Below are 72,089 nucleotides of genomic sequence, written 5' to 3' on the forward strand. Positions count from 1 at the left end.
TCATTACCAAATGCAGCTAAACAGCATCAGGTACTATTATTTTTTTTCTTGGTTGCCGAAAGCCAAACAGCGGTATACATACACCGGAGAACGAAGAAAGTGCATGTGGCAACAAGTCTGCCAAAAACACCGTTGTGGAATGGTGCACCAATTTCCATGCTGGTCGTGGTTCTACGCAAGACACGAATGTTGTAACGCAAAAATTACGCCAGTTCAAGTGGCAGAGACTCGAGGACCCGCACTACAAACCTCGCTTCTTCCCCTTACAAAAGCCCTTGAAGGGTCGACGATTCATCTCGAACGAAAATCATCGAATAAAACTGAAGTGATATCAGGTGTTCCCCAGGGAAGCGTCCTGGGACCTCTGCTGTTCCTGACCTATATAAATGACCTGGGTGACAATGTGAGCAGTTCTCTTAGGTTGTTCGCAGATGATGCTGTAATTAACCGTCTAGTAAGGTCATCCGAAGACCAGTATCAGTTGCAAAGCGATTTAGAAACGATTGCTGTATGGTGTGGCAGGTGGCAGTTGACGCTAAATAACGAAAAATGTGAGGTGATCCACATGAGTTCCGAAAGAAATCCGTTGGAATTCGATTACTCGATAAATAATACAATTCTCAAGGCTGTCAATTCAATTAAGTACCTGGGTGTTAAAATTACGAACAACTTCAGTTGGAAAGACCACACAGATAATATTGTGGGGAACGCGAGCCAAAGGTTGCATTCATTTGCAGGACAATTAGAAGATGCAACAAGTCCACTAAAGAGACAGCTTACACTACACTCGTTCGACCTCTGTTAGCATATTGCTGCGCGATGTGGGATCCTTACCAGGTGGGATTGACGGAGGACATCGAAAGGGTGCAAAAAAGGGCAGCTCTTTTTGCATTATCACGTAATAGGGAAGAGAGTGTGGCACGTATCATACGCGAGTTGGGATGGAAGTCATTAAAGCAAAGACGTGTTTCGTCGCGGCGAGATGTATTTACGAAATTTCAGTCACCAACTTTCTCTTCCCGAATGCGAAAATCTTTTGTTGAGCCCAACCTACGTAGGTAGGAATGATCATCAAAATAAAATAAGAGAAATCAGAGCTCGAACAGAAAGGTTTATGTGTTCGTTTTTCCCGCGCGCTGTTCGGGAGTGGAATGGTAGAGAGATAGTATGATTGTGGTTCGACGAACCCTCTGCCAAGCACTTAAATGTGAATTGCAGAGTAATCATGTAGATGTAGACGTAGATGTAGAAGATACAGTGTGCAGCAGGCAATTACGGACTTTTTCAAGCAATAGGCTACTGGTTTTTAGCAAACGGGTACCTTCAACCTGGTGAATCGGTGCGATGATTACCTCATTGTTCACTGTGATTTTGCTTATCTGGCGCACTGATTCTGGGCTGTATGCCCTTCGGACGGAATGTTTTTGTTTGCCCCTTACGCGGCCTATCCTTTGACGGGTGTGTAACGTGTATATTGCGTCCCACACTCAGAGAGGGCAGCAGTTTCCCTGGAGGCAAGAAACGCAACACGAGGCACCGCGCTAAGTCGGGCCATCGATTGCTGCGTCACTCTTCTCCTCCCCCAGCCTCCATTACGATCCCCCGAGCGTCGGGGTTAATTACCGGGGGATCTCGAGCGCTAAGTAAATATGATAATAATAATTATTATAATACTCGAAGTAATTAAAACATGCTGCGCGGGGAAGTGAGGAGGTCGTTGGGATTAAGGGTGGCCGTGCGCACGGGCATTGTGTCGGCGGTCGTAACCTGGGGCTGCGTGGCGTGGCACGGGGCAGTGTGCTTCATTAGAGGCGACGTGGCACAGCGGCGGCGATTAGCAGCAGTGCTGTGCTGCTGCACGCTGCCAGGGGCAGGGGGAGGGGAGGGGGGCAGCCACCTGAATTCGTTAAGCGCTAAACTACCCCTGTAGGGCGCCGAAATGGCAGGTAACACCCATAGACGAGGATCACCGAGCTTCGCACAATGTGGGAAGTTCACGCTCCGAATCTGAGCCAGTAGCTGGAGAATTTCCGCGCAGGAGTGTGGAACTAACGGGAACGTCGAGAAGGATTAAATGAAACGTAGATGACTTCAGTATGAAATATCGTCCTAGTTACGACAAATGTGTTTCAAACTTAAACTTTTCGATCAAGTTCCCGTCTACACTGCCATACAACAAAAGTGAAGCACCCAGAAGACATGGTCGGATGTCAATGTAGTATCGTCACGTACACACCATCGGCAAGTACGTGGTTGGATTTGCAGTTCTCTGTGCCAGGTTGCTGCCTCTGGATCACGGAGTCACGGGTTCGACTCCCGGCCGGGTCGGGGTTTCCTCCGCTCGGGGACTGACTATTTGTGTTGTCCTCATCACTTCATCATCGTTCGGGAAGGTAGCGAAACTGGACAGTGACAAGACTGGGAGTTTGTACTGGCGCTGATAATCGCGCAGTCGAGCATCCCACGACCTAAATATCATCATCTTCTGTGACAGGTAGGACGCCCACCAGCTTGACCTGCTGTTGTTCGTGTTTAGTTCTGTTAGCAGGCTTGCTACTATATCTAAGGGGCGTGGATAGTGTCATTGAGTGTTGACTGAAGGACACGAAGATGTCGCGTACTCGTACGAGACAGCGTTATCAGCACCTGACAGTTTTTGAAACTGGCATCAATGAAGCCCGGCTGGTCGAATAGAACAATATCCAAATTTGTAGGGTATTCGGTTGTGACAAAGGGCTGATGACGGGGTGTTGACATACTCGTCATCAGTGGTCTGGTCCACCATGTCTGAACCACCACAAGGGAGGATCGCTCTACTGTGCAACAAGCACATTGTACCCTGTTCACATCTGGAACTGCCATCCAAGAAGAAGTGATGGGCTCTCTGCATCATTCTGTGTCATCCTGCACCGTAGGTCTGAGACTAGCAGCAACTGTGCAATGAGAAGGCTGCAGTTAACAACACAACACAAACGTCTACAGAATGAGATTATCACTCTGCAGCGGAGTGTGCACTGGTATGAAACTTTCTGGCAGATTAAAACTGTGTGCCAGTCCGAGACTCGAACTCGGGACCTTTGCCTTTCGCAGGCAAGTGCTCTACCATCTGAGCTACCCAAGTAAGACTCATGGCCCATCCTCACAGCATTACTAAACGAGGTACTGTCAGAAGTAAGGCTGTGAGGACAGCGTGTGAGTCGTGCTTTGGTAGCTCAGATGGTAGAGCACTTGCCTGTGAAAGGCAAATGTCCCAAGTTCGAGCCGGCCGGTGTGGCCGAGCGGTTCTAGGCGCTTCAGTCTGGAACCGCGCGACCGCTACGGTCGCAGGTTCGAATCCTGCGTCGGGCATGGATGTTTGTGATGTCCTTAGGATAGTTAGGTTTAAGTAGTTCTAAGTTCTAGGGGACTGATGACCTCAGATGTTAAGTCCCATAGTGCTCAGAGCCATTTAACCCAACCCAAGTTCGAGTCTCGATCCGGCACACAGTTTTAATCTGCCAGGAAGTGTCACCGATGCCTATGCATATAGAGGTTCCATCACTGACATATATGGACTCCTGACGAATGGCATCGAACAGTCTTCAGCAACGAATCATGTTCCAGAACTAACCTCGATAATCATGGTCGGCGAGTGTTGTGGCGCCTGGGGAGTGGTTACAGTCTTCCAATATTTTGGAGAGCCACATGTGAGTTACTCCTGGCGTGATGGTGTGGGGAGGCAATGGGTATGAATTCGGGGCATGGCTAGTAGTTATTGAGGGAACTCTGACTAGATAACGATACATCACAAAGCTCCTGTGTTATTTCTCAAGTGACTTGAACCAGCACAGCGGTGCTATTTTTCAGCAAGACAAGTTCCTCCAAACATGGTGTATGTCGCTATGAACTGTATGCATAATTTTGACATTCTCCCATATCTAGTGGCCAGCTCGGACATCACGCTGTCCAGTACAACAGGGACCAGTTGCAACATTTTGGGTCACTTTGCCCCATGAGAGTATATACAGCCTTTATAACACTCTTCTCAACAGAATCACTACATGTATCCAGGCCACAGAGGATGCAACGTCATACTGATAGGTGGGCTCATACAGCCAAGTTCTTTGCAAATTTGACTCGTTATCGTAATCAGTAAAGTAACGTAAGTTACGCTGTCGACCCTTGGAGTTTCATTTCGTTTCTTCCTCTCCTTCTGGGTGCTTTTTTTTTTTTTTTTTTTTTTTTTTTTTTTTTTTTTTTTTTTTTTTTTTTTTTTTTTTTGTTAAACAGTCTGATTGGGCTTAAATATCGACAATGGCCTATGTTTATGTGATCGATGAATGATGAAGCACTGGCAAATTTTGCAGCCGATATAAAACGAAATGTAACCCCTCAATATGGTCCAAGATAGACACGTTGAGAAGTGCCTGTATAAAACGATATATAACGCGTCAATATGGTACAAGATGACAAGTTGGGAAGGGCATGTACTTCGGCCTGCAAGATCTTCCGACTTTAGTCGTCTGGAATTTTCTGTCTGCGGTTCATGGTGTGGGTACCTGTAGTCATGTCCTAGTTCATGAACCACGGGCAACGTATGAATGGCCAAGTAAGTGGTGACGACAGTCGGGATACCAGTTACTTTGGAAGAAGGCTGGGCATCTCGGACATATTCTGAGTCGTGGTCTCCTTTGTGCTCATACGGCAAAGACTACCAGATCCAACGGTTAGTCCCTCAACCGTTAGGGGTAAAACCCAATGGGACTCGGGGCAAGTAAGGCTAGCAACCTACTTCTCTGGTACTTTAAATATGATGCTGGCAACAATCAGAGCAAAACGCCTCGGACCTTTGGAGATGACGGAGTCCCACCTCTAACTGACAAACCAGGGACTCCTAAGGTACGACTTGCCAAACAAATGGTAATGAGATGGGGCGCTATTAATGTCAATGGGGGCTACTCTGGGAAGAAGGCAGAGCTGGCAGAGGCTGCAAGTAAGATGGGGCTGGACGTTTTAGCTGTTAGTGACATTTGGGTCAGGGGTGAGAAAGAAGTGGAAGTGGGAGAATACAAGGTCTACCTGTCAGGAGTCAAAGCAGGAATAGCACAATGGGGTGTAGGGCTTTACATCAGGAAAGAAATAGAACCCAGCGTAGTTGCAGTAAGGTATGTAAACGAACGACTGATGTGGATAGATTTGACAGTGTCTAGCAAGAAAATTAGGATTGTGTCAGTATATTCGCATTGTGAAGGGACAGATCAAGATAAGATGGATAGTTTTTATGAGGCACTCAGTGATGTAGTTGTTAGAGTAAAGGACAAGGACAGTGTTCTGCTCATGGGGGATTTTAATGCCAGGATTGGAAATCGAACAGAAGGATATGAAAAGGTTATGGGTAAATTTGGAGAGGATATGGAGGCCAACAGGAACGGGAAACAAGTCTTGGATTTCTGTGCCAGTATGGGCTTGGTAATCATAAACTCCTTTTTTAAACATAAGAACATTCACCGGTATACTTGGGAAGGCAGGGGAACCAGATCTGTCATTGACTATATAATAACAGATCAGGAATTCAGGAAGGCTGTGAGGGACACACGTGTATTCAGGGGATTCTTTGAAGACACTGATCATTATTTAATCTGCAGTAACATCAGAAGAGGCACCAATGTTAGCACTGAATAGGGGATCATGGAAGAATTTTATAAGGGGGCTATGCTCCAGACTGAACGCTGAAAGGCATAATCAGTCTTAAACGATGATGATGATGATGGTCATTTCAGAAGTTATGTGTACAGCAATACCGTTGATATCGTTGGATTACTGGGCTGAGCACTCGCATCAAGATTTACAAGTTGTTACTGGCGTTTCTGAAGGACTTAGTAAGTCACTGGAACGAAGAATACAGTATAGGATCGAAATGCGAGGGGGCAAGTGGAATTCCTCCTTCAGCCGGAAACAGTGAACAAACATGTACCGTGCTGAAGTAGAATTGTATGTCTTCTTATGGTAGGCCGTGAGTGAAATTAGAAACCAATGAAATGGGGATTTAATCGAAAAGTTTACATTTCAAATACACCTGTACTAACTAGTACAATATTTCATATGAAGGTAGAAGCGGTTCATAACCACAGATTTACAATTATCTCTCAAACGTCGAGCGTGCCGACACGTGTTTACTGGACGTTTCTGCCTCTATTACCCTCTACATTAACTCCGCCTCAGTTTTCGTTCTTAACTATGACACATCCTGCAGGTGTGTGTGTGTGTGTGTGTGTATGTGTGTGTGTCTATAGACCTAGTAAACCGATGATCGCGGAAATGTGACCTAGTAATGTTCTGCTTTAATGGCACACTGGAGTTTTCAAAATGGTTCAAATGGCTCTGAGCACTATGAGACTTTACATCTGAGGTCATCAGTCCCCTAGAACTTAGAACTACTTAAACCTAACTAACCTAAGGACATCACACACATCCATGCCCAAGGCAGGATTCGAACCTGAATTTGCCCTGCGTAGCGGCCACGCGGTTCCAGACTGAAGCGCCTAGAACCGCTCGGCCTCACCGGCCGGCCTGGAGTTTTCAGAAGGTGGGGCAGTACCTTGATCATTAAAATCTTCCTGTTATAGGAGCTGCTGTTCAGATTGTGTGTACATAGGAGAAGAAAATGTATATTGTATGAATGGCTTCCGAAATCATCCCATTAACGTTTGCCCGACATGACGCTCAACAAAGCGGAACGCTAGACTACGGTCTTGTGTTTTTGCGGAATGTATTGTAGGACAGCTTGAAAGCGAGATTCGTTCGAAGATAATACATTCAGCACAGCACCCCAGCATCATCGATCATGCCCATACAGCATTCTAAGACGTTGGGGCTTCTACAAGTAAAGCTCATAAAATGGCGAGAGTGCTATCAATGAAGCTCGAAGCAGACAGCGTCGAATCTTCGACGCAGACAAGTTTATACGCGATCTAGCGTTCCGGTGTCAAGCTAATGATATGAAAGAAGCTGGAAGGTACATTGCGGTTGTTCATATGGGTTTTAGGTTATTGCGTTCAGCGGATTTCGTTTGCATGGACCCCGGTCAAGTTTCCTATAAATCGATTCCCAAGATTGCTTATGAGTAGTCGTCTAAAAATGCCGATACAGATTCTGGGAATGCAGATCTGAGTGCCGGATTTTAGCTCCGAAAGCCAGTTTTAGCGTCAGGTAAACGCCCTACCGCATTTGAGCCTTGATTAAGTTACGAGGTCGCCACCAGCTTTTTTAAAATGCTGGAGAATGTGAACGAAGTTATTTTTCGCGGAGTGAAGGGAAAGAAAAAGCATTGGTCTGGCCAATTTAACTGACTTAAATCTCATTTACATATCTGCGAGAAGAACTAACTGAGTTAGCAAAATCGAACTTCCCGGCAACACCCCCATATGCTGTGTAGCTGGCTGGTTTGTGAACTGCTATTCGTGCTCTCGCTTTTTGTAGTCTACGCTCCCGTACACTGCGAACGAGTGAAGACAAAACATTTGACAATCCTGTGCGCAAGATTGGGAATGTGTCTTTATTCATTCAGCAGTTCTTTCATCATTCCAAGTCCCTAAAATATCTAGTGCAAAAACGTTCAACCAGTGATCACTTCTCAATTATTTCCAAAATGGTTCAAATGGCTCTAAGCACTATGGGACTTAACATCTGAGATCGTTAGTCCCCTAGAATTAGAACTACTTAAACCTAACTACCCTACGGACATCACACACATCCATGCCCTAGGCAGGATTCGAACCTGCGACCGTAGCAGCAGCGCGGTTCCGCACTGCAGCGCCTAGAACCGCTCGGCCACACTGGCCGGCAATTATTTCCAAAACGCACGTTGTGTATATGTGTGTAATAACACAGTTCCGTAAGTATTAATTAGCATCAGTAGCATTTCATACATTCTTTTTCTCCTCCTCCCCTTAATAGCTTACTGACATCCATAAGGAAACAGTACTTTACCGTTATTGAAAAATATTACGATGGTACCGTTAAAATCACTTCATCGTGCAGAGTACATCGGAACAGCTAATTTACAGACAATATTGTTGTAAAAGAACCAACGCTGGTAAAGATCACATTTGAGAACGCTAGCAAATTCGATTCAGGCGTAATGTATAGACATGACAGCGATAATCGGTTTCCGAAATTCGACTTTGCTCTTCTGGAAGTAGGTTTCACATTTAAATGTGGTGGTTGTCCTGTTACGCGGTCCGGTGGACGTACTTTGCTGCGTACGGTGGCCATCTTCCCTCTGCTTCGCATCACTGAGACAACAGCATCGTTGTCGTGACGGCACGCCCCATAATAAGCGTAATGCCCTGAAGCGACAAAACCAATTCCTGCTGGCGGCTCATGGGTGCGTTCCACCTCTCTTAAACGTTGTTATGCACTTTACTGTCGATGAGACATACTGGCGCGTTTGGAGTTCATTCGACAGTTCTTCGCACTCATGGGGCTGGTCAACCAGTGTTTACGCCACCTCTTTGGTGCCTTAATCAGTCATATTTGTACTACACTTCCTCATTTGTTTCGTCTCAATCGAGCCTTCATTCAACATATTGTAACTGCAGCAAATTTTAGGTTACGTCCACTCTGTCAGGCTTGTCCAAGAACCGCCTCAAAGCTCTTAACTTGCTACTGGCACCTCTCCATTGCTTCCAAATGGCTCAAATGACCGTAGCGGTCGCGCGGTTCCAGACTGAAGCGCCTAGAACCGCTCGGCCTCACCGGCCGGCCATTGCTTCTAAACTCCTTACATACTCTCATACCATGCTGTGGAACGAAATACTCTGTAGTTACAAGGTGAAACCGCTTAAATGATGTCATGTCGGATTACGGCTAGAAACAATGCTTTCGTTCGCGCCTGGAATGTTCCGTGGCGAAGCCACACACTCGCAGATGTACTCTTGGCGATGTCCGGCGAGAGAGACAAATTACGTAACTTACTGCTCTACTGGTTTAACTGGAAATGTTGCTGGCGGATCCGGATTAATTCTCTGCTCTGATGCACTTTCAATTCAATCTAAAGAACGGAACGCGAGCCTTGCTTCGATCCGACAGACAAGATTAAATTTCTCACTACTCTGATGCTAATAACAAAAGCTCTGTAGCAATCCAACTGCTTTCCGAAAGGTATCGAGATTCTGTTACTGGGTTGGAAAATGTACCTCCTTACAGTTTCTACACAGCCTCCAATTGACTCCTAGCTACTGCCGTCAGTTATCTACTCGTAACAGGACAGCAATGTAAGTCAACCGTAATGAAGGTTCGAATGGCTCTGAGCACTATGGGACTTAACTTCTGAGGTCATCAGTCCCCTAGAACTTAGAACCATTTAAACCTAACTAACCTAAGCACATGACACACATCCATACCCGAGGCAGGATTCGAACCTGCGACTGTAGCGGTCACGCGGTTCCAGACTGTAGCGCCTAGAACCGCTCGGCCACTCTGGCCGGCCCCGAGTAGTTGCACAGTCCTTGAAAATCATGAGTTTATGTGCCATTTCCCAGTGGCAGGGAACTAGATATTAGATCATCTCAAAGACAACGTGAATTTGAAGCTTCCCGTCACGTTAATACTATGTGCTGAGCCGGAACTCGAAACTGGAACCTCGAGTTCCGCGGTCAGTAACTCTGCCAAGAAGTTTCACAACAGCGCGCACTCTGCAGCACAGTGATATATATATATATATATACGTGACTTGTTTTGTCTCTAACGCGAGTATCATATAGCATCACAATATTCACTTGTATGCACTTGCAAATAATGAGATACAATAGTACGAATATTATGAGAAATACATAATGTTCGGAAAAGTACGGAGAGGCACCATAAATCAGCAATTTCTGCCAAAATTTAAAACTTTAGAAAGAAAAAAATCTATTAACTTTATTTGGAATGTGACATTTACAATAACGGTTTCTAGTTGAATACTGTTACGTGAAACATTAATTTAGTCGTGTTTACTTGAGAATTACGCAACACATAACTTTTGATATTATGCAAATCCCTCCTACGTTTCGGAAGAGCTCTGTGCTTGTATCTTTTTATTAAGACTGAAGTCTACAGGCAGAATTTACTGTTCGTGGAACTTTAGGATGTATACTTAGTTCAAAATTAGGCTACAAACAGATCAATATGCATCACATTTCAGTATGATATTTGACCTAAAGTTTACAAACGCAGACCAATTTTCGCAGGTGAATATTATGAAAATTTTATAGACTTTGCTGCAAAGTAACCCGATAAGTACCAGTATTCGATGCAGTAAATTAATTAGTAATTATTTAGAATTCCTAGCCTAATGGAACATCCTTGAATAAGCGTCATTAGACTGTACAACAGGTTGTACTTCACAGTCTAGATTTCGGCTTAGGTCATTCTCAAGTGTTAAAGTATTATAATCCTTGAGTGGAGCCCAGGTCATCGTCAAAACATGTATATTCGGTTGTATAAACCAATTAGTCGAAATAAATGCGAGAATATTTGTGTAGTGTGCTAATTTACTGGCAATTAGCATGACTCAGTTGATGTGGTTGTGGAAAAATAGATGATCGAATCACAGGTTTTAAGCTTTGCTGCACTGTATATAAGTAGCCAGTTTCGACTAAATTGGTTTATACAACCGAAGATACATGTTTGGACGACGACTTGGGTACTAAGGTCTATTGATTTATAACACTTGTAACACTTGATAATGGCCTAAGGCAGAAATCTGATTGTGAAATAAAACCTGTTTTACAGTCAAGTGGCGTTTATATCTTTCAGAAAATTTTGTATGACTGTGACTCCATACAAAAGTAAAATCATCCATGAATAAAGTGTATTGACAAGGAATTTTCTCACTGATTTTTTTGCCGTGCATTTTTACGTGACAATGAAACATTAGAAACCTAATAGCATTATTTATAAACATTAAAGATAACACGTTTAATGATAACAAGTTTTGTTAAGTCTTCCCTTTACATCTGCAAAAACGGTGTTACCAATGCAGTCAGATAGTGAGATTAAAGGCAGTTTATGAGAGACGACCAGAGTAAAATTGTCACAGTACAAACGGGCAAACAAGCGGTGGGTGCTTTCCTCGTACGCGGAATGCCAAGAATTTAGTATATCACTGCACTCACTCGGAAGGTACTCGCAAAAGCTGCTAGTACGAAAGGAATTCAGATCTTGGCGGATTTACATATTCCGTCCAAGATAACGGTAGCAACCCATGTATTCTGAGAACAAGAGGCATTTCTTACCCGACAGATTTTACAATGGACTGCGAGATGCTATTTCAGTCTTTAAATCAACTTGCGGTTTGTGCCTCTGCATTCTGCGAAGCATTTAAGTGGAAGGATTCCAGAAAGACAAGTGACTTGCTAAATATATGGTGTGCTCTGCGCTACTGCACATGGAAATCTTACAGTAAACAATGACCAAATAAATAATGAAAGCAAAATTTATAACTTGTTCAGACTGGTTCATGGAAGAAGGAGCGCATATCTGATAAACGTGGACAACAGTGACACGAAGCCTTTAATAAAGAGAACTTTTTGAGACGTTGAGTCAACGTATATGAACCACACACTGCTTACACAGCGGAGACGGGGGACAAGAAGCGAAGGTTTGTGATAGTAATCTAAAAACATATTTCATGTTTTACGAACTTATTCAAGATTCATAATAAATCCATTGCAAAATTGCGTATTACCTGCTGGATATGGGCGCTTGCTGTGTGAAATTATATATAGTTTTCTCTTCGAAATTATCTCAGTGGCCACGAGAAAATGCTCGATACGCACAGTGAATATCATGTTCGACCTGCCCTACATCTGATTTAAGTGTAATAAGGAGAGATGGTAGCTTCTGACAGCAACATAATTTCTCGCTGAACTACTTAATACAGGAAAGTGAGGGAAGCTAACATGTGACTACAGGACATTCGATAAGAAAATTATGATGCCCTGAGGGATTGCTGACATTGTGGATGCAGAATGCACCACGTAAAGCACTCGGCTGCAAGTGGATGAACCGAAGTGAAGCGCACATCAGCAGCCAAGGTGAGTAACAGCACTAAGAAATTACTGTCCTCAGGAAAGTTTGTGTTGCGAAAATGCAGTCGTTACGTGTCCCCGGATAATGCAAGGAGTAATTCCTCTGGCATGACAGAGATGGCGTGTTACGTGAACTAGACCCGACCTCGCTTGCCAAGAAGTGAATAATATGTAATTATTAAAGCAAACACCAGACTCGTGAAGCTCACCGTGTTGGTTGTTCATGTAATTCATGTGTTCATGAGTTTGAAAAACAGTCGCAGGGCGCCAAGGACAGCCTGGACAACATAACACACTACCTTAGTTGCGAAAGCCGGTGTGACTGACCGGGTCACCAAGTAATATAGTACGGAATAGACGAGAGAAAAGGGTTATCATAATGTATACATCTTTCTGTAAGACCGTAACTATAGCACCCAGTAAAACGTAACTCTTATACTGATTATGGAACGTGAACACTACCTATACAAAATTATTCAGAATGTTTCACAATTCTTGTTGCAAGTTCCTGGAAGTTGTAGAGGAAACTTAGTAGATTAAGTTTTACATAGGAACCCATGTGCACGTCATCCAAATGCGCTACAGACCATCAGAGTTATAGGCGCCTGTGTCTGTAGAAGTATAAATATAAACGTCGATTGCGTGATGATGTTACAAACTTTCTAGGCTGATGGAGAAGGACAACTGTAGCAATTTGAATTAAGGGTCCTTCTGCCGGAAAAGAACGACTAGAAAGGTGTAAGGGAAAACCGTTTTGATACCTCTGACAGTGGAATACACGTACCGGTACTGTTGTTGCTAAGATTGTGAGGCAGCCAACTTGCAGAGACGGTAGTATTGTCCAAAACAAGCAAAAAATGTCCAGTAAACATGCACTCTGAATTGCCGACCTGCAGAGATATGAACACTTGTTCACCTTCGCTTCTGTGAAACACATCTCTTTTCTTAATGTATGCGTTTTAGAGTCCAGGTTTACTAGACTTTTTCTTCTTGTTTTGGTGTATACTGAATGTTGCCCACCCTGCAATCTTAGCAAGAACAGTACTAGTACATACATTCCACTATCAGAAGTATTTGCACCCTGTTACATCTACAAGCGCTGGTTTCTATAACTTTGACGCTCTGTAGCGTCATTGGATGACGTTTCCGGACATGGCGGACTTGGGTTCCTGTGTAAAACTTGATCTACTAAGTCCGGTCTGTAGCCTATAGAAGTATGTAACATGAATTGTGAAACACTTTGTAAAAGGGAAGCTGAGTCAAGAGTACGTACACGTCTAAGAGTATTGGCTGCACTTCGTGGGAAATCGGGTATGCGTAATGAAGAATGTACCAGACGTCTCCTCTTGCCCCTCTGCCGTTGTTATGGGGCTCAGGATAGCAAGGGCTTTTTTTTTTTTATCGAAGGTAACGTAAGCGCCACGTAATCGAATTTAACCACGCCGACATTGCTGTTCAACTTATTGCATTAGCTGTTAACCTATATGATTACCTACATGTGATTACAGCTGTCTTTCATACAGATGCATCAGCCAACTAGTGAACATGATGGAAAAAATACCACTACTGCCATTTATTCAGAAGTTCTTACTGCCAAACAGCAACATCAGATAATGCAGCAAAACCTTTGGGAGAATATGCCCACAAAATCTTATTGCTTATTCGGCGGAGGATTTTGCTCCCTCTCTTGTAACGACAAGAGAAGAAACAGCAGTTCAAGTCTCTATGGCTGAGTGCTCAGAGCAGCTGATTACCCGCGTTCGAGCCACAAGACTGCCACGGATATCTCCTTGGCAGGAGAAATGGTGCGGCGTGCACTCAGCCTCATGTGGCCAGGTGGGGAGGTACTCGGCCCATTAGTAGCGGTTTCAACCTCAAGATAACCGACAACGACCGGGAGAGCTGTGTGCTGACCACATGTCCCTCGATACCACATCGAATAACGCCTATGGCAGAGGATGACATAGCGCTCGGTAGGGTACGATTGGTGCGTTTACGGCCAGAACGTGGAACGTTACCTTTTACAGTAGTCATTATTTCCTCACCATGTGTTACATTTATCAATGGTGTAGTACATGATGATGTGCAGAACTGAATATGTTGTGTCTGTTTGAAATTGAGGGTGGTACCATTTGCAGAAAACCACTCAATAATACTTTTCAGAACATTATTTACCATTTCTTCTGTTGATGTAGGTACAGAAATGTTTGGTTCGATTACAATTTTAGTGTCATCTGCAAAAAGATCTAATTCTGATTTTTTTTTGCTGCTGAAAGTGAGATAGTGAATCATACAGTGCATACATAGGAAAAGAAATCGACTACTGTACAACTACACTATTGGTGACAAATTTCTGGGAACAGTAACTACCATAAAATATCTGGAAGCATCCATCCCGAGCGACCTTAGGTGGAATGACAAAATAAAACAATTAGTAGGAAGAGCAGATGAGAGACTGAGATTCATAAGAAGAATGTTGAGGAAATGTAATTCATCCACTAAAGAAGTGGCTTAAAGAACGCTTGTTCGACCGATTCTTGAGTACTGTTCATCAATCTGGGTTCGCTACCAGGTACTTCTGGCAGAAGAGATGGAGAAGATATAACGAAGAGCGGCACGTTACAGAAATGCTCTACAAGCTCCAGTGGCAGATGTTACAAGAGAGGCGCTGGGCATCACTGAGCGGTGAACTACTGAAATTTCGAGGTAACACTTTCCAGCAATAGTCGCACAACGTATTACTTCCTCTCACACACATCTCGCGAAAAGACCACCAAGAGATAATCCGATAAATTAGAAAAAATACAGAGACTTACCGACAATCATACTTCCATCGCGCCATTTGGGATTGGAATAGGGCAGGTGGGCTCAGTTATTGGTACCAGAAGTATGCTCCGCCACACAACTTTATGTGGCTGCGTGCGTATGTGTGTGTGTGTGTGTGTGTGTGTGTGTGTGTGTGTGTGTGTGTGTGAGAGAGAGAGAGAGAGAGAGAGAGAGAGAGAGAGAGAGAGAGATGGGGGGGGGGGGGGGATAATTGTGGTCGTAAGATTGAGCCTTGTGGAACCCTATAAGTGGTTTCTCCCCAGTCAGAAGAATTTCCTTTGCTTACATGAGCTGAATTATTAAGTACAGCTTCTTGTGTTCTCTTCGTTGGATAAGACATTATCCACTGCCTGGCTGTAGTAGCAATTCTAGAGAGCCTCAGTTTATTTACGAGGGTGCTGCAATTAACGTAGTGTTACGCGTACATAAGAAGAAAACGTTCTGTTGATTGACTGTTTTGTCGATTCTTGGTAGGATATTTTATACAAAACAAATACAATACTGATGTAATATTCTGCAATATTTATTTCACAAACCGGTTTCGGAGTTAAGCCATCATCAAATACAAAGATAAGTATGTGGAGCAGAGAAATTTTGTTTGATCAATGGTTTTAAACTAGTGCAAACACCGAGTAACTCCATAAAAAGGAAAAATGTTGATGATACGTTTAGGAATAAAACAAGAGTGAGTGTTCCTTTATTTGAGTTACTATAATTCCACCTGCTGTGTTACAAAATTTGCTTTGTACATTCACAGCTGCTTCACTTCCCTGCTTAATTTCGCTAGTATATCTTATCTGTGAGTAATTTGGGAACTGTTTAAGACAAGATTATTTTGTTCAACCACACCTTTGGAGCATGTCACCAAAGTTTCAATTTATTTTCTTCTATCAACAACAACCATAATAATTTATATATGTAGTTCGTTAGTTAATGTTTTATGTATTTTGTCTTAGTTAAATACTCTTACGTCGCACTTACAACGAAATAATCAGTCTTATTTTATTCGTAAATCTACTAGGGTCTTTCAATACGTAATTTCTCACATTTTTTTTAAAAAAAAGCCATTAATATACATAGACAAACGTCCTTGTTGGTGCATCGCATTTGATGTTTGTTCTGTGCGCCGGTGAAGTTTCGAAACCGTTCCGGCAGATGGCAGAGCCATAGTACAGCGTCAAAATGGCGTCTAAATACGACTCATGTTACAAGCAGCGTGCTGTTATTGAATTCTTGGGCGCAGTGTATGGTGATGGTGCAGTTGATAGGAGTACAGTTGGGTAACGATTCAAGAAAATTGCAGCCTCAGGAAACACAGAAACAGAGCTCCGTGATCAGCCACGCATGGGACGTCCTGTCACAGCCACTGCTCCAGACAAGATGACTCGTGTGGATGCCATTATTCGTGCCGATCGGCGCATCACCACTCGACAATTGGCTCTGCAGTTGTCGGTCAGCATTGGAAGTACGTCTTCAATGATCGAGACACTGGGATATTCAAAGAGGTTCTCAACATGGGGTCCACGAATGCTCACAGTGAACCACAATAGTCAAAGAAAGGCCATTTCATCTGAATTGCTGGAGGGTTTTGAGACCGGCGGAGAGGCCTTTGTGTCACGGGTCGTTAAGGGGGAAGAAGGCTGGGTGCACCACCTTGCACCGGAAACAAAAAGGCAGTCCATGGCGAGGCATCGTCCTCATTTACCACAAATAAGAAATTCAAGACATCCTCCTCCGCCGGAAAAGTCATGGTGACAGTCTTCTAAGATTGTAATGGCATAATTCTCGTGGATGTGATGCCAAGAGGGTCAAACATCAATTGAGAAGCATACTTGAAGACACTGAATAAACTGAAGAACCGTTTTCGACGTGTTCGATCGGACAAGAATCCAGCAGAAATCTTGCTTCAACACGATAATGCACGTCCACACAAGTGTGAGAACACGTTAACACATCTCCAAATTGGGTTGGACATCACTGCCTCATCCACCCTACAGTCCAGACCTGGCACCTTCGGCCTTCCATCTCTTCGGGCCGCTTAAAGATTCTTTACGGGGAACACACATTGAACATGACGAGAGTGTCAGTGATGCAGTGAAAACATGGCTTCGTCTACAGGACAGGAGCTTTGACAAGCAGGGAATACATGCTCTTCCACAACGTTGGCGTACGGCCATAGAACGTGATGGAGACTACGTAGAAAAAGAGGACATGGACAAAAAATATGGATGTATATTGTCACCAAATTCTGACACTTGGCAACACATATGTTCTGAGAAAAAAAAAATCTGTGAGGCACTACTTACTGAACGACCCTCGTAAAATTAACATTTTCGATCTCTGGACAAGGAGATGCCCTGATCTTTGATCTAAGAAAATTACACTCCACTACATACTTATCTACATCTACATCTACATGATTACTCTGCAATTCACATTTAAGTGCTTGACAGAGGGTTCATCGAACCACTATCATACTGTCTCCCTACCATTCCACTCCCGAACAGCGCGCGGGAAAAAGAACACATAAACCTTTCTGTTCGAGCTCTGATTTCTCTTATTTTATTTTGATGATCATTCCTACCTATGTAGATTGGGCCCAACAAAATATTTTCGCATTCGGAAGAGAAAGTTGGTGACTGAAATTTCGTAAATACATCTCGCCGAGACGAAAAACGTCTTTGTTTTAATGACTTCCATCCCAACTCGCGTATCATATCTGCCACACTCTCTACCCTATTACGTGATAATACAAAACGAGCTGCCCTTTTTTGCACCCTTTCGATGTCCTCCGTCAATCCCACCTGGTAAGGATCCCACACCGCGCAGCCATATTCTAACAGAGGACGAACGAGTGTAGTGTAAGCTGTCTCTTTAGTGGACTTGTTGCATCTTCCAAGTGTCCTGCCAATGAAACGCAACCTTTGAATCGCCTTCCCCACAATATTATCTATGTGGTCTTTCCAACTGAAGTTGTTCGTAATTTTAACACCCAGGTTCTTAGTTGAATTGACAGCCTTGAGAATTGTACCATTTATCGAGTAATCGAATTCCAACAGATTTCAACTCATGTGGATCACCTCATACTTTTCGTTATTTAGCGTCAACTGCCACACACCACACCATACAGCAATCTTTTCTAAATCGCTTTGCAACTGATACTGGTCTTCGGATGACCTTACTAGACGGTAAATTACAGCATCATCTGCGAACAACCTAAGAGAACTGCTCAGATTGTCACCCAGGTCATTTATATAGATCAGCAACAGCAGAGGTCCCAGGACGCTTCCCTGGGGAACACCTGATATCACTTCAGTTTTACTCGATGATTTGCCGTCTATTACTACGAACTGCGACCTTCCTGACAAGAAATCACGAATCCAGTCGCACAACTGAGACGATACCCTATAGGCCCGCAGCTTGATTAGAAGTCGCTTGTGAAGAAAGGTGTCAAAAGCTTTCCGAAAATGTAGAAATACGGAATCAACTTCAGATCCCCTGTCGATAGCGGGCATTACTTCGTGCGAATAAAGAGCTAGCTGCGTTGCACAAGAACGATGTTTTCTGAAACCATGCTGATTGCGTATCAATAGATCGTTCCCTTCGAGGTGATACATAAAGTTTGAATACACTATATGCTCCAAACCGACGTCAATGATATAGGTCTGTAGTTCAATGGATTACTCCTACCACCCTTCTTAAACACTGGTGCGACCTGCGCAATTTTCCAATCTGTAGGTGCAGATCTATTGGTGAGCGAGCGGTTGTATATGATTGCCAAGTAGGGAGCTATTGTATCAGCGTAATCTGAAAGGAACCTAATCGGTATACAATCTGGACCTGAAGACTTGCCAGTATCAAGCGATTTGAGTATCTGATGATGGCGTAGGAGCCGGTTTGCGAAATAAATGATAAATATTGTAGAATGTTAGACAGGTGCTGTGTGTGTTTTCATTCACAAAGATAAAGTCAGTTCAGCTGATAGTTTTGACGTAGAGAATACACCAGGAAATGACATCGTTTAAGGGTGATATTAACATGGATGCAGGATGCACCATCTAATGAAAGCCGTTGTTGGGGTGGTGGGGGGGGGGGGGGGAGGAGCTGGTTTGATCTAAGAATAAACACCCGTAGAGCGGGATGAGTAACAGAACAAACAAAGAGAGCTAGCCCCGAAGTCAAGACGTACTCTACGAAAACACGAGCATTATTTGTCGCAGATAATGAAAAGCGTAATTCGTTCCGGGCGACAAAGGCAGCGCGTGAATCACGGACGCAGATGGCGCCGCGGGTGAGAAGAGGGGGGGGGGGGGGGGTTAACGGGGGTGCAAGGAAGGCGCAGAGGCGGCGACGGCGCGGTGTTGACCGCCGGCAAACGACGGCGCAGCCCGGCCTGCGAAGGGTCTGGGGGAGGGACGGAGGCGCCGCCCGCCGCCCGCCGCCGTGCAGATTACACGCGCCCGCAGGTCGCCGTCGTCCGCGATAAACCCGCCGCTAAAGCGGCTCGTCGCACCTCGTAAAGAAGGTCGCAGCGCATACACGCAAACACGGGGCGCGGCCGTGATTAATGAAGTCGGGTCGTAAAGGCAACGGGTAATTAATTCGGCGGCAGTTTAGCGCGGGGCGGGGGGTGGAGATGTCGGCAGTGGGGGAGTCTGGGGGTTGGTTTGACGGCTGTTTGCGCAGAGGGTCGCCAGCGGCCATTAGGCGGCGCCGCGTCGCTCCGGCGTCCCCGGCCAGCTCCGCCGCATGTGTCTCTCTCTCTACTGCCGCTCTGGTGCGTCGCGTGTCGAGGCCACAGGTAGACTCGGCGGGGGCGGTACGAGAAGCGCAGTAAGAGGAGCACAGCTTTACTTGCACGTAAAGGAAACAAAAGAAAAGTTCGGAGTAGGTATCAAAATCCATGGAGAAGAAATAAAAACTTTTAGGTTCGCCGATGACATTGTAATTCTGTCAGAGACAGCAAAGGACTTGGAAGAGCAGTTGAACGGAATGGACAGTCTCTTGAAAGAAGGATATAAGATGAACTTCAACAAAACGAGGATAATGGAATGTAGTCGAATTAAATCGGGTGATGCTGCGGGAATTAGATTAGGAAATGAGACACATAAAGCAGTAAAAGAGTTTTGCTACTTGGGGAGCAAAATAACTGATGATGGTCGAAGTAGAGAGGATATAAAATGTAGACTGGCAATGGCAAGGAAAGCGTTTCTGAAGAAGAGAAACTTGTTAACATCGAGTATAGATTTAAATGTCAGGAAGTCGTTTCTGAAAGTATTTGTATGGAGTGTAGCCATGTATGGAAGTGAAACGTGGACGATAAATAGTATCCTGACACCCCTAAAAACATACGTTTCTCATATTAGTTGCATTGTGCTGCCACCTACTGCCAGGTACTCCATATCAGCCACCTCAGTAGTAATTAGACATCATGAGAGAGCGGAATGGGGCGCTACGTGGAACTCACGGATTTCGAACATGGTCAAATGATTGGGTGTCACTTGGGTCATACATCTGTACGTGCTATTTCCACTCCTAAACATCCCTCGTCCCACTGTTTCCGATGTGATAGTGAAGTGGAAACGTGACGGGACACGTACAGCATAAAAGCGTACAGGCCGAACTCGTCTGTTGACTGACAGAGACCGCCGACGGTTGAAGAGGGTCGTAACGTGTTTCTATGAAACCTCCCCTTTGAAAAATTAATGAATTACTGTGCTGATAAACCTCTTACGTTATTTGATTTTCAAACAGCTGAGCAGAACTGAACGTACTCAGACATCTCTTTACTTATTCTGATCAACACTAAACTGACACACAATATTTTTTAGCACAACGCAATCTGACTTTCAATAATCCCTACAAAAGAATGGCCCTGACTAGCAGTAACCTATACCTTTCATGGATTACTAACCTCACAAAAATCTTCGTTATTCAAACTACTGCAATACAGCGAGCGCCAATGCTGCCGGCTAAATAGAAGTTTCTGACTACTGAAGGCACTAACTACTGATAGGCATAGTTAGCAAATGAAAGATTTTGGCAGAGAACAAACAATGTATTTACCTTAATAGTGTTCAAAAGTCATAATATATATATCAGTTCATGACATACAGTCTTACAAATCTACTGTCTCTCATGGACACACGTCCAGATCATCAGCTCTCAAAACTCTGCCATTTCTCTCCCCGCATCCACCACTGCTTGCGGCTCACGTCCAACTGCGCAACGCTACGCGCTGTTAACAGCCAACTGCCCAACACTACAATAGTGAATATTACAACAATGCCAACCAGCCACAGACAGCACACATCACAGTCAGTGATTTTCATACAGAGCGCTATGTGGCGTTACCAATATAAAAACCTAAACAGCCTACTTACAGTGCAATAAGTAGATATCTGTCTAGACCATCACACGGGAATTCGAGACTGCATAGGGATCCACTGCAAGTACTATGACAGTTAGCCGGCATGTAAGAAAACTTGGATTTCATGGTCGAGCGGCTGCTCATAAGCCACACATCACGCCGGTAAATGCCAAAAGGCGCCTCACTTGGTGTAAGGAGCGTAAAAATTGGACGATTGAACGGTGGAAAAACGTTGTGTGAAGTGACAAATCACGGTCCACAATGTGGTGATCCGATGGCAGGGTGTGGGTATGATGAATGCCCGGTCAACATCTGCCAGTGTGTGTAGTGCCAACAGTAAAATTCGGAGGCAGTGGTGTTATAGTGTGGTCGTGTTTTTCACCACTTGTTGTTTTGCGTGGCATTATCACAGCACAGGCCTACAATGATGTTTTAAGCACCTTCTTGCTTCCCACTGCTGAAGAGCAATTTGGGGATGGCGACTGCATCGTTCAACACGATCGAACGCCTGTGGACAGACAAGGCTTGGAGGAGAGAGGATGGAAGAGGAGATGGACAAGGAGGTTCAAATGGCTCTGAGCACTATGGGACTTAACGTCTGAGGTCATCAGTCCCCTAGAACTTAGAACTACTTAAACCTAACTAACCTAAGGACATCACACACATCCATGCCTGAGGCAGGATTCGAACCTGAGACCGTAGCGGTCGCGCGGTTCCAGACTGAAGCGCATAGAACCGCTTGGCCGCTGGGGCAAGGAGGGGGAAGAGGAAATTCGTGCACTATATGTGCCTCCAAGCCTTGTCTGTCCACTCGCATACCACCTGGACTCGTTCTGATACTAGGTAGACAACAAGCCGTTCCTGCAGGGAAGCCGAGATGTCAGGCGTTACCAAAATTTTGACACCGACTCCCAACACAATCGAAAAGACAGACAAGAATTGCATTGAAACTTTCTGGCAGATTAAAACTGTGTGCCGGACAGAGACTCGAACTCGGGACCTTTGCCTTTCGCGGGCAAGTGCTCTACGATCAGTGCTACCCAAGCACGACTCGCGCCCCGTCCTCACAGCTTTACTTCTGCCAGTATCTAGTGCCCAGTCGTGAGTCGTGCATCGTGCTTGGGTAGCTCAGATCGTAGAGCACTTGCCTGCGAAAGGCAAAGGTCCAAAGTTCGAGTCTCGGTACGGCACACAGTTTTAATCTGCCAGGAAGTTTCATATCACCGCACACTCCGCTGCAGAGTGAAAATATCATTCTGGAAGAATTGCATTGTCATCCATTTCTGAGCTATTTGTATAATTTCACCTCTCTACCTCATCGGGAAGGCAGTTTAAAATTCAGTTGCAAAAGCACAAGTAATAGATCTAATATGTGTTGAAATACGACATGACTGTCATTAATTTATCAAATGACAACCAGGGTTGTGATTTTTCCCACAACAGCGTTTTGTGTAGATGTTGTTGTTGTTGTGGTCTTCAGTCTTGAGACTGGTTTGATGCAGCTCTCCATGCTACTCTATCCCGTGCAAGCTTCTTCATCTCCCAGTATCTACTGGACCCTACATCCTTCTGAATCTGCTTGGTGTATTCATCTCTTGATCTCCCTCTACGATTTTTACCCTCCACGCTGCCCTCTAATTCTAAATTGGTGATCCAGTTATGTCTCAGAACATGTCCTACAAACCGATCCCTTCTTCTAGTCAAGTTATCCACAAACTCCTCTTCTCCCCAATTCTATTCAATACCTTCTCATTAGTTATATTATCTACCCATCTAATTTTGAGCATCCTTTTGTAGCACCACATTTCGAAAGCTTCTATTCTCTTCTTGTCTGAACTATTATCGTCCATGTTTCACTTCCATACATGGCTGCACTCCATACAAATACTTTCAGAAACGACTTCCTGACATTTAAATCTATACTCGATGTTAACAACTTTTTCTTTTTCAGAAACGCTTTCCTTGCCATTGCCAGTCTATATTTCATATGCTCTCTACTTCGACCGTCATCAGTTATTTTGCTCCCCAAATAGCAAAACTCTTTTACTGCTTTATGTGTCTCATTTCCTACTCTAATTCCCTCAGCATCACCCGACTTAATTCGACTACATTCCATTATCCTCGTTATGCTTTGGTTGATGTTCATCTTATACCCTCCTTTCAAGACACTGTCCATTCAGTTCAACTGCTCTTCCAATTCCTTTGCTGCCTCTGACAGAATTACAATGTCATCGGCAAACCTTAATGTTTTTATTTCTTCTCGATGGATTTTAATATCTACTCCGAATTTTTCTTTCGTTTCCTTTACTTCTTGCTCAATATACAGACTGAATAACATCGGGGAGAGGGTACAACCGTGTGTCGCTCCCTTCACAACCACTGCTTCCCTTTCATGCCCCTCGACTCTTATAACTGCCATCTGGTTTCTGTACAAGTTGTAAATAGCCTTTCGCTCCCTGTATTTTATCCCAGCCACCTTCAAAATTAGAAAGAGAGTATTCCAGTCAACAATGTCAATAGCTTCCTCCAAGTCTACAAATGCTAGAAATGTAGGTCTGCCTTTCCTTAATCTTTCTTCCATGATAAGTCGTAGGGTCAGTACTGCCTCACGTGAATTTGTACGATTGTGTGCTCACGGTGTTTTGCCGTCTTCGTCGATGGTTGGGGGAAGAGCGCCGGCGTATACTCTGCCGACGACTATGCAAATGGTGTAACGGAGCGAGGTGTGGGTGGGGTGGGGTGGGAATCTGCAGCCTGGGGCAGCGAAGCGCCAACCGACCGACGGCGCCAGGATATTCGGGCCGGATTAGACGCCGCTCCTCAGGAGAAACTGCGCGGAAGGCGATGGGCTCACGGCGGCGGCGCCTGCGCAGCCATCTCCGGCGAGAGATGAGGACGAGCGGCCCAACCCTTTTATGACTGCGGGGCGCGCCTCCGCAGCGACAGCCGGAATTGTCGGCGCAGTAAATGAGACGGCCGCTCCCGAACGCCTGTGCTACCGCGTCACTCACGGGACGGCTGTCGTATATAAGACTTTCACTTCCCCGTTCCCCTGCTCTGTGTTCCTTTGCAGCCATTACCACGCTTCCTCTTCGCCGTCACAGGATTCCGAAGCGCGCTGTGACACGGGCCTTTCTGGCAGAGACTTCGATAAGCATTATTTGCAAAATAACGTTAACGGAACCGTACCAGCTGTCACTGAACGCTGCAGCTGCTACGTAAACTGAAAATCGACCAGTAACCTCTTTTTTATTACGAGGCTCATTCAGTAAGTAATGCCCCACATTTCTTTAAAAAGCCATTAATATACACTACTGACCATTAAAACTGCTACACCACGAAGATGACGTGCTACAGACGCGAGACTTAACAGACAGGAATAAGATGCTGTGATATGCAAATGATTAGCTTCTCAGAGCATTCACACAAGGTTGGCGCCGGTGGCGACACCTACAACGTGCTGACATGAGGGAAGTTTCCAACCGATTTCTCATACGCAAACAGCAGTTGACCGGCGTTGTCTGGTGAAACATTGTTGTGATGCCTCCTGTAAGAACAAAGACGCGTACCATCACGTTTCCGACTTTGATAAAGGTCAGATTGTAGCCTATCGCGATTGCGGTATATCGTATCGCGACATTGCTGCTCGCGTTGGTCGAGATCCAATGACTGTTAGCAGAATATGGAATCGGTGTGTTCAGGAGGATAATACGGAACGTCGTGCTGGATCCCAACGGCCCGGTATCACAAGCAGCCGAGATGACAGGCATCTTATCCGAATGGCTATAACGGATCGTGCACCCACGTCTCGATCCCTGAGTCAACAGATGGGGACGTTTTCAGGACAACAACCATCTGCACGAACAGTTCGACGCCGTTTGCAGCAGCGTGGACTATCAGCTCGGAGACCTTGACACTGGATCACAGACAGGAGCGCCCCCGATGGTGTACTCAACGACGAACCTGGGTCCACGAATGGCATAACGTCATTTTTTCAGATGAATCCAGGTTCTGTTTACAGGATCATGATGTTCGTATCCGTGTTTGGTGACATCGCGGTGAATGCACATTGGAAGCGTGTATTCGTCATCGCCATACTGGCGTATCACCAGGCGTGATGGTATGGGGTGCGATTAGTTACACGTCTCGGTCACCTCTTGTTCGCACTGATGGCACTTTGAACAGTGGACGTTACATTTCACATGTTTTACGACCCGTGGCTCTACCCTTCATTGGATCTCTGCGGAACCCTACATTTCAGCAGGATAATGCACGACCGCATGTTGCAGGTCCTTTACGGGCCTATCTGGATACAGAAAATGTTCGACTGCTGCCCTGGCCAGCACATTATCCAGATCTCTCACCAATTGAAAACGTCTGCTCAATGGTGACCGAGCAACTGGCACGTCACAATACGCCAGTCACTACTCTTGATGAACTGTGGTATCGTGTTGAAACTGTATGGGCAGCTGTACCTGTACACGCTATCCAATCTCTGTTTGACTCAATGCCCAGGCGTATCAAGGCCGTTATTACGGTCAGAGGTGGTTGTTCTGGGTACTGATTTCTCGGGATCTGTGCACCCAAATTGCGTGAAAATGTAATCACATGTCAGTTCTAGTATAATATATTTGTCCAATGAATACCCGTTTATCATCTGCATTTCTCCTTGGTGTAGCAATTTTAATGGCCAGTATCGTACTTAGACACCCTTGTTGGTGCTTCACATTTGATGTTTGTTCTGTGCGCCGACGAAGTTTCGAACCGTTCTGGCAGTGGGCAGAGCCGTAGTATACCATCAAAAGGGTGTCAACATACGACTCATGTTAGAAGCAGTCTGCTGTTACAGAATTCTTGTGTGCAGAAAAAGAAACTGTGGTGAACATCCAGAAACGTTGTGTGAAGTGTATGGCGATGCTGTAGTTGATAGGAGTACAGCTGGGCGATGGGCAAAGAAAGTAACAGCCCCAGGAAATGCAGAAACAGAGCTTCATGATCAGCCACACTCGAGATGTCCTGTCACAGCCGCTCGACGTCGTTGCCTCATCCACCCTGCGGTCCAGACCTGGCACCCTGGGACTTCCAGTTTTTTGCGCCGCTTAAAGAATCTGTACGGGGGACACATTTTGAAGATGAGGAGAGTATCAGTCGCACAGTGTAAACATTGTTACGCCTACTGGGCAAGAGCTTTTACAAGCAAGGAATGCATGCTCTTCCACAAAAAAAAAAAAGTTCAAATTGCTCCAACCACTATGGGACTTAACATCTTAGGTCATCAGTCCCCTAGATTTAGAACTACTTAAACCTAACTAACCTAAGGACATTACATACATCCATGCCCGAGGCAGGATTGGAACCTGCGACCGTAGCAGCAGCGCGGTTCCGGACTGTAGCGCCTAGAACGGCTCGGCCATCGCGGCCGGCGCACTTCCACAACGTTGGCATATGGCCATAAAACGTGACGGAGACTACGTAGAAAAATAGGCCATAGAAAAGACATGTTGATGTATATTGTCACCAAATTCTGATTCTTAACAATAAATAAGTTCTGAGAAAAAAAAGGGGGGCATTACTAATTGATTGACCCTCGTATTTACGTTATACCACACGTTTATTACTGTGTAAACGTTGGGCAGGTAACGTCGAAATTTGCGATGAGGGTCAATATATATATATATATATATATATATATATATATATATATATATATATATATATATTCAGATGGCATGCGTTACTCCGTGAGTCACGGAAAACATGAACAGCACCGTTATTACTATTTATGAGTCATAGAGGTTACAAGAAGAAGTGAATCCTTTTGACGATAGGAAATTGATTCCAGCACCAACAATGTAACGATCCTACCCGAAGGGACCCGCATTCTGCTGCGTAATGTTCACTGATTTGAAACTTACTGAGAGATTAAAACAGTGTTCCGGAGTGGGTCTCGAACACGAGACCTTTGCTTTTCGCTGACAAGTGCTCCACAGTCTTTATTTATTTAACGATAAAAATATAATTTTATTCTGGTACAGTCTGTTAACAGAGAAAAAATTACAATGTTCTTGAGTTTCTTGTCACGAGAAATGGAGTTCTTCAATCGTAATGTTACGTGGAAATTAATACTATACGCTAGAGAGAGTCAATTAGGTACAATCCTCAAACCATTTTAGTTCTAAATGACGGGTGTCCCATTCCATGTTATAAGGTATAAAATATGACTCTTCGACAAATATTTTTATCTTAATTGCGCGTAACGTGTTAAAATTTTTGTGCAGATACATGCTTACTGTTACATTATTTGTTACAGGGCCCAGTGACGTAACAACAGGAATCGGACTCCATCTGCAAACAACATCTACTCAAACCAGGAGTGAATCCAATGTGTAGTCTAGTGTCACGAGACACAGTCACCAAAAAGAGTGGACGAAAATTCCGGAAGGCCTACCACAGACAGCCACCAAATGTTAACAGAAAGAAAAAGTGATATGCGAAGTTAGGAAAACAATGAGTGTCTGTGGTCTCTACAGACCAGTCTCTCCAACCAAAGGATTAAAGTGCTCGCAATGACTTTGCCACTGCCGTGTGGCTGATATTGAGGAAGATGACGGTGACTACATGAAAAGCGTCCTTTTCTCCGATGAGGCCACATTTCATTTGAACGCTGTTGTCAACCGATACAATGCTTTCTCCCGGTTTGAGTACATGTTGTTAGCAAATGGTTTCAGATTCCGCTGTTGTTACGTCAGTCGACCCTGTAACAAACAAAGTAACACTATTTTTTTTAAATATAATCCATTATGGAGTCGAGGTAGCAGTTGTCATTATACTGGTTACCACTGTTAGCATTCAACCGCGATTCTTATACATATATTTTAACAACGCGTTTCAAGAGACAATGCTCTCATCATCAGGTTGTAAAGTCTATGTCATGAAATTAAACGGACTAAAAAGACAAAATACCATCACAAATAGTTGGGAAGTGCATAGAGTAAAACAGAATTAAAAGTATATTGGACTGTGGGTCCTCGTCTTACACTGAAGTTGTTGACACAAGTCGATGGCCGTCCCATAGCTACCAAGTATGCTGTCGCACTGTGCCGGCCCGGGAGCTGTTGTGGACTGACGTGCCTAGGTGTTGTGGCGTGGTTACAGTCGTGTGCTTGACGGTAACGCTATGCTATTGGGCGCCTTATTTCCTTATTGCATTGGTCTGCCATTGTTAGCCTCTCGCAACTCCGTCAGTGACATGCTACCAGTTTAAAGTCGCATACCTACCCTATAAGATTCAGTGCAGAGCTTGTGATGCAAAATATATAGGGCAGACAGGAAGATCATTCGCGATCCGGTATAAAGAACATAAAGATGCGTTCAGGTTAGGAAATTATGACAAATCAGCTGTTGCGAACCATATATACGAAACAGGCCATCCCCTTAATAGCATAGAAGATAACGTAGAAATATTGCATGTAGAAAAGAAAGGGAGGAAACTTGATTTACTAGAGGAATTAGAGATAGCTATTCATGAAAAGAAACAAAGCAATATTCTAAATGCACAAGATAATTTTAAAGAAATGAGATTTTTTAGCGGGTTTTTAGAATTATTTTAGGGTAGGTATGCGACTTTAAACTGGTAGCATGTCACTGACGGAGTTGCGAGAGGCTAACGATGGCAGACCAATCGAATAAGGAAATAGGGCGCCCAATAGCATAGCGTTACCGTCAAGCTCCATTAAATTCCACAGCTTAATGTTACTGCCTTGCACTTCAATACGCAGTGGTTTATGCAAGATGGAGCAAGGCCACATACTACAAACACTGTGTTGGAGCTTTTACACGAGTATTTCGACATGCGGATCATTCCACTCAGGCTTCCAGGTCGCTTCAATGACCGACAAAATTGGCCACCCAGTAGTCCACACCTCAATCCATGTGACTTTTTTCTCTGGGGGCACCTAAAGAAAAAATTTTTCCCGAAACATCCACGTGATTTAATGGAGCTCAGAAGACTTATTCTTCAAGTTTGCAGTGAAATTACGGAAGACATGTGCCGTAGGGTAACCATTAACTTTAGTGTTTGTTTGAAGGAAGTTAGGAAATGAAATGGTGGACATATTGATCATGTGCTGCGTTAGAACAAACCTCCATGGACGGCTCTTAATTGTAGTATATGTTCCTTTCAGATTGTATTGACAATAAAGTTTATATTCAAAAACAAAATGGTAACACATTTCGTGTGCTACCCTGTAGAAACGGAACTTACTTTGTGGACGACCTTCGTATTTGCGAGCACGCTGTACTGTTATGTACTTTTTAATAAGTGTGCAATGCCAAAATTTTACATATGGCAGACTGCAGACTAAACTGACTATTTTGAGATAAGACACCAGTGATCACAAACGAGTGTTTAGGGCTGTACGAGGTCCTGAATGAACAGTCCACTTAAGGTTCGTGTTTCTGAAAAGATGTTTTTTCATAACAACCTTTTGTCGCATTGTGGTGCCACTTCGAAAAACAGTGTACTATCGTCTGTGGGAGGACTTGGTCTCTGTATGATGCAATATTACTCGCTACGGGAACATGCAGACTTTCATTTAACGTGTTATGGGGCATGGTGTAGAGCTCGGAATGTCGAAATAATGTACAGAATGACATATCACGAGAAGTGTATTCCAAATGGAGACAAATTTATTAGCATTTGTAGAAACGTACTAGAATCTTCTACTTTTAAGTTGCAGGAACCTGGGCAAAACTCTCCGCAAATAATTTTTCGCTTAGTAGATTTTAGGGGACGGTGATGGCAGGCGTCACATTTCCTCTACAATGTCTGTAGCTCTTTATCTGAAGAGTTTGGATATCCAGCACTGTTTTCGACGCACGGGAGTGTACACCTGACAGCCTCAGTGCAGAAAGGATCGCGTAGGAAAAAAGTCTACATCTACATCTAATCTACATCCATACCCCGCAAGCCACCTGACGGTGTGTGGCGGAGGGTACCCTGAGTACCTCTATCGGTTCTCCCTTCTATTCCAGTTTCGTACTGTTCGTGGAAAGAAGGACTGTCGGTATGCGTCTGTGTGGGGTCTAATCTCTCTAATTTTATCCTCATGGTCTCTTCGAGAGATATGCGTAGGAGGGAGCAATATACTGCTTGACTCCTCGGTGAAGGTATGTTCTCGAAACTTTAACAAAAGCCCGTACCGAGTTACTGAGCGTCTCTCCTGCAGAGTCTTCCACTGGAGTTTATGTATCATCTCCGTAACGCTTTTGCAATTACTAAATGATCCTGTAACGAAGCGCGCTGCTCTCCGTTGGATCTTCTCTATCTCTTCTATCAACCCTATCTGGTACGGATCCCACACTGCTGAGCAGTATTCAAACAGTGGGCGAACAAGCGTACTGTAACCTACTTCCTTTGTTTTCGGATTACAGTTCCTAAGGATTCTTCCAATGAATCTCAGTCTGGCATCTGCTTTACCGACGATCAACTTTATATAATCATTCCATTTAAAATCACTCCTAATGCGTACTCCCAGATAATATATGGAATTAACTGCTTCCAGTTGCTGACCTGCTATTTTGTAGCTGAATGATAAGGGATCTATCTTTCTATGTATTCGCAGCACATTACACTTGTCTACATTGAGATTCAGTTGCCATTCCCTGCACCACGCGTCAATTCGCTGCAGATCCTCCTGCATTTCAGTACAATTTTCCATTGTTACAACCTCTCGATATACCACAGCATCATCTTCAAAAAGCCTCAGTGAACTTCCGATGTCATCCAACAGGTCATTTATATATATTGTGAATAGCAACGGTCCTATGACACTCCCCTGCGGCACACCTGAAATCACTCTTACTTCGGAAGACTTCTCTCCATTGAGAATGACATGATGCGTTCTGTTATCTAGGAACTCCTCAATCCAATCACGCAATTGGTCAGATAGTCCATATGCTCTTACTTTGTTCATTAAACGACTGTGGCGAATTGTATCGAACGCCTTGCGGAAGTCAAGAAACACGGCATCTACCTGTGAACCCGTATCTATGGCCATCTGAGTCTCGTGGACGAGTAGCGCGAGTTGGGTTTCACACGACCGTCTTTTTCGAAACCCATGCTGATTCCTACAGAGTAGATTTCTAGTCTCCAGAAAAGTCATTATACTCGAACATAATACGTGTTCCAAAATTCTACAACAGATCGACGTTAGAGATATAGGTCTATAGTTCTGCACATCTGTTCAACGTCCCTTCTTGAAAACGGGGATGACCTGTGCCCTTTTCCAATCCTTTGGAACGCAACGCTCTTCTAGAGACCTACGGTACACCGCTGCAAGAAGGGGGGCAACTTCCTTCGCGTACTCTGTGTAAAATCGAACTGGTATCCCATCAGGTCCAGCGGCCTTTCCTCTTTTGAGCGATTTTAATTGTTTCCCTATCCCTCTGTCGTCTATTTCGATATCTACCATTTTGTCATCTGTGCGACAATCTAGAGAAGGAACTACAGTGCAGTCTTCCTCTGTGAAACAGCTTTGGAAAAAGACATTTAGTATTTCGGCCTTTAGTCTGTCATCCTCTGTTTCAGTACCATTTTGGTCACAAAGTGTCTGGACATTTTGTTTTGATCCACCTACCGCTTCGACATAAGAGCAAAATTTCTTAGGATTTTCTGCCAAGTCAGTACATAGAACTTTACTTTCAAATTCATTGAACGCCTCTCGCATAGCCCCCCTCACACTACATTTCGCTTCGCGTAATTTTTGTTTGTCTGCAAGGCTTTGGCTATGTTTATGTTTGCTGTGAAGTTCCCTTTGCTTCCGCAGCAGTTTTCTAACTCGGTTGTTGTACCACGGTAGCTCTTTTCCATCTCTCACGATCTTGCTTGGCACATACTCATCTAACGCATATTGTACGATGATTTTGAACTTTGTCCACTGATCCTGAACACTATCTGTACTTGAGACAAATCTTTTGTGTTGAGCCGTCAGGTACTCTGAAATCTGCTTTTTGTCACTTTTGCTAAACAGAAGTCCCATTGAAATAGATGAGTGAGTGTACAAACGACATCACATTTTTTTTTTCGGTACAGCTGGTGTAAAAGGCGCACACTTCCTCTCTACAGACTGTACAAAGCAGGCTGCTTGCAGCACGTACGAGGAACCTATTATCTCTGGGACACGTAAAGTGTCTTAGGAACTTTCCCCTCGTAAAAAGGGACACAGCTGCCGTCATTTATGAAAGTAACCGCTCCGTCAACAGGCGCTTTCACAGTTGTAAGGCTACCGTAATGGGCAGCAGCGTGTGGAATTTTACCGAGTTGTGTGAGGGAAAGGCGGAAGATTTCAATTCACTTATCTTCCACTGTACCAGAGGGTTCTGGTTTAACTTTTCCTACCGTTGGAAGGAAGTAATGTTAACAATAACAGATCAGAACTAAAACAATTTTTTTTGTTAGTTGAGAATGATTGCATTTCGTCCATTTCTTGCTGATAGGAGTTCAAGTATTCGCTGAAGACTTCAGTCGGTGAAATGTGGTCCCTGTTCTCTGAAGACTTAGGGATCTGATCGTTGGTTGTTCCTGGTGCTTATTCTTACTCTTTACGTGAATGTTAGCGTCGGAAGTAGTGTACGTCACTTCTTAATGCCGTATTTTTTATTACGGCGTACGTCACATTGCAGACAGATGAAGTGTGACGTCTACTTATCAGTTCTAAGTTCTGAGTGTATTAACTCTTTTAAAATTCAGTATTTTCGTCTTGTGTTTCCAAATATTCTTCACATTATCTGGCGTTCTAGGTAAAATTTGCGAAGTGCCTTTTAGAGAACATCCCTTCATTTCGGTAAATCATTATTTAGCGGGGTATGTATAATATCTGCTCTGATAATTTAATGCCTAGTATTAACTTAAACTGCCGTTCTTTGTGATTCAAATGGCTCTAAGCACTATGGGACTTAACATCTGAGGTCATCAGTCCCCTAGACTTACAAACTACTGAAACCTAACTAACCTAAGAACATCACACACATCCATGCCCGAGGCAGGATTCCAACCTGCGCCCATAGCGGTCGCGCGGTTCCGGACTAAAGCGTCTAGAACCGCTCGGCCACAGCGGCCGGCGTTCTTTGTGAACTTCCCGTTAAAATAATATTAAAATATCGTGAGAGGACGGTTACAACATAAGTCAAGCCCGTTTTAAATTTTTTAGACTGCGGCAAGTGTCCGAGTTTCATTTTAAAACGACAACCTCTTTCTTCGTACTTTACTGACAGCCACCGAGCGAGGTGGCTCAGTGGTTAGCACACTGGACTCCCATTGGGGAGGACGACGGTTTAAATCCGCGTCCGGCCGTCCTGAGTTAGGTTCTCCGTGATTTCCCTACATCGATCAGGCAAATGCTAATTGTAGACCAGAGTCTGTAATCCGTAGTTTAGAAGTCAGACAGTTTTCGGATCGTCAGCGAGAAATAATTTAGCTATACAAAGTTTCAGGATGCAACGCCCAACGATGCAGATAACTTTCAATTTGGTAAAACAACGTCAGCTATGTAGTTTTTGAGTAATTACATTTTTTTATACTTTCGCTGCTTGAAACTATTAAATTGCAAACTTTTTATATCAACATTCAAATAACTACAAACAGGTTATGGAGAACCAAAGAAATCTTCGTGCGACCGTCCAGATTTTGGAGAAAAGCAAACAACAAACTGCTAGTAGAGTATGAATAACATGTGACCGCGTGGTTTGTAATGTGTAGGTAATAACGAAGACAAAGATGGCACTGCGCACAATTTGTAAAACAATATGAATGAAAAGAGGGCGTACGGCTTGAAACACACTACTGGCCAGTAAAATTGTTACACCAAGAAGAAATGCAGATGATAAACGGGTATTCATTGGACAAATATATTATACTAGAACTGACATGTGATTACATTTTCGCGCATTTTGAGTGCATAGGTCCTGAGAAATCAGTACCCAGAACAACCACCTCTGGCCGTAATAACGGCCTTGATACACCTGGGCATGAGTCAAACAGAGCTTGGATGGTGTGTACAGGTACAGCTGCCCATGCAGCTTCAACACGATACCACAATTCATCAAGAATAGTGACTGGCGTATTGTAACAAGCCAGTTGCACGGCCACCATTGACCAGATGTTTTCAATTGGTGAGATATCTGGAGAACGTGCTGGCCAGGGTAGCAGTCGAACATTTTCTCTATCCAGAAAAAATCCGTACAGGACCTGCAACATGCGGTCGTGCATTATCCTCCTGAAATGTGGGGTTTCACAGGGATCGAATGAACGACAGAGCCACGGGTCGTAACACATCTGGAATGTAACGTCCACTGTTCAAAGTGCTGTCAATGCGAACAAGAGGTGACCAAGACGTGTAGCCAATGGCACTCCATACCATCTCGCCGGGTGATACGCCAGTGTGGCGATGACGAATACACGCTTCCAATGTGCGTTCGCCACGATGTCGCCAAACAAGGATGCGACCATCACGATGCTGTAAACAGAACCTGGATTCATCCGAAAAAATGACGTTTTGCCATTCGTGCACCCGGGTTCGTGGTTGAGTACACAATCGCAGGCGCTCCTGTCTGTGATGCAGCGTCAAGGTTAACCGCAGCCACGGTCTCCGAGCTGATAGTCCATGCTGCCGAACTGTTCGTGTAGATGTTTGTTGTCTTGCAAACGTCCCCATCTGTTGACTCAGGGATCGAGACGTGGTTGCACCATCCGTTACAGCCATGCGGATTAGACGCCTGTCATCTCGACTGTTAGTGATACGAGGCCGTTGGGATCCAGCACTGCGTTCCATATTACCCTCCTGAACCCACCAATTCCATATTCTGCTAACAGTCATTGGATCTCGACCAACGCGAGCGGCAATGTCGCGATACGATAAACCGCAATCGCGATAGGCTACAATCCGACCTTTATCAAAGTCGGATACGTGATGGTACGCATTTCTCATCATTACACGAGGCATCACAACAACGTTTCTCTAGGCAACGCCGGTCAACTGCTGTTTGTGTATGAGAAATCGACCGGTTGGAAAGTTTCCTCATGTCAGCACGTTGTAGGTGTCGCCACCGGCGCCAACCTTGTGTGAATGCTCTGAAATGTTAATTATTCCATATCGCAGTATCGTCTTGCTGTCGGTTAAATTTCGCGTCTGTAGCACGCCATCTTCGTGGTGTAGCAATTTTAATGGCCAGTAGTGTAAGCAGGTTGTAGTGAAAATGAAGCGATCTGTACTTTGAAGTAGTTTAAAGAGGCTCCCACGTACTTGTTGGAACCGCCTCATACTCGGATTCTCGACTTCACCTCCTGCAGCGAGTCCGTTTTACGGCGGCGCAATCCGTGCTCGCCATCCCGAAGACCCGTGGCGCAGTGCGGCGCAAGGTAAGCCGGTCGTTTGCAGTCCCGGCGGGGTCGCCGCGGCACAGAACAGCACCGTAGGCGCCGGCTGTCCGACTCGCGTGGGGTCAGCCGGCGCGCCTCCTGATGTATTCCAGGAAACTCTCTCTCTCTCTCTCTCTCTCTCTCTCTCTCTCTCTCTCTCTTTGCCGGCGCCCCGTTGTTTTGCGGCCGATGGCCCCGCTGCCGGGCCTCTGTTTAAACTTGGCAGCTCCAGATCTACGCAAAAGGATAGTCGCCTCCAACGTGCTCTCTCCCATTTGCTACCATCTATATGGAAGATCGCCGCAGGAAAATCGTGTTATGTGAAAGCTACAGGTCCAGGAGACTTCGAAAATACGTTTTGAAGCAAAAAATTAAATCCTTTTGTCAGTCAGAATTTGAAGCCTTTTTGGCTATTTTTCGAACATGACTGTCTCAAGTAACATGTAAATTTTTTTTTTTTTTTTAAATTACCGCTACCAGTCACAAACTTTGTCAACAATTGTATTACTTATTTATTTAGCGAAATGTTTCGAGGGAATACATCTTCAGGCTAAATCGCATTACAAAAACATCTTTACATTAAGGTCATACTGATGTTACATAGTCTTTTCGTAAATGCTGTGGTCATCTTTGTTCTTCTGGAGTGGCAGTCTCGTTGTGATGCCCTCAGGTGTATCCATTTCCGTGACTCCCTTGGTCACTGTGCACAAATTGTCACTAACGTAGCAGTAACTTGGAAACACGATCACAAACGGTTCTGTAGTGCAGTGGACAAGAAAACGGTCAAACTACGGCCGGTTTCGATTTGACTATCGATTTGTCGATCTATGTGGTGGCAGGTGTTTACATGTCTTCTGCACGTCTTCTTATCATATTACAGGTGTAGGTTGACGAAATACATTACAAATTGAGCACCTGTTACAATATTAGTGAACACATCGTGATATAAACTATTTATTTTACATATTTCTAAGCTATTGCTGGAGCTAGATTTATTATTATATTTAAATTTTAAATTATATTTTAAAAGACTTTACATACTTCTGTCAGTCACTGCCGTTGTTCACATCTACAGCTACACTATTGTAAAATCTGTAGCGTATCGGGTATTCTGTTCACAAATACAGAGTGTACTGAACAACTACTTGTATAGGCTCTACCTCATTTCGCGCAGTATCATTGTATATTTTCAGAAGTTTACCAAAGATATTTGCACATTCCGGCATAAAGACAAGTTCTTGGAATTTTTAAAACTATTATCTACACAATACTAAGACGAATTCTTTACAGACGGATCGGAAAACTGGCAGAAGCCGACCCCGCGGAAGATCACCTTGGATTCCATAGAAATGTTGGAACACGTGAGGCAATACTGATCCTACGACTCATCTTAGAAGATAGATTAAGGAAGGGCAAAGCTACGTTTCTGGCATTTGTAGACTTAGACAAAGCTTTTGACAGTGTTGACCGGAATACTTTTCAGGGGTGAAATATAGCGAGCGAAAGGCTGTTTACAATTTGTACAGAAACCAGATAGAGTCGAGGGGCATGAAAGGGAAGCAGTGGTTGAGAAGAGAGTGAGACAAGGTTGTAGCCTATCCCCGATGTCATTCAATTTGTATATTGAGCAAGCAGTAAAGGAAACAAAAGAAAAATTTGGAGTAGAAATTAAAATCCATGGAGAAGAAATAAAAACTATGAGGTTTCCGGTGACATGTCAGGGACAGCAAAGGACCTGGAAGAGCAGTTGCACGGAATGGACAGTGTCTTGAAAGGAAGATATAAGATGAACATCAACAAAAGCGAAACAAGGACAATGGAATGTAATCGAATTAAATCAGGTGATGCTGAGGCAATTAAGTTGAGAAATGAGACACTTAAAGCAGTAAATGAGTTTTGCTATTTGGGGAGCAAAATAACTGATGATGGTCGAAGTAGACAGGATATAAAATGTAGACTGGCAATGGCAAGCAAAGCGTTTCTGAAGAAGAGAAGATTGCTAACATCGAGCATAGATTTAAGTGTCATGAAGTCCTTTCTGAATGTGTTTATATGGAGTGTAGCCATGTATGGAAGTGAAACATGGACGATAAATAATTTAGACAAGAAGAGAATAGAATCTTTCGAGATGTGGTGCTACAGAAGAATGCTGAAGATTAGATAGGTCGATCCTATAACTAATGAGGAGCTGCTGAATAGAATTGTAGAGAAGAGGAATTTGTGCCACAAGTTGACTAGAAGAAGGGATCGGTTGGAAGGACATGTTCTGAGGCATCAGGGGATCACCAATTTAGTATTGGAGGGCAGCGTGGAGGGTAAAAATCGTAGAGGGAGACCAAGAGATGAATACACTAAGCAGATTCAGAAGGATGTAGGTTGCAGTATGTACTGGGAGATGACGAAGCTTGTACAGGATAGAGTAGCATGGAGAGCTGCATCAAACCAATCTCTGGACCGAAGACCACAACAACAACAACATTAGCTACATATTAGAGGTCTTACTTCATATACCAACCCATACAATTTTGCAAATTTTCTTCGACTACTCCTCTCAGTCAAATACGTCGCTGACTATTTGCCCTGTACACCCTCACTGCTCCCTACACAGGCCAATATTTTTAACATCGGCTTGCTGCAGAATCCATGAACATATTTCCAGTTTGTATATAATAAGTTTCCCTCAGGCTGAGAAGCTCAAGTTCACGAAACAGCATGGTTTTAGAAAGCATCGCTCGTGCCATACTCAGCTTGCCCTCTTCTCACATGACATACTGCGAACCATTAATGAAAGACAACAGGCAGAGTACATATTTCCAGATTTCTGGGAAGCATCTGACACGGTGCTCCACTGCAGACTGTGAACGAGCATATGGTTAAGTTTCGAGATATGTGAGTAGCTAGAAGAGTTCTTAAGTAAGAGAGTCCATTAAGTTGTCGTGGACGACGGGCGTTCATCAGAGACAACGGTATCGTCAGGAGTGCCTCTGGGAAATGTGTTAGGACCGCTATTATTCTCTGTAGACGTAAATGATCTGGCGGGCAGGGTAAACAGCAATCTGAGGCTGCTTGCTGATGACGCTATGGTGTACGAGAAGGTGTCGTCGTTGAGTGAGGATACAAGATGACAGGCAAAACTTCTATTTGATGCCACGAATGACAGCTAACTCTAAAGGTAGTACAATGTAACTTGACGCGGATGAATAGGTTGGGTGGTTAGGTTCTAGAGTAAAGGGACCATACGACGAGGTCATCAGTCCCGGACGAGTAGCAAAACCAAACACGTAATGTTCGGATACAGCGTTAGTAATGTACTGCTTGACACACTCATGTCGATTACATATCTAGGCGTAATGTCGAAAAGCGATATGAAATGGACTGAGAATGTACGGGTGTGTAGTAGGGAAAGTAAATGATCGACTTTGGTTTATTGGGAGTATTTTGTGAAAGTGTGGTTCATCTGTGAAGGAGACCACATATGGGACACTGTTGTTGAGTAATGTTCAAGGGTTTGGGATGCGCAACAGGTCTTATTAAAGGAAAGTAATACACATGTACCATATTAATAGTAGAGAACTAGAGAAACGCTGATATGTAAAAAGAAGCAGTCAATTTACCTTCAGCAGAATGCTAAATCAGTTTAAACACAGGAACTTTAGAAGGTCAACTATGCTCGGAAATATGCCAGGGACGGTTACTTGTCAGCAAAAACTCCAACTCGTTAAGATTGACACAAATTGCGGCTAACACCACTGTTGTAAACTCGATGCACCTGCCTCTGGGAAGCATGAAGGTTGACTGCCGAGGCAGCGACCAGCTGTCGCCTTTCGAGTTAATGAGGTATTGCAGGCGGTCTTAATGACATAGGTGTGTGGGGAGATTACCCAATGATGTCTGACTCTTCCCACCTGCTGTTGAACAAGAAATTACCACGTTCCATCACTATCGGATGCGGCAACATTCCCGTATGTGTCTATAAAGTCCCTGTGTTTGCCATGAATTGTGGATATACAGTATACCACAATTAATGGCAAACATATTACATAAAAACATATTACATAAAAGTATTCCTGACAACGAAATTTTGTTTACATATTTCAAATGGTTCACATGGTTCTAAGCAACGGCCTTGCCGCAGTGGATACACCGGTTCCCGTGAGATCACCGAAGTTAAGCGCTGTCGGGCGTGGTCGGCACTTGGAGGGGTGACCATTCAGGCCGCTATGTGCTGTTTCCATTTTTTCGGGGTGCACTCATCCTCGTGATGCCAATTGAGGAGCGACTCGACCGAATAGTAGCGGCTTCGGTCAAGAATACCATCATAACCACCGGGAGAGCGGTGTGCTGACCCCACGCCCCTTCTATCGGCATCCTCCACTGAGGATGACACGGCGATCGGATGGTCCTGGTCGGCCACTCGTGGCCTGAAGCAGGAGTACTTTTTTTTTTTTTTTTTCAAATGGTTCTACGCACTATGGGACTTAACATCTCAGGTCATCAGTCCCCTAGACTTAAAACTACTTAAACCTAAGGACATCACACACATTCATTCCCAAGGCAGGTTTCGAACCTGCGACCGTAGCAGCAGCGCGGTTCCGGACTGAAGCGCCTAGAAACGCTCGGCCACAGCGGCCGGCGTTTACATATTTGAATTTTCCATGGTAAACTGGTTTAGAAGCACACACTTTAATATCAGAAACAAAACCCTTGTCGAACAGTGTTATCCAAAGCCTATTCATCCAGTATTTGTGAATTAGAGGACTTAGCAATTTCCATCAAACTTTGCTCACAGTCTCAAACCTTTTCAAATCTTTTTCTCATTGCCTCCACCTTCCAACGAAATACTGAAAAGAAAAAAGTTTATCACTCACTACATTTTCGGTGTGCATGAATTAAAACTTCAGCATAAGACAAGGGGTTGTAATTTATTACTTCTTTACTGTTGACCCTATGCGCAACTCATTTTGCGCGTGGTATCCACATACACAACTGTGTCTAGCTGCAAAATCATATCAATGACACCAGTTCAGCAGACACGAAGTCATAAACATGGAGATGCTCGAAAAACTAGCTCAATGTTAAGATGGTTTTTACACTACTGGCCATTAAAATTGCTACACGACGACGATGACGTGCCACACACGCGAAATTTAACAAACAGGAAGAAGATGCTGTGATATGCAAATTATTAGCTTTTCAGAGCTTTCACACAAGGTTGGCGCCGGTGGCAACACGTACAACGTGCTGACATGAGGAAAAAAAATGGTTCAAATGTCTCTGAGCACTATGGGACTTAACTGCTGTGGTCATCAGTCCCCTAGAACTTAGAACTACTTAAACCTAAGTAACCTAAGAACATCACACACATCCATGCCCGAGGCAGGATTCGAACCTGCGACCGTAGCGGTCACGCGGTTCCAGACTGAAGCGACTAGAACCGCACGGCCACGCCGGCCGGCTGACATGAGGAAAGTTTCCAACCGATTTCTCATACACAAACATCAGTTGACCGGCGTTGCCTGGTGAAACGAAGTTCTGATGCCTCGTGTAAGGAGGAGAAATGCGTACCATCACGTTTCCGACTTTGATAAAGGTCGGATTGAAGACTATCGCGATTGCGGTTTATCGTATCGCGACATTGCTGCTCGCGTTGGTCGAGATCCAATGACTGTTAGCAGAATATGGAATCGGTGGGTTCAGGAGGGTAATACGGAACGCCGTGCTGGATCCCAATGGCCTGGTATCACTAGCAGTCGAGATGACAGGCATCTTATCCGCATGGCTGTAACGGATCGTGCAGCCACGTCTCGATCCCTGAGTCAACAGATGGGGACGTTCGCAAGGCAACAACCATCTGCACGAACAGTTCAACGACGTTTGCAGCAGCACGGACTATCAGCTCGGAGACCATGGCTGCGGTTACCCTTGACGCTGCATCACAGAGAGGAGCGCCTGCGATGGTGTGCTGAACGACGATCCTCGGTGCACGAATGGCAGAACGTGATTTTTTCGGATGAATCCATGTTCGTTTTACAGCATCATGATGGTCGCATCCGTGTTTGGCGACATCGCGGTGAACGCACATTGGAAGCGTGTATTCGTCGTCGCCATACTGAGGTATCACCTGGGGTGATGTTATGGGGCGCCGTTGGTTACACGTCTCGGTCACCTCTTGTTCACATTGACGGCACTTTCAACAGTGGACGTTAGATTTCAGATGTGTTACGACCCGTGGCTCTACCCTTTATTCGATAATGCACTACCGTGTGTTGCAGGTCCTGTACGGGCCTTTCCGGATACAGATAATGTTCGACTGCCACCCTGGCCAGTACATTCTCCAGATCTCTCACCAATTGAAAACGTCTGGTCAATGGTGGCCGAGCAACTGGCTCGTCACAATACGCCAGTCACTACTCTTGATGAACTGTGGTATCGTGTTGAAGCTGCATGGGTAGCTGTACCTGAACACGCCATCCAAGCTCTGTTTGACAATGCCCAGCCGTATCAAGGCCGTTATTACGGCCAGAGGTGGTTGTTCTGTATAATATATTTGTCCAATGAATACCGGTTTATCATCTGCATTTCTTCTCGGTGTAGCAATTTTAATGGCCAATAGTGTACATTTATTAACGTCAAATATTGTGCACGTGAACTGGTTTGTAACGCTGTCAGACGTTTACATTTTTTACGCCTAATATTCGGCACATTAACTCATTTCTAAAGCAATCAGACGTCTCAAGCTGTCTCACGATGGGAGCTCAAAGGGTGAGGGCGCGTTAGTGGTTTCACTCTGTTGTTGATCGTGAGCCAGAAACTACTGTACGCTTGAAGTACGATACTAATTCAGCAGTGCACGTCGTGAGTGGAGTAAGACGCAACAGACGGGCGGGCAGTGGAGGGTGCGGCGAGCAGCGGCAGCGGCGGAGGTCGGCCGCGGCGTGGCTGATGGTATCGCACACAGGGACACAGGACCGCCGAGCCGACACGTGTGCGCCGACAACGGGCAATTTGTCCGGGAGCAGCCGCGCGCCGCGGGCCACGGCCGCTCCCGAGCAAACAAGCACGGGGCTTTCCTTACCAGGGCAGCCCGCGGGCAGGCGGTGCCCTCCCTGAGGTTGGCCAAGCCCAGCTGCCTCCGTGAAGCGTACCAGTCAGCCGCCACGAGTCTTCATGCACAAAACGCTGTAAGTTAAGAAACATGGCTGTCTCTGTGGACTACTGTACTGATATATTTGGAAATACAGGGTTATTACAAATGGTTGAAGCGATTTCACAGCTCTACAATAACTTTACTATTTGAGATATTTTCACAATGCTTTGCACACACATACAAAAACTCAAAAAGTTCGATATGTGCCCCTTTAGTGATTCGGCAGACATCAAGCCGATAATCAAGTTCCTCCCACACTCGGCGCAGCATGTTCCCATCAATGAGTTCGAAAGCATCGTTGATGCGAGCTCGCAGTTCTGGCACATTTCTTGGTAGAGGAGGTTCAAACACTGAATCTTTCACATAACCCCACAGAAAGAAATCGCATGGGCTTAAGTCGGGAGAGCGTGGAGGCCATGAAATGAATTGCTGATCATGATCTCCACCACGACCGATCCATCGGTTTTCCAATCTCCTGTTTAAGAAATGCCGAACATTATGATGGAAGTGCGGTGGAGCACCATCCTGTTTAAAGATGAAGTCGGCGCTGTCGGTCCCTAGTTGTGGCATGAGCCAATTTTCCAGCATGTCCAGATCCACGTGTCCTGTAACGTTTTTTTCGCAGAAGCAAAAGGGGCCGTAAACTTCAAACCGTGAGATTGCACAAAACACGTTAACTTTTGGTGAATTGCGAATTTGCTGTACGAATGCGTGAGGATTCTCTACCGCCCAGATTCGCACATTGTGTCTGTTCGCTTCACCATTAAGAAAAAATGTTGCTTCATCACTGAAAACAAGTTTCGCACTGAACGCATCCTCTTCCATGAGCTGTTGCAACCGCGCCGAAAATTCAAAGCGTTAGACTTTGTCATCGGTTATCAGGGCTTGTAGCTTCTGCTTTAGCTTTTTCCATAAGATTTTCCAAACCGTCGGCTGTGGTACGTTTAGCTCCCTGCTTGCTTTATTCGTCGACTTCCGCGGGCTACGCGTGAAACTTGCCCGCACGCGTTCAACCGTTTCTTCGCTCACTGCAGGCCGACCCGTTGATTTCCCCTTACAGAGGCATCCAGAAGCTTTAAATTGAGCATACCATCGCCGAATGGAGTTAGCAGTTGGTGGATCTATGTTGAACTTCGTCCTGAAGCGTCGTTGCACTCTTATGACTGACTGATGTGAGTGCATTTCAAGCACGACATACGCTTTCTCGGCTCCTGTCGCCATTTTGTCTCACTGCGCTCTCGAGCGCTCTGGCGGCAGAAACCTGAAGTGCGGCTTCAGCCGAACAAAACTTTATGAGTTTTTTTCGTATCTGTAGTGTGTCGTGACCATATGTCAATGAATGGAGCTACAGTGACCTTATGAAATCGCTTCAATCATTTGTAATAGCCCTTTACACTGTTGTTGTTGTTGTTGTTGTTGTTGTGGTCTTCAGTCCTGAGACTGGTTTGATGCAGCTCTCCATGCTACTCTATCCCGTGCAAGCTTCTTCATCTTCCAGTACCTACTGCAGCCTACATCCTTCTCAATCTGCTTAGTGTATTCATCTCTTGGTCTCCCTCTATGATTTTTACCCTTCACGCTGCTCTCCAATGCTAAATATGCTAAATTTGTGATCCTTTGATGCCTCAGAACATGTCCTACTAACCGGTCCCTTCTTTTTGTCAAGTTGTGCCACATATCCCTCTTCTCCCCAGTTCTATTCAATAGTTCATCATTAGTTATGTGATCTACGCATCTAATCTTCAGCATTCTTCTGTAGCACCAAATACACTAGCTGACAAAAAAAGGTAAAGCTCCCAGAAGGGTGGGAGGAAACGAAGTGAAATTTCAATGCTTGAGAGTGAAATGGAGTGAAGTTTACAAAGAAGATGGCAATAAGGGGCAACTGATCAGTACCTATCTGGCCGGGGTGCACGCATTGATTCGGCTGGCTACAGTGTCACAAAGTTGTTGTATCCTCTTCAGAAGCAAGCTGACTTACAACTGTTGTAACTGAGCCTTAATACCTGCCTCTGTGCCGGCCGCTGTGGCCGAGTGTTTCTAGGCGCTTCAGTCCGGAACCGCGCTGCTGCTACGGTCGCAGGTTCGAATCCTCCATCGGCATGGATGTGTGTGATGTCCTTAGGTTAGTTAGATTTAAGTAGTTCTAAGTCTAGGGGACTGATGACCTCAGATGTTAAGACCCATAGTGCTTTGAACCATTTGAACCTGCCGCTGGGACAGAACTCACGCTCGACCTGGTCCCACACGCGCTCTATCATAGACAGAACTAGAGATCTTGGTGACCTTGGGAGTACCTCAACGTCACACAGACCGTTGCCATGTTCGACAAGTACAGCCCTGTTGAAAAACGGAACCACAATACTGTTGCGTGAGAGGGAACAATGAGGACTCAGGACGTCCATCATGCACCGCTGTGTCGTATGAGTTTCTTCCAGCCGTAACGTGGAATCTGTCTAGTGGCGTTGCACAGAATGACGCCAGGACTAACACAACTGTTCCCCTCGAAAAGAATGTGACCACTCTCTACGCAGCCACCATACACGCCGCCCAGGTATTCTAGAACTTCGGTTCCTCACTGAAAACTACGCGAAGCCATTCATCAACGTTCCGTGCTTCCCTAATGGCACCACTCCAGAGGCAGCAGTTTGTGTAGTGGCGTTAACGGCAGCCTAAGCGTGGGACACTGAGTCCCTGGTCCGGCTGCTGCTACTCTCCGACGAATGATGCGGAATTACACAATGCGTCAAAAATGTTCAAATGTTTGCGAAATCTTAAGGGACTTAACTGCTAAGGTCATCAGTCCCTAAGCTTACACACAACTTAACCTAAATTATCCTAAGGACAAACACACACACACACACACACACACACACACACACACACACACACACACACACACACCCATGCCCGAGGGAGGACTCGAACCTCCGGCGGGACCAGCCGCACAGCTCACGACTGCAGCGCCCATGACCGCTCGGCTAATCCCGCGCGGCTACACAGACTGTCCTTTGATTCATCAGTCTTCTGACTAGTTTGATGCGGCCCACCACCAATCCCTCTCCTATGCCAACCTCTTCATCCCAGAGCAGCACTTCCAACCTACGTCCTCAATAATTGCTGGATGTTTGGACAACATGGTTGTGGAGATGAAGCAGCGATTAGTATGATTAATCAATTATTCAAAAACAGTCTTAATCGCCTTTATTATTGTTATTATACCGCCAGTCGGTTTCAACCCGACGTAGGGGTCATCTTCTGGGTGTCTACACCATTGGTTGACTGCTGGTGGTGTCACTCCTGTCAACATAACGGCAGGAAACTGACACCACCAGCAGTCGACCAATCGTGTAGACACCCAGAAGATGACCCCTACGTCGGGTTGAAACCGACTGGCGGTATAATAACAATAATAAAGGCGATTAAGACTGTTTTTGAATAATTGATTATTTGCTGGATTTATTCCAATCTCTGCCTTCCTCTACAGTTGTTGCCCTCTACAGCTCCCTTTCCTAGTAATACCACTGAAGTCATTTCCTAATGTCTTAACAGATGACCTAACATCCTGTCCCTTCCCCTTCTCAGAGTTTTCCACATATTTCTTTCCTCTCCTCATTCCTTACCTTACCAGTCCATCTAAATTTTCAACATTCGTCTATAGCACCACTTCTCAAATGCTTCTATTCTCTTCTGTTCCGGTTTTCCCACAGTTCATGTTTCACTATCATACAATGCTCAGTTCCTGACACACACTCTCAGAAATTTCTTCCTCAAATTAAGTCCTATGTTTCATACTGGTAGACATCTCTTGTCGACGAATGCCCTTTTTGCCAGTGCTAATATACTTTTGATCTCCACCTTGCTTCGTCCGTCATTGATTATTTTAATGCCTTGGTAGTAAAATTCCTTAACTACATCTATTTCGTGATCATCAATCCTGATGTTAAGTTTCTCGCTGTTCTGACATCTGCTACTTCTCATTACTTTCGCTTTTCTTCGATTTACTCTCAGTCCATCTACTGTACTTCAAATGGCTCTGAGCACTATGGGACTTAACAGCTATGGTCATCAGTCCCCTAGAACTTAGAACTACTTAAACCTAACTAACCTAAGGACAGCACACAACACCCAGCCATCACGAGGCAGAGAAAATCCCTGACCCCGCCGGGAATCGAACCCGGGAACCCGGGCGTGGGAAGCGAGAACGCTACCGCACGACCACGAGATGCGGGCTCTACCGTACTCATTAGACTGTTCGTTCCATTCAGCAGATCCTGTAATTGTTCTTCACTTCCACTTAGGATACCAATGTCATCAGCGAATCGTATCACTGATATCCTTTTACCTTGAATTTTAATCCCACTCCTGAACTTCTCTTCTATTTCCATAATTGCTCCTTCGATATACAGATTTAACAGTAGGGGCGAAAGACCACATTCCTATCTTACATCCATTTACATCCTAACACTTCTTTCTTGGTCGTCCACTCTTATTATTCCCTCTTGGCTCTTGTTCATATTGTATATTACCCGTCTCTCCCTTTAGCTAACTCCTATTCTTCTCAGAATTTCGAGCATCTTGCACCATTTTACACTGTCGAACGCTTCTTCCAGGTCGAGAAATACTACGAACGTGTCGTTGCTCCAGGAAATCCATTATTTGTTCTTGTATAGTAGTTTGAGATATGAAGGGGTTACGATGTACTTGATGCACAATACGGGGATCCAGCTTTGCAGTGTTCAGACGTGGTCGACATAACCTTGACGAAGAGTACGCCTGCCCTTACATTTCCACGCAGTGCAGCATCGGGCCACTGTCACATCCAAATTTCCCACAAATCTGTATGCTGCACGATTCGACCTACCGGCAAAGTGCAGGCCCACATTGAGGCCAAAAAATGGTTCAAATGGCTCTGAGCACTATGGGACTTAACATCTATGGTCATCAGTCCCCTAGAACCTAGAACTACTTAAACCTAACTAACCTAAGGACATCACACAACACCCAGCCATCACGAGGCAGAGAAAATCCCTAACCCCGCCGGGAATCGAACCCGGGAACCCGAGCGTGGGAAGCGAGAACGCTACCGCACGACCACGAGATGCGGGCCATTGAGGCCAATTTCAAACTCTGTCAGCTACTTATAAGGTTGTCTCACACTACTACATGACAGATTGTGCCTTTAACAGTGATTACTCAACACCTGACCGCTCTTGACGCCCCTTATATATTTTACCAGACAGGTAACAACACTAGTATACTGTAGTTGCCGTTCTATCTGCCACGGAGAATGGGGAAGATCTCTAGGTAGCATTAATCCTCAGGGTCAACCACAGCGGCACGCAGGTAGAAATTTTGTCCACGACATCCTCCTACAATCACTCAACGCCACACCTATGCCGTACAGCTCAGCGTCATAAGCGAACAACGGCGTATTTCTGCTCACCCTGTCGGCCAGATCATTGATGTATGTAAAGAATAAGAACGGTCCTACCACACTTCTCAGGGCACTCCTCGTAGTCGAGAACGACACACTGGATTCTGTTACTTAAGAAATCTTCAAGCCACTCACCATTCTGGGACCTATTCTGTATGCTTGTGCCTTCGTTACCAGTGGGCAGTGTGACACCGTGTCAAATTCTTTACAGAAATTTATGAATATGAAATCCGCCTGTTGTCCTTGATTCACAGTCCGCAGTATATCATGTGAGAAATGCCAAGCTGAGTTTCGCACGAGCGATGTTTTTTTACTACCGTGCTGATTTATGGCAAAAGCTTTTCCCTCTCAAGGAAATTTATTACATTCGAACTGAGAATTTGTTCAAGGTTTCTGCAGCAAACCGATGTTAAGAATATTGGTCTGTAATTTTCCGGGTCCATTCTTCCACCCTTGTTACATACAGGAGCCACCTGCGCATTTTTCCGGTCGCTTTGGACTTTGTGCTGGCCGAGAGGTTCGCGGTAATTGCATGCCAGGTAAGAAGCCAATGCTGGGGAGTACTCCTTGTAAAACCGAATTGAGATTCTACCAGTAACTCCCTTTCAACTTTTCCAGGTGTATCTCGTGAAACAATCAGGGTAAGATAATGGGAGGAACTAGATCTCAAACGGAGAACAGCCGTTCTTCCCACGCATTGACCACGAATGGAACAATATTGGGGAAAGAGAAAGTTACAACTAAAGTAACCTGTATGAAACACCGCAAGCTGTCTTCAAGAGTAGTGATGCAAATGAGCACGGGAGCCTTCTACTGGTCAACGGAGATCGGGCGTCACCCCTCAGGAATTGCACAGTGCTGTAGCCGTCGCGTCCAGTCCACGTCGTAAGTAATGGGCTTTCGGGTGATGGGCTTGGGGACGGGTGCGGGCCGCGCGGATGCGGGACCCGCGCTTTGCGTGCAGAAGTCGCCGCCGCCGCCGGCAGCATCTGGCTGCGCCCGTCTTTATGGGGGCGGTCCGCCCCCGAGTTAGTGCGGCGGGACAGGCGCGCCATGCAGATGGCTGCGGCGATAGCCGTGCTTTATGCGAGGTCCACCCGCCTTATCTGCCGCCCCCAACGGCCCCCGCCTTATATCGGTGGGGCCTCAGCGGACGGCAGGGCAGGGGGAACCTCGGCCGCCGGATCAGTCCGGCCCCCGCCTGGCCTCCCCCAAGACACCAGGCCGCCCGTCCCTCTGTCGCTGCTGCGATTGGAGGAATTCTTTGAATCTCCTCGGGAGATGTCCGTCAGCCGTCAAAGCGGCTTTACTTCTTATATCGGACATTGGATCGAGGACGACCTTGTTTGACGGGCCGTTCTTAGATCGGCCGACGCGAGGGGAAGAGATTCTGGATTGCTAGTATTGCTCGTCCTCCGCCAGCGTTAGGATGCCAGTGCTGATCGGAGGAGAGAACACTGGCCCTACCTGTTGTGAGCAGGTTCAACGACGACATTGTGAGTTTCTTTTAGTTCGTGTTCTACAAACCACAAATCATTTACCATTCGATGAAAACGTATCTCCATCAACACACTACCTACATCTACATCTACATTTATACTCCGCAAGCCACCCAACAGTGTGTGGCGGAGGGCACTTTGCGTGCCACTGTCAGTACCTCCCTTTTCTGTTCCAGTCGCGTACGGTTCGCGGGAAGAACGACTGTCTGAAAGCCTCCGTGCGCGCTCGAATCTCTCTAATTTTGCATTCGTGATCTCCTCTGGAGGTATAAGAAGGGGGAAGCAATGTATTCGATACCTCATCCAGAAACGCACCCTCTCGAAACCTGGACAGCAAGCTACACCGCGATGCAGAGCGCCTCTCTTGCAGAGTCTGCCACTTGAGTTTGTTAAACATCTCCGCAACGCTATCACGCTTACCAAGTAACCCTGTGACGAAACGCGCCGCTCTTCTTTGGATCTTCTCTATCTCCTCCGTCAACCCGATCTGGTACGGATCACACACTGATGAGCAATACTCCGGTATAGGTCGAACGAGTGTTTTGTAAGCCACCCCCTTTGTTGATTACATTTTCTAAGGACTCTCCCAATGAATCTCAACCTGGCACCCGCCTTACCAACAATTAATTTTATATGATCATTCCACTTCAAATCATTCCGCACGCCTACTCCCAGATATTTTACAGAAGTAACTGCTACCAGTGTTTGTTCCGCTATCATATAATCGTACAATAAAGGATCCTTCACTCTATGTATTCGCAATACATTACATTTGTCTATGTTAAGGGTCAGTTGCCACTCCCTGCACCAAGTGCCTATCCGCTGCAGATCTTTCTGCATTTCGCTACAATTTTCTAATGCTGCAACTTCTCTGTATACTACAGTATCATCCGCGAAGAGCCACATGGAACTTCCGACACCATCTACCAAGGCATTTATATATATATTGTGAAAAGCAATGGTCCCATAACACTCCCGTGTGGCACGCCAGAGGTTAGTTTAACGTCTGTAGACGTCTCTCCATTGAGAACAACATGCTGTGTTCTGTTTGCTAAAAACTCTTCAATCCAGCCACACGGCTGGTCTGATATTCCGTAGGCTCTTACTTTGTTTATCAGGCGACAGTGCGGAACTGTATCGAACGCCTTCCGTAAGTCAAGGAAAATAGCATCTACCTGGGAGCCTATATCTAATAGTTTCTGGGTCTCATGAACAAATAAAGCGAGTTGTGTCTCGGAATCCATGTTGATTCCTACAGAGTAGATTCTGGGTTTCATATCTACTCAATTGTTCATATCTACTGAATTATTTGTAGTACGATATAGTAAATTTACCATGGCGCATGACATTACAGACCTGAAGCAGTAAAAGCGTATTTGACCATGCAGTAGAGACTTTCTCGACCGAATATCTTAGCTGCCGGCAAATCCTCCAGGCTGGATGGTCACTGCCCATGAAACTTTTTTTGCCCCTAACGTCTCGTGCAGAGCTGCGCTGGACATCTTCGGAGCTGCCTCTGGTTCCGCTGAGTCTAGCCGCCTGACGGGTCGTTCGTCGAAGAGAGACGTTAAGTATTGCGAAGAAAGAACGTGGTGAAGTTAACATGTGATAGGCAGAGATAATATTTGTCCGAGATAAAAGTTAACTATGGAACTATCGTCTGTTAAAAAAAAAATAATCTATCGATTCTGTAGAGCTACTGTCCATACACGACAAAGTTTCACGGCTTCTGATTCTCTGCTAAAATTATGCCTACCACAATGGGAGAACACAACTGATCAGATCGCCAACATTTAACGTAATAACAGACCGTTTTTTAAGGCCAACAAAGGAGTGACCCTGGTTCGATTCCCATTGCTGCCATGGATTACTCCGTGGTGGGAGAACTGGACCGGAGTCTACTCAACTTCTTGATGCTAATTGGGGAGCTACCTGACTGAGAGGTAGCTGCTCCAAGGTCGTAACATCGACAATGGTCGGGGGTGCAATCTACAAACCCCATGACCCTCCATACCGCATCCAGTGATGAGTGATCGAGGATGACACGGCGATCAGTCGAGTACCACTTGTTCTTCAGAGTCTGATAGCAGGGTTTCCTTTTCTTTTTTTTTCCAATCGGTAAAGGATGACTGCTCTCCTCTGTCGGCATATGGGTTGCACAACAAGTCGGTGTACGTATGGTAAGGTCTACACTGGAACCACCAAGAGAAGCACGAATACACAGCTGAAGGAACAAAAAAGTATTTACCGATTTTGGAAAGCAGAAAACTGAGCTGCAGTAGAGCATGCTCTATAGCTACGAAATCATGAAGAGGTGCTTCCCGAAACCAAAATTTTTATCTACAGTGACGAGCTACTGTCGAATACTATACAGAATAACGATCAAAATACAGGGTGTTAGAAAAAAAAAACCTCCTTAGTTTTAAGTATAAATTTTGTGGCGAAATTAACGAAAAATTACATCAGTGAATACATATCATGAAAGATAATTTCTTCAAGTTTTGTTTAATGTTAGTAGACGTCAACGTGGGATCCATCTGTTGCCCTGCACACGTCGAGACGATATTCCACTTCTCGCCACGTATCCGCAGACATTTCAGGTGTAACTATCCCAACTACCGCGACGATTCGTTCCCGTAAATCTCTGATCTTTTCACTGTACGCAATATTTTTTATGTGGCCCCAGAAGAAAAAGTCCAGAGGGATTAAGTTTGGGCTTCGTGGTGTCCAAGGTACTGGGCCAGTCCTGCCTATCCACTTTCCTTGAAAGCGAGTGTCAAGAGTCGCACGCACATTGTTACTGTAATGAGGTCGGCCGTCATCTTATTGGAAAAACACAAGCCCCTTTTCTCCCTCGATATCGTCCGTTTGGGGAAAGACGTACTGTATCAAAATGTCACAGTAAACGTCTCCGTTTATTGTTTTTTCTACAAAAATGAAAGGGCCAATCACACGATTTTCTATCAAACCGCACCACACTCTCACTTTTGGAGAGTCACATTGATGATGATTAACTTAATGTGGGTGCTCTGCCTCCCAAATTCTGCAGTTATGACGGTTAGCTGGTCCTCCGACATGAAATTTAGCTTCATCAGAAATGAGAATCTTTTTTAAAAAATAGACGTCATCATCAATTCTGTGTACAAAGTCAACAGCAAACTGATACCTTTCGATTTTATCAGTGGGTTTTATTTCAGTTGCTATTTCTAGGTGCACAACTTAAGTCTTTTACACACTGCACCATACACAGTGTCTTTAGGCACTCCTTATTGTAGATTACGTCTGACCAATGACTTTTTCAGGCTCTGAACACACGAAACACGGATCTGTTCATCATCATTTTCAGAAGTTCTCGGTCTACCTGGTGATATTGCTTATAAAACACTACCAGTTCCCTTGAAAGACTTTAGCCAGTGACAGATAGTTTTTGCTGTAGGTAGTTCACACCATACTCATGTCAAAAATTACGTTACACTATTGTAAATGACTCAGTTTTCACAGGCAAAATAACACACTGTGCTTTCTGGTGTGGAGTACACATTGTTGCTGAGTTGCTCTGCACTGCACGCACACCTGGACTGAACTGAGGGAACAGAGGAAAAAAACAGCACTGGCGCCATCTCAAGGTCAAGCAGACCTGCCAACTGCAGGGGAGCCAAACTTGGAGAGTTGATGAATCAAACACCATAAAGTAGAATAGTGTACGTCACTTTGTACAGATTCTAGGACACATTAAAACTAGGGAGCTCTTTTTCAACTGTATAGAGACATGGGGATACTTTTAACAGAAAAGAAGGAGCCATGAAACTAAGTGATACATGGACAGTAGCTCTTCCGAATCGATAGGTAAGTTTTATATTTAATAGAACCAAACTAGTTAACTTTTATTTCTGACAGGGATTATCTCTGCCGATCGCATGTAAACTCCTACCTCGTCCCTGTTTCACAATTTCTATGTCTTTTCCGACGTCCTACAGGTCAGTCGGCAAGACTCAAGGGAACAAGGAGTACCTCTGAAGATGTCCAGCACAACTTCGTCGAAACATTGGGAAAGAGAATATTTCGTAGATCACGACAATACAACCCGAAAGATGCACCACTAGACAAGCGCATCTATTGTTTTCGTAGTTGCTCATCTTAATGCATGTTACCAATGTCCAGTACCATTCACAGCCCAGATGGTATAACAGAAATATTTTTGTTCAATAACAAAAATACTTATGCTGAATTTTTAGCAACCATAAATTCCACATGTAATTTTCTAGTTTTATTTTTCATATTCCCTTAGCATGACTGTGCGAAGGGTTTTTTACCGTTTCAGGCGAGGGATTGTCTCCTGACACGTTTTGCACATTTTATCACTTGACATTGTAATTTTTTTCATTGCTAATCTCTTACTGCCTCGGGCATGGATGTATGTGATGTCCTTAGGCTGGTTAGGTTTAAGTAGTTCTAAGTTCAAGGGGGCTGATGACCTTAGATGTTAAGTCCCATAGTGTTCAGAGCCATTTTTTTGTGCATTGTATTCAAATGGGAGGCATTATTTAGAACATTACGTAGGAAATCAGTATACATTGCACCATTTAGATTGCCATCGATAAATGGGGGCCAATTATCCTTCCTCCCACAACGCCGCACCATACATTCACCCGCCAAGGTCGCTGATGTTCCACTTGTCGCAGCCATCGTGCATTTTCCATTGCCCAATAGTGCATATTATGCCGGTTAACGTTACCGCTGTTGGTGAATGACGCTTCGTCGCTAATTAGAACGCGTGCAAAACATCTGCCATTGTCCCGTAATTTCTCTTGTGCTTAGTGGCAGAACTGTACACGACGTTCAAAGTCGTAGCCATGCCATTCCTGGTGCAATCGATGTTGATGTAGCATTCTCAACACCGACGTTTTTCACATTCCCAATTCTCGCGCAATTTGTCTGCTACCGATAAGCGGATTAGCCGCAACAGCAGCTAAAACACCTACTAGGGCATCATCATTTGTTGCAGGTCGTGGTTGACGTTCCACATATGGCTGAGCACTTCCTGTTTCCTTAAATAACGTAACTATCCGGTGAACGGTCCGGACACTTGGATGATGTCGGCCAGGATACCGACCAGCGTACATAACACACACTCGTTGGGCATTTTGATCACAACAGCCATACATCAACACGATATCGACCTTTTCCGCAATTGGTAAACGGTCCATTTTCACACGCGTAATGTATCACGAGGCAAATACCGTCCGCATTGGCGGAATATTTCGTGATACCACGTACTTATACGTATGTGACCATTACAACGCCTTCTATCACGAAGCGAAGAAAGTGGTCCAACTAAAACATTCATATTTCTTTACGTACTACACGAATATGTAATAAAAATGGGGGTTCCTATTTAAAAAAAAACGCAGTTGGCATCCGTTTGACCTATGGCAGCGCCATCTAGCGGGCCAACCATAGCGCCATCTGGTTTCCCACTTCAAGCTAGACGAGATTCGTTCTTTGTAGTTTTTTCGTGTGACGCTTATTTCGTGAGATATTTGGGCCGGTCACGATCAATGGACCACCCTGTATATGGCCTACGCGCACCCGTATCCCCTATACGCTTACGTGATGGCGCTATAGAGGCACATATTACCTTTCCCTTTCGTAAACGTGTCTAGCATACCTGTAGAAATAAAACTTCTCGGAGATACCAGTGATAAATTTAGACATTGTGGATTCACAAACGCCGAAGCTCCTAACAAAAGGAGGACCGAATGACGTCAGCTCCTTTTCCGTCGCGGCTCGCTGAAGACGGTCGTTCGTCCAGAGCAGTGGCGTGTGTCGTGGCGCGCGTGGGCTGCTAAGTGCTGATGCCGCCACCGCCGCTGCGGATGATGATGTTGCGAGAGCAGCTACAGACCAAATTGCCGCAGGAAGCCCGTAGTGACACAGCAAAGGGACCGCCATCTGACCGCTCGGCGCTCCGAATACACTTTTACGGCGCGGATCGGCCAATCCACAACAGCCCTCTACCGATTTCTTCGCGGTTATTACGTCTCAATTATAAAACGTTTCGTCCCTTTAAAGCTCTATAAGTTACTTTAAGTGCTCAGTAAACACAGACTGGGACAGGACTGCGCCTTTACGACGCGTTGCCGCAAAAAGGGAAGTGCCGGAGGAGGAGGAAGGAAGGACGGGAGGAAAAGAAAAAAAGGAACAGTGACGTCGGAGCGGCGGGCTTTGCTCCTCCAAAGCAGCCAATCAAAGCGCGAATGAAGCGGGCGGCTGCTGGGCGCGCCACGAATTAAAACATAAATCGGAAGCCGAGTACGATTGGAAGCGAGATGTAATCGTCGGCGAGCGGAGATTAGCCATTTCACAGGCAAACAAGTCGACAGCGGCCCGAATAACCTGCCGTGACGCAATGTGGCAAAAATACAGTCGGGCAACCGGGCCAGCGCGTGCAGTCGGAAAATGTTGTATCGGCCGCGGTCCGACTAACGCCCCTACAAATGGAGACGTCGCGTCGGGTGCGTTCGATTCTTCTTCACGATTAGTGGCCGCCACCAAATGAACTATCTGCTGCGAGCGCCTCAGCCGTGCGGATTTAATTAAAATTCTCCCCGCCGTAAAGCTGGTTCGGCGAACTGCCACTGCGAATGACCGCGCCACGCCCTCACAGGCGTCTGTAGCGTCAGTGATACTGAGCACAGTTTTTCACCTTAGAAAACAAGTGTTTTGTCTCCGTAATGGGCGTTTAACTTGTTTGAAGTACTACAACTGAAGATCCTGTTCGTCGTTTTTCAGTGTAAAAGATGGATAAAGACATCACACGCCGTCTGGCAGCAACCACTACCACCGTCATACCTTAGCAAAAGATCTTGCTGTAAACCCAAGGAAATTCTGGTCTTACGTAAAATCGGTAAGCGGGTCGAAGGCTTCCATCCAGTCACTCACTGATCAGTCTGGCCTGGCAACGGAAGAAAGCAAAACGAAAGCTGAAATTTTAAATTTAGCATTTGAGAAATCCTTCACGCAGGAGAATCGTACAAACATACCGCCGTCTGAGCCTCGTACAGATTCCCGTATGGAGGACATAGTGATAGACATCCCTGGGGTTGTGAAGCAGCTGAATGGGTTGAAAATAAATAAATCGCCAGGTCATGATGGGATTCCAATTCGGTTTTACAGAGAGTACTCTACTGCATTGGCTCCTTACTTAGCTTGCATTTATCGCGAATCTCTTGCCCAACGTAAAGTCCCGAGCGACTGGAAAAAAAGCGCAGGTGACGCCTGTATATAAGAAGGGTAGAAGGACGGATCCTCAAAATTACAGACCAATATCCTTAACATCGGTTTGTTGCAGGATTTTTCGAACATATTCTCAGTTCGAATATAATGAATTTCCTTGATACAGAGAAGTTGCTGTCCATGCATCAGCACGGCTTTAGAAAGCATCGCTCCTGCGAAATGCAAATCGCCCTTTTTTCACATGATATCTTGCGAACCATGGATGAAGGGTATCAGACGGATGCCATATTCCTTGACTTCCGGAAAGCGTTTGACTCGGTGCCCCACTGCAGACTCATAACTAAGATACGAGCATATGGGATTGGTTCCCAAATATATGAGTGGCTCGAAGACTTCTTAAGTAAGAGAACCCAGTACGTTGTCCTCGATGGTGAGTGTTCATAGGAGGTGAGGGTATCATCTGGAGTGCCTCAGGGAAGTGTGGTAGGTCCGCTGTTGTTTTCTATCTACATAAATGATCTTTTGGATAGGGTGGATAGCAATGTGCGGCTGTTTGCTGATGATGCTGTGGTGTACGGGAAGGTGTCGTCCTTGAGTGATTGTAGGAGGATACAAGATGACTTGGACAGGATTTGTGATTGATATAAAGAATGGCAGCTAACTCTAAATATAGATAAATGTAAATTAATGCAGATGAATGGGAAAAAGAATCCTGTAATGTTTGAATACTCCATTAGTAGTGTAGCGCTGGACACAGTCACGTCGATTAAATATTTGGACGTAACATTGCAGAGCGATATGAAGTGGGACAAGCATGTAATGGCAGTTGTGGGAAAGTCGGATAGTCGTCTTCGGTTCATTGGTAGAATTTTGGGAAGATGTGGTTCATCTGTAAAGGAGACCGCTTATAAAACACTAATACGACCTATTCTTGAGTACTGCTCGAGCGGTTTGGATCCCTATCAGGTCAGATTGAGGGAAGACATAGAAGCAATTCAGAGGCGGGCTGCTAGATTTGTTACTGGTAGGTTTGATCATCACGCGAGTGTTATGGAAATGCTTCAGGAACTCGGGTGGGAGCCAACTGAGGAAATTTAGACAAGCAGCATTTGAGGCTGACTGCAGTACAATTTTACTGCCGCCAACTTACATTTCGCGGAAAGACCACAAAGATAAGATAAGAGAGATTAGGGCTCGTACAGAGGCATATAGGCAGTCGTTTTTGCCTCGTTCTGTTTGGGAGTGGATCTGGGAGAGAAGATGCTAGTTGTGGTACGAGGTGCCCTCCGGTCACGCACCGTATGGTGGATTGCGGCGTATGTATGTAGATATATTTCAAGACCTCGGAGTACGAATTTTGTAAGGCTGTGCTCATCTTCTTTCGAGACAGCAACGAAAATATTCGTATGCGTGTTATGTAGCTACATAGTACTGTCAATTGTCAGCCACTCTCTGCGAAACGACTTTCTCAGTCACACCCTCAAGCCCGGTAACGTCAAATTCCTTTCTCTGAAAATATTCAGATACTTTTCCAATTAATTGCATAACCAATACTGACTAACTTTGAGTCTGAAGTGATTGAAGAGTTTTATCACAGAACTTACATATGTACAATAACGCAAATAAAGAAATAACTCAATGTTTTGCTTCTTCGTTCTTCAACTACATTCGTGGAACTTCATTCCTGCGGACAAATGAGTATGCCTAACCACTGTAGATAAGAGCAACCTGAATGTACCAAGTCGTCTGTTTGAAGCCAGTACGGTCTAATATCACTCTTCCTTGTTCTGCTACGTCTTTCTTTTTCGCTTGCATCTAAATCTGTGTACAGATTCCGCAAGCCGAAGTATAGTGCGTGATGGCGGGTACCCTGTACCTTTACTAGTCATTTCCTTTCCTGTTCGACTTCTAAACATAGCGAGGGGAAAAAGACCACCTATATGCCTCCGTATGAGCCATAATTTCTCGTCTCTTATATTCGTGGTCTTCACGCGAAATGTATGTTTGTAGCAGTACAATCGTTCTGCAGTCAGCATCAAATATCGGTTTTCTAAATGTTCTCAACAGAGATCCTCGAAAAGAGCGTTGCCTTCCTTCCAGGAATCTCTGTTTGAGTTTCCCAAGCACCTCCGTTATTACTTGCGTATTGTTGGAACCTACCGGTAGAAGATCAAGCAGCCCGTCTCTGACTTGCTTTGATATCCTCCTTTAATCCGCCCTCTTATAGATCCTAAACGCTCTAGCAGTACTCGAGAACAGGTCACACTAACGTCCTACATGCGGTCTCCTTTATACATGAACCCTCAAAGTTCTCCCAATAAACCGAAGTCGACAATTCGCCTTCCCCACCACAATCCTAATAATATGCTCGTTCTATTCCGTAAAGCGTTGCGACTTTACGACTAGATATTTAAACGAAGTGTCAAGCAGGGCACAACTAATGCCGTATCCGAACAACACGGGTTTGTGTTCCCTATTCATCCACATTAACTTATATATTTCTACATTTAGAGCAAGCTGCTACTCATCACATATTAAGTAGAAATTGTCTGAATCCTCTTGTATCTCCCTACAGTCACTCAACTTCGACACTTAACTGCGCACCACAGCATAATCAGCAAAAAACCAGAGATTTGCTGCCAACCATGTCCACCATATCACTTACGTGTACAGAAAACAATAGCAGTCCCATCACACTTCCCTGGGACCCTCCCGGCGATATCCTTCTCGCTGTTGGACACTTACCGTCGAGTACAACACACTGGGTTATACTACCAATGAAAAAAAATGAAAAAAACTGATTGCGTGGCATTGTTGGACGGGAGGCCCCGACCGGGGAAGTTCGTTTGCCGGGTCGCAAGACTTCTCTCCGATGACGCCACATTGGGCGACTTGCGCGTCGCTGTTGATGAGGACAGCACAACAGCCACTCCGAGGGCGAGGAAAATCTCCAACCCGGTCGGAAATCCACCCCGTGCCCGATGCATGGTAGGCAAGCACATTACCACTCGGGTAAACAATTGCCTACGAAGTCTTCAACCCAGTCACATGTCTGGGGACCTGTCCCAAATGCTCGAACCTTCGTTAACAGTCTGCAGTGGGGCAGCGTGTCAAATACTTTTCGGGATTCTACACTACTGGCCATTAAAATTGTTACACCAAGAAGAAATGCAGATGATAAAACGGGTATACAGTGGACAAATATATTATACTAGAACTGACATGTGATTACATTTTCACGCAATTTGGGTGCATAGTTCCTGAGAAATCAGTACCCAGAACAACCACCTCTGGCCGTAATAGCGGCCTTGATACGACTGGGCATTGAGTCAGAGCTTCGATGGCGTGTACAGGTACAACTGCCCATGCAGCTTCAACACGATACCACAGTTCATCAATAGTAGAAACTGGCGTATTGTGACGAGCCAGTTGCTCGGCCGTCATTGACCAGACGTTTTCATTGGCGAGAGATCTGGAGAATGTGCTGGCCAGGGCAGCATTCGAACATTTTCTGTATCCAGAAAGGCCCGTACAGGATCTGCGACATGCGGTCGTGCATTATCCTGCTGAAATGTAGGGTTTCGCAGGGATCGAATGAAGGGTAGAGCCAAGGGTCGTAACACATTTGAAATCTAACGTCCAATTTTCAAAGTGCCGTCAATGCGAACAAGAGGTGATCGAGACGTGTAACCAATGGCACCCCATACCATCACGCCGGGTGAAACGCCAGTATGGCGATGACGAATACACGCTTCCAATGTGCGTTCACCGCGATGTCGCCAAACACGGATGCGACCATCATGATGCTGTGAACGGAACCTGGATTCATCCAAAAAAGTGACGTTTTGCCATTCGTGCACCCAGGTTCGTCGTTGAGTACACCATCTCCTGTCTGTAATGCAGTGTCAAGGGTAACCGCTGCCACGATCTCCGAGCTGATAGTCCATGCTGCTACAGATGTCGTGGAACTGTTCGTGCAGATGGTTGTTGTCTTGCAAACGTCTCCATCTGTTGACTCAGGGATCGAAACGTGGTTGCACGATACGTTACAGCTATGCGGATGAGATGCCTGTCATCTCGACTGCTAGTGATACGAGGCCGTTGGGATCCAGCAAGTCCTTCCGTATTACCCTCCTCAACCCACAAATTCCACATTCTGCTAACAGTCATTGGATCTCGGCCAACACGAGCAGCAATGTCGCGATACGATAAACCGGAATCACGATAGGCTACAATCCGACCTTTATCACATCGGAAACGTGATGGCACGCGTTTCTCCTCCTTACACGAGGCATCATAGCAAAGTTTCACCAGGCAACGCCGGTCAACTGCTGTTTGCGTATGAGGAGATATCGGTTGGAAACTTTCCTCATGTCAGCACGTTGTAGGTGTCGCCACCGGCGCCGCCCTTGTGTGAATGCTCTGCAAAGCTAATCATTTGTATATCACAACATCTTCTTCGTGTCGGTTACATTTCGCGTCTGTAGTACGTCATCTTCGTGGTGTAGCAATTTTAATGGCCAGTAGTGTATTTGTTGACGCAGTTCGTTTTGTGTTCTTCCGAAGATACTATTATCAGTGGCTTCCGCTCAGAATCTAACAGGGAATACTAAAAAAATGAAAAAAACAACGAAAATGAGCAAAAACATGTTTCCCAGTGCACGAAAATTCTACTGAAAGCAAACCCAGCTACCCTCTTGGGTAGCAACGAATCTAAAGAAAATTTATCACTAATAGAGGAGACAGTATTTAGTGATTCTTCCAAAATATTTAGGCCTGCGAATCTTCTAGACCTAGAAGTTCAACAATTAAATCGTTGCGGGACGGTTCCTACGTTACCAAATTAATATTAAAAAATACGACGGTACTCTTTCGGTAGTGGCCAGAAATAGTGAGAGCTCTGTTACTTGAAGTTTGATTAAAACAGGCCACCGTCTAGTTGTATTTATCTGCAGCAGAGTGTAGTGTCTAAAATAAAGCAATCCGTTAGAGAAATGTACTGTAGTTCTACCTTAGGCGTGAAGCCCATTGTGCTCTATCGCAAGCCTGCTGCAAATCGTTGCAGCATAAAAAACAACTGAAATGTCTACCGAAAAACAAATTAGTGAAGTACGTGGAAAAAGCTTTTGTATGACAGCAAAGATATAAAATTGAGAATCCTACTCATTTGGATCATTATTATATCGTACAACAACACGTGACATTTCCTGAGGTTTTCCCGGCGGACAGTCTATTACATCGTTTTCGGACGTGAATTTCTGTATGGTGCGAAAAGTGGCAATTGTCACTAAACAAAGAAAAGTGCGAGGTCATCCACATGGGTACTAAAAGAAATCCGATAAATTTTGGGTATACGATAAATCGCACAAATCTAAGGGCTGTCAATTAGACTAAATACCTTGGAATTACAATTAGGAGCAACTTAAATTTGAAACATTGTGGGGAAGGCGAAACAAAGACTGTGCTTTGTTGGCAGGACGCTTAGAAGGTGCGACAAACCCACTAAAGAGACAGCCTAAATTAGACTTGTCTGTCCTCTGGTGGAATATTGTTGCGCGGTTTGGGATCCTTACCAGGTAGGATTGACGGAGGACATCGAAAGGGAGCAAAGAGGCGAAGCCCGTTTCGTGTTATCTCGCAATAGGGGTGAGAGCGTCACTGATATGATACGCGAGTTGGGGTGGCAGTCACTGAAACAAAGGCGGTGTTCTTTGCGGCGAGATCTATTTACGAAATTTCAATCACCAACTTTCTCTTCCGAATCCGAAAATATTTTGTTGACACCCACCTACGTAGGGAGAAATGATCATCATAATAAAATAAGAAAAATCAGAGCTCGAACGGAAAGATTTAGGTGTTCCTTTTTCCCACGCGCCATTCGAGCGTGGAATGGTAGAGAAGTAGTATGAAAATGGTTCGATGAACCCTCGGCCAGGCACTTAAGTGTGAATTGAAGAGTAACTTTGTAGATGCAGATGTAGATGTAGGTGTAGATGCACAACAGATCACATTTGGAAAAGGTATGCGAAATTTTCACCGTTTGCTGGAAGAAATATTGCATCGCTGAATCCTCCTTTTACGCCCAAGCCCAACCACAGCACGTGTCGCGAGGTAGACCATCTGGTGACGTCACATGTTCAACATTTATCGTCTACTTTTGGGGTATTCCCCGACAGTTGCGTCACCATGTGCCTCATATTAAATTACTTTTTCAGCGTCATCTAGGTCGCTTCGGGGTTTGTTGTTGTTGTTGTGGTCTTCAATCCTGAGACTGGTTTGATGCAGCTCTCCATGCTACTCTATCCTGTGCAAGCTTCTTCATCTCCCAGTACCTACTGCAACCTACATCCTTCTGAATCTGCTTAGTGTATTCATCTCTTGGTCTCCCTCTACGATTTTTACCCTCCACGGTGCCCTCCAATGCTAAATTTGTGATCCCTTGATGCCTCAAAACATGTCCTACCAACCGATCCCTTCTTCTAGTCAAGTTGTGCCACAAACTTCTCTTCTCCCCAATCCTACTCAATACCTCCTCATTAGTTACGTGATCTACCCACCTTATCTTCAGCATTCTTCTGTAGCACCACATTTAGAAAGCTTCTATTCTCTTCTTGTCCAAACTAGTTATCGTCCATGTTTCACTTCCATACATGGCTACACTCCATACAAATACTTTCAGAAACGACTTCCTGACACTTAAATCTATACTCGATGTTAACAAATTTCTCGTCTTCAGAAACGCTTTCCTTGCCATTGCCAGTCTACATTTTATATCCTCTCTACTTCGACCATCATCAGTTATTTTACTCCCTAAATAGCAAAACTCCTTTACTACTTTAAGTGTCTCATTTCCTAATCTAATTCCCTCAGCATCACTCGACTTAATTTGACTACATTCCATTATCCTCGTTTTGCTTTTGTTGATGTTCATCTTATATCCTCCTTTCAAGACACTGTCCATTCCGTTCAACTGCTCTTCCAAGTCCTTTGCTGTCTGACAGAATTACAATGTCATCGGCGAACCTCAAAGTTTTTACTTCTTATCCATGAATTTTAATACCTACTCCAAACTTTTCTTTTGCTTCCTTTACTGCTTGCTCAATATACAGATTGAATAACATCGGGGAGAGGCTACAACCCTGTCTCACTCCTTTCCCAACCACTGCTTCCCTTTCATGCCCCTCCACTCTTATAACTGCCATCTGGTTTCTGTACTAATTGTAAATAGCCTTTCGCTCCCTGTATTTTCGGGGTATTTTACACATTAATAACAACCACTTTGTATAAAATAAAGGAGTACTTCGTCTACAACACATCATATTATAATGTAAAACTTTCGATCTGAGCAGTGGAGGAAGAAGCAAGTCACGCGAGTGTTTTTGCGGTTTAAGAGTGTTTTGCGAACTGGGAATCCCAACTAACCCACTCGGAATGTTAAGCACACACTTTAGTTTCTAGCCCGACAAAGGAAAGAGCGTTTTAACGACGCCGTTTCGCAGCACGCAGTCGTGGCCCCTTAAGCTTTATGGCGGTCGTGGCAGAGTCACCGGCTGAAGCAAACCGGTAGCGCACCCGCTGCGTCGCCGACTACGCGACAAACGAGTCTGGATGTGTGTACACGCCGGGCTGCAGTTTACCAGATGCTTATCTGCCGGCGAGGAGTTACTCACCGCTGCCAGCGGCCTGCGCCTGAAGAGCGGGCAGCACGCACGGCACCGCCACTGCTACGTACCTGCAACAAGAGAAAAACGCGCTGGGTTAAAGCACGAAAGCGTACACTTGTACTGCTGATCTGTGGCAGGTAGGACGCCACGGTGAGTGCAGCAACTGCTGCATCATCGCAACTGAAGCTGACAGCAACCACAACCTATATTCTTGAATGAGTGCACAGAACATGTTATGCTCTATCTCTTGCTCGTTTCCGTTCTGTATATGTACATAATTTCATTCCGGTGCAACAGTCGCTCTAATTACAATAAATCATCATCGATAGCCACTCTAGTGAATCATGACACAAGTATTTACATAGAGCCAGAGCGCACCACGACAGAGAAGCTCAACGCATCGTCTACAACAAATGACGTATCAGTAACTCGGTACTTCTTATTTAGTGATAAAATAGTGAGGCATTGTGGTCAGTTTGTCTCCGTCAGTTGACCGCAGTACAGTTAGAATGAATCTACACGGCGCCTAAGTTTGAAATTTGGCTCAAAGGTGCCTACATCCTTTCTCTGTAGTGATGCAAAAGCGTAGTGCCCTGCGACGGCATCCTCGAGCTCTAAGACGCTGCAGACAATAAGGTGTCGACACATGCGAAAAATAGGACACAGCTCAGACATTAATGTGAGGTGTGAGGTGGTCACGTTCATACTCAGTTCAATCCATTTCTGCCCAGCGTCACAGTGGACATCTCACACTATGATAAGGTCGTAATACACCCTATTACCCACATTTCGTCCGTTTGTTTGACGTCTCTGTGATGGAGGTCAGAAGCGGGAGGCCTGGGCTTGAAATCAGGTGGTTTTCTTTTGGGTGTCACAAGAAAACATATCAGACACACTGCTGCTCAGAACTGAACCGAGAAAACCTCTAAACGTAGCATGAAGGGCGTCGTTTAAACCATCCCTTCCGTAGAGGTGTTCACTTTCCCACACTTCGCCCTCGAAAACGACAGTTCGCAGTGCGATATGCCAAAGGGCGTCGTTCTTGACAAAGTTTGCAACTACTGACACCTCCTGGACGATTGAAACCTTTTCTAAGGCCATCGTGAGGCTGTAACACCACTGAACGTGATCTCGTCCATTTGGAGTGTAGTGTGACCGCAAGTTTTGGTACACAGGGTGAAATCTTTAGGGAGCGTTGAGAACCATTCGATGAAATTGAATGTCATCCGAAGCAAAAGGCATGTTTACGCTTTTTTATCCCTCGTTTTACGTGCGCTCCTGTACTGTGTTGAAGCCAGAGTGCGACACTGAAACGTTCCTGAATGGAATGCCAAAGACCCTCATTTCGGTGCCACTCGAGTACTTTAAAAAAGGATCTGTGCAGAGACCCTCATTTACCGATCCGTACCTCCCAGCCGGATAGGCAACCCTTTCGACACCCCTCAGATTTCGCAAGTGTCCAGCTGGCGCAGATGTGTAGTGGGTTGCCTGTCCCACTGGCGTTGACTGAAAACTGTCGTTTTCGAACGCGAAATAAGTGGAAATGGACTCCCCTAGGGAAGCAATGGTTTCATTGACGACCTTTATGCCACCTACTGAGACTTCTTCGTGTTGAGCTGCAGTGTGTCTCAAATGTTTCCCTGCACCATCCGCAAGAATACTGTATAGGTGTCAAACAAACGGGTGAAATGTGGGGAAGATGGGTTATGACGACCTTCCCATTGTGTGACACGTTCATTGTTACGTTGGACAGAATTGTGGCAGAATTTGGTGTGAATGTCATATCATTAAACCTCCTCACACTTCTAATGAACTTCTGAGCTCTGGCCTTTTATTCGCATGTGTCGACACCTTGTTGTCTGAAACTTTTCAGAGCCCATGGTCCATGTTGTAGAGCGCCAGAAAGGTTGTAGGCACCGTTGAGCTGAATTTAAAACTTGTGCGTCAAAGTGGGAGAGAATTATAGGGTTTCAAAAAAGTGAGGCTGTAATTCTTTTGCACAGTGTAGCTTTGCGTCATTGTTGTTCCTTTATCCTATCAAACAATAGGGACCCTGTGTTTAGATATAGATAGTTACACTGTAAAAAGCCATAGCAATCAGAAAACAAGTCTAATTTGTGATATCTGCTTTTTATTTGAACTCCATTGCTTTACGACTGCTCCTCAAACCTCTGGATAAAAGTGCACCACTTTCCATCTCTGTCTGTCTACGGAATAATAGTCAAAAAGACTATGGAACTCTATTAGACAGATATAAGCGAGTTGGTGTCTATAGGTACAACACAGTTTGTGGCCATTTTACAGAAAACTACACAAGTCTACACCATCTGGGGAAACCTCACCATATAGATATTAGATTTACAATCCAAAGGATTGCCGAAAGATGTTCTCATGCACTTAAAGTAAAACACAAGAAAATCCTTTAGATAGCGGGTTCTGCCTTAGCTGCACGTGAAAGAAATTTCAGTAGCATCCTCTCTCTGTATCTCTGAATATTATCCTGTTATCTGTGCTACAACTTCACAATTTGAAGATGCAGAGTTGCCAAAAATTGTTACTTGCACTCCGAGGACATTTGCGATCGCCATCACAAAATTACGTGTCCAGAGTTGCTCTTTGCGTCTGTTCAGCATTTAGATATTCAGTCAACCAAAACAGCATTTACACAGGGATTAGTTTTGCCTCAGCAACAAACATTCCCTTCGACTTTATCACTCAGGTCTGCTTCTCACTGCCTCGTGACCGAACTCTTATTACCGTGATTTCATAATAACGTCCAAGAAACGTGCCACTTCTGTCTTGGTAAACGCTCTGTCGCTTAGGACAGTTTAGAAAATTATGGAAAACTGTCGACAACTCTGAGAACTTACCAAAGAGCTAAACTCTGATAACCTTATAGACAATCTTATTATGTTTGTAATTTAATAAGTGATGGATGCAAAATACAGACATGAATTATTTACAGAATACTTGAAAAACTCGTAGAAGAACAGCTTGGGTAGCAGAGAAATTGTAGAAACACGCGTGTCAATACTGATCCTACGACTTACCTTAGTACATTGTTTGAAGATAGGCAACTGTATGCTTGTAGATTTTGCGAAAGCTCTTGGTAATGACGGCTCGAGTATTCTCTTTAAACCATGTATGGAAGTGAAACATGGACAATAAATAGTTTGGACAAGAAGAGAATAGAAGCTTTTGAAATGTGGTGCTACAGAAGAATGCTGAAGATTAGATGGGTAGATCACATAACTAATGAGGAGGTATTGAATAGGATTGGGGAGAAGAGAAATTTGTGGCGCAACTTGACTAGAAGAAGGGATCGGTTGGTAGGACATGTTATGAGGCATCAAGGGATCACCAATTTATTATTGGAGGGCAGCGTTGAGGATAAAAATTGTAGAGGGAGACCAAGAGATGAATACACTAAGCAGATTCAGAAGGATGTAGGCTGCAGTGGGTACTGGGAGATGAAGAAGCTTGCACAGGATAGAGTAGCATGGAGAGCTGCATCAAACCAGTCTCAGGACTGAAGACCACAACAACAACAACAACAACAGGGATGAAATGTAGTGAGTGTAACGTTACCTACAACTTGTACAGAAAACAGCTGCAGTTACTACAGTCGAAAGACATTAAAAGGGAGCAGTAATTGAGCAGTGAGTGGAAGAGCGCTATAGTCTCCAGTGTCATTCAGTCAGTACACTGAATAATCTTTAAAGAAAAGTAAGGAGGATTTTGTAAAGGAAATTTGATTTTAAGGAGAAGAAATAAAAAGTCTGATGTTTGCCGATGACATTGTATTCGGTTAGAGACTGCAAATTACCTGGAAGAGCAGTTTAACGGGATGTAATGTATCTTGAAACTAGGTTATAAGAAGAATATGAAACAAAAGTAATAGTATGTAAACGTATTAAATCAGGCACTAAAATCAGAAACGACTTTTGATATTTGGTTAGCGAAATAATAGATAATGCCCGAAGTAAGTAATTTATAACAGGCAAACTAGTAACAGCAGGAAAAAATCCAAAAAAAGATATGTTGTGACACTGAATATGAATTTGCCTGTTCGAAGGTATTTTCTGAAGGTACTTTTCTGCATTGTAGCCTTTTACGTACGTGAAATTTGAACGATACACAGTTCAGACGAGAAGAGAGTAGAAGATCTGAAATACGAAGCTCCATGAAGATGCTGAGGATTATATGGGTAGATCGAATAACTAATGAGGAGGTACTGATTCGAACTGGAAAGAAAACAAATTTAGGGCATAACCTGACTAAAAGAGTCGGCTGATAAGACACTTCCCGGGACATTAAGGAATTGCCTATTTGAAGATGGACGGAAAGGGAAGTGAGTGTGTGTGTGTGTAGGAGGAAGGGGAAGGGAAGTAAAAAATGTTGAGAAAGGCAACCTCCCGTGAGCAGGTTCAAACGGATGTAGGTTGCAGTAACTACACAGAGACGCACAGGATAGATTAGCGTGAAGAAATACATCAAAACAGTTTTCAGAAAGAAGAGTACAACATGGCGATTTTCCTTGACACACACAATGTACAAAATCTCACCACTTAACTGAACTTCGATCGGATAAAACGCTTAAGTGGAGGAGAAAAGGCTTCATCAAGTGTAATCCATAACCTTTTTTTAAACATTCTGCATGGGAAATAGGCTATACACGGGTTCACTGCGGCCACGTCAAGCACCAACAGCGACCACAGCCGGATAAAGAGCATCACGGAACGGGCAGTGCTTACCGGGTAACGGATCATTACACTTCCCCCACACACTTTATACATCATAAGTCCCGTCTTCCCCCTCACTGCATCATCCGCGGGGACGCGCCCCCTCCGCCGTAAAAGCCCCGCTCAAAACTCGACGCCGGTCATGCGGTGGCCTTCTTATTAAGGCAGGGGGCGCGTAATTTCCGGCTGGATGGTTGGTCTCCGCTAGCCGCTCTGCCGCTTTATTTATTAACGCAGCGGAGATGGTGAGCGCCTGTGATGCCTGCATCCCGCACCGCTTGCCGGAGCTGTGTGTTGCATAAAGAACAGGCACTCAGCGCCGCCAAATCCCTATAATGGATGCATGCCGGCAATTCTGGCGCTCCCTCCCGCCCTCTCTCTCTCTCTCTCTCTCTCTCTTCTCTACCCTCCTCGGAAGGGCGTTTATATAGGGAATCTGATAACTGGGAATTATACGTCGCTACGCGGTAATAGAATTTGCCTTCCTCGTCTGCTTCTGATCTGGAGGCCTGTACTGCCTTACAATTGATAAATTAACAAAACTAAAGAAAAGGCAAAACAATCTGGTTGCCCCAGTGTACATCGGAGATTTCTGGGAGACACATCACAGTCAGCCAAGCCCGATTTGGCAGACAGCATGAATTTTTAAGTATATTTGTTTGCGTGATGAAAAATCTGCCTGTTTCAGGCGATTGTAACAAAGATGCTCAACACGAGATTCTAAAATGACATAGGAAACCCAAACAACTTGCACCAGCCTATTTCTTGACTCTTTGAGTTTCTTACTATCTTCTTACTTATTTCTTTTGGTACTGCTAGCAAGCGCTAACTAAAGCGCTAACTAAAGACAGACTGATATTTGTGCTTTAACTTTCTCTTTTGTATTTCTAATGTGTTGTTATAAACGGCCAAGCCCATTACATCGATGGTGCACAAAATGTTCGTTGGTGAGGTCACTTTCCGCATCAACATAAAACTATGTGTTTTACATTTTCAGAAGCCCTTTTCTCGCTGAAACATAATATTAATTTATCTGCCAGACAGGTTTCGTGTTTTAAACTACAGGCATCTTTGCTGGACATTTTAGTGACTTGTGTGTCCTGCCAAAATACGCGTTTCCTCTCATCCGGTAATAGGTTAGAGGTTTCGGCACGACACTTACGATCAAACGAGAGGAAATGCAGCTTTCGGCAGGACAGATAAGTCACTAAAAATTAACTGAAAGTGTTTGTAATACAATGACGAGAGGTATCGCGAAAGTAAATAAATATTACGCTGCAGCAACAAAAATAGTTGTTCCATGCTTAACTAACAAATTTACAACAGCTGCACATAACGTATGGTCATTCGCAAAGGTGAAACAAACACTCATGCTTTAAGTTGCAATGTTTTAAATACTGAACTCCTAGAAGATTTTAAAATCCTAATTTCCTGGAATGTAGCATTTGGAACGTAGGTGATATTTAATCTTATAATTGCGACCACTTATGTTCCCATTATAAAGAGAATAATTACGCTAAAAAAATCTTACATGTGTTAAAGCGACAACATTAAAATTCAATCGATAACAAATAATAAAATAACTTGAGTTAAAAACTCTGTGCAGAGGTATATAAAACAAATGGATCATGTGCCAGAAATAGTATAATAGAACACCAATTTACAAAATTTAAGCACGTGTACGTGAAGGGATTACTAAAGAAAATCTCCTTGGTACATTGAATCAAACCCGATTCCGACGACCAAACAGCGCTTATTTTAAAATGCTTTCAGCTAGTTCTCCACCGTGTCAAGAATTTCCCACATGTCTCCGCCATAAGAATGATTTAATATTACACTCAGCAAACTAAAGGGAAATTTTGAATGAGGTTACAGTCTGAAGGTAATATATATTAACCTACGTATTTTGAGATGCAGAAAGTTTCTTACGATAATTCCTGCACATCTAAAATGTATGCATCTGACGTTGTAATGAGTATACATTGCCTTGCTACGGAAATAAGAAAATTTCAAAAAAAAAAAAAAAAAAAAAAAAGAAACGCAGGAAACTTTATCAAAAGGCTGTTACTAAGATGACGAAAGCAGTTATCTAACAACTTCATTGGGATTTATCCCCTCATATTCTCCGGATCCTGTACCGTCAAAGATCCACCTTTTCTGCTCTCTGTTCACCAGTTTTCGAGGCCTTACGGCAGAGAAAATGGTTCTGAAATTAGGCCTGACGGTTTTTTCAACTCTAAACAAGACCACAGTATTGGTGAGAATTATGGATACAGGTGGGGTGTACATCGTTGAAGTAACTTGTGCACGCTATTGTCCTCAAATAAATTTTTGTAAATCAGTTGAGGACTGTTGCCGACTACTGCATTAAATCAATTGTTTCCATCCATCTGAAGGACATTGTGGAAAATTATTCCGTCGTGGAATACAGAATATTCTAACATCCAAATTTTATCTAAACTGGTTTAACTATTAAAGTATGTACATATATCAGGCATGTTTCTCATCGAGGTTACCATTCACATTGGAATGACACATTCACTCCTTTCTGTTTAGCATTATTGTAACAGTCTTTGGAAACAACTGATGGATACTGAAACAAATAAAATTTTTAAAACGCCAACAGAAACGTATTTAGAGAACAACGTTCACGTTAATACTTAATGCAATCACTCCAAATGCATGTCTCAGAAATAATC

This window comes from Schistocerca americana, chromosome 5 (genome assembly GCF_021461395.2).
Source record: "Schistocerca americana isolate TAMUIC-IGC-003095 chromosome 5, iqSchAmer2.1, whole genome shotgun sequence".
NCBI classification, from domain to species: Eukaryota; Metazoa; Arthropoda; class Insecta; order Orthoptera; family Acrididae; genus Schistocerca; species Schistocerca americana.